Source organism: Hylobates moloch, unplaced genomic scaffold, assembly GCF_009828535.3.
Source record: "Hylobates moloch isolate HMO894 unplaced genomic scaffold, HMol_V3 SCAFFOLD_18, whole genome shotgun sequence".
NCBI lineage: Eukaryota > Metazoa > Chordata > Mammalia > Primates > Hylobatidae > Hylobates > Hylobates moloch.
This window is the reverse complement of record NW_026652293.1, coordinates 45,622,955-45,695,043: the sequence shown is the minus strand read 5'-3', so window position 1 is coordinate 45,695,043 and position 72,089 is coordinate 45,622,955.

The window sequence follows — 72,089 nt, the reverse complement described above, 5'->3', positions numbered from 1 at the left end:
AAACTACTTTGAGGTGGTCTCAGTCCTATGTACTGTCCCCAGGAGCCCTGCAGACACATGAGCATCTAACATGGAGACAATGATGTATATGTGTTTAGTCTGAAATTGTCCTGCATGGCTGCCTCACTACAGAGTACAGCTGCCTTGAAAAGAAGATAGATGGGGGTGTTCTTCATTGTGGCAGGCCAGTTTTTCCTTCCTTTGTCTATTTGCCAAGGCTGCAGGTCTGGTCACCATCTTATAGGATTTCTATTTTGCTCTTCTCTAAAAGTGAGAGATATGTCCTTCGCATTGAAAACCTTAAGGAATTCAATTCAAATCCATATATTTCAGCATTTCTAGAATATTTTAAATATATTTAAACATACATTAGTTAGACACTGAATTATGCACTAGGAATGCAATTATGAGCAAGGAGTTGTAGACCCTGCCCTCCGGGAGCTTACAGTCTGGTGAGTATCTAGATGCCCAGAGAAGAAAATGCAGAAGTGGAGGACTTCCCTTCTTTCCTGTCCCCCAGCAGCAGGTATGGTGTGTGGAGCACTGACTCCATGCCAGGCACTTAGCTGTGTATTTTACAGCTGTCTTCTCATTTAATCTTCACAACAGTCCTCTGAAGTAGGTATTATTATGATTATCTGGTGAGGAAACAGCCTGAGTCCTTATAATTTGCTTAACAGCTTAAAGTCAGGAAACAGTAGGATAGATTGGTACTAAGGTCAGTTGGCCTTAAAGCCAAGCTAATTCCTCATCACAGTGCCCTGTTTCTATCTAGTGTCAGAAGTTTCACATTGAATCTGTTTGATTATTCCTTTATCTAGGTGTTATAATCAAGGTGATGACAGGTCACAGAGGAAGCACAAAGGAAAAGTCATCTGGGCTGGGCTTCAGAGACTATGTAGCAATCCATCCTGAGGAAGACTTGGAGGGAATTCCAGACAAGGGCACAGGGCTGCCCTGGAATGTATGAAGGCTGCAGGGGTCAAGAGGTGGAGGGATGGAAGGAGAGGTGGGGAAGGAAGCTGTCAAGGCAGAGTGAGACCAGGTTGTAAAGAGGAATCTTGACTGTTTCCTTAGGAGATGGAAGCCATTGGTTATGTTTAAGTAGTAGAGTGACAGAATCAGAGTAGAGAGTTAAGAATCAACCCGAGAGGCAGTACATAGAATTGGCCAGTAGGGTATGACAGAGAGCACAAGGCTGGGAGAACATTAGGAAGGTTGTAAATCATGATTCTATGTTGTGGACCTATTGTATCAGTCAGTCTGACATGTTCCATTGGGAACTGGTAGTAGTTACTGGTCTTTTAGGTAGAAATAATTGTCCTACATCTCTCTTGTAATTACAGACTCAGGCCAGTATCAGATTTTGTCAGCTATGAGGCAATAAAATAAATAACTAATTTATTTAACGTATGATTTATATAATATATAGTGTATAATTTATATAATAATGATGATGTAGGAGACAATGGGATGCACGGCTCAGACCTCTGCTCTGTTCTAAAGAGGAGAGCAACTGGAGTTATTCCTCCAGTTGCTGAGAGGGCTGCCAGCAGACAACCCTCAACTCTTAGTCCCCTTTGAGGATTGTAGCAGTTGAAGAGCGCTGCTTCTCCCAAGATCACACCCCTTTTCTGGGGCAGCCCATATCTAGTGACTAAACTTTGTGGAGGTATAAATGCCTGACCCCCTTATCTTCATTTAGGGCAACGCTTAAAGACCCTTCGGCTTCAGAGCTTTCTTTAATGTTGGCTGAGACGTGTGTTGAGGCTGCACTGAAATTTATTTCTTCCTCTGCCTGACTCTGCTTCCTACCCTTCCCTATCTCATCTGAGCATCCTGAAAGCACTCTCTAATATAGTTTCTGCTTGAACATCTCCATCTCAGCCTGCTTTGTGGGGGGCCTATTCAATGACAAATAATTGTAGCTAATGTTTGTGCCCGACAGTATATGAGAGAGTTTACATACAGCCTCATTTTATTCTCACAATAAACATGGGTAGTAGGTTGCCTGTAATAATATTACTATACTCTTGCATAGGCACCAAAGAATTTTCCTGTCTATGATCTTAGGTGATTTTAATCCTTCCTGAAAGAAAGCAAGACAGGGATTCCTAACTCCTTTAGACATATTTGAAACTGAGGCCCACAGAGAAATAATTTCTCTATAATCACAAATCTAGCAAGGTTGCAGAATTGTCTAACTTTCTGGTCAATTTCACTACATATAGAGATTCCCATTTCTTTTCATGCCTTTTAATGTACTAAGATCCTAGGCAGACTGGGCCAAGGATTTCTGTCCCTTGGTCTGAAAGCTAGACATTTATCAGTTAGCACCCACCTTTTAAACTCTCATTCAAAATTTGTGGCCTAAGACAGAATGGAAAGGAATGACTCTTAAACAAGTGGCAACAAGGCCTTTAGCCTCTAACCCAGGAGTTTTCAAACTATTTTCTACCCATATGCCCCAGGGGCTCTAGAGAGAAAAGAAACGGGAGAGACCAAGAGAAGAATAGGGGATAAGGCCTGAGAAGGAAAGAAGAGAATAGGCTAGAGAGAGAGAGAAGAGAGGAGAAGAGAGAGGAAGGGAAGGAAGAGAAGAGGAGGGAAGGGAGCAAGAGGTTAGCCTACAGCTCTAGGAAATGAACAATGGCAACTTTCCTGCCTATGAGCCAGCGTGTTATTTGGGGCTTTGAACTCCTCGGGACAGTATGCTTTATCATCTGGAATAATAAACACAGACCTGGTGGCCCAAGAGCGGGTAGGCCACGGGCTGGGGGTGCAGCTCTGCGATCTGCCAACAACGGGCAGCCTGCTGTCTGTGTCGGCACAGAGGAGCCTGCCCGGCTGGGTGTCCAGGAGACACTGGGGCCAGGAGGGCTCCCAGCTGGTGCTGAGTGAGCTTTTCAAAGTCAACAAGGTCTCCAGGGCCAGTGGGACCCTCCCGTTGGTGGTAACTCTGACACTATGTGGGCCCTGGAAGGAGCTTGGTATTTTTAGCTCTCCAGTTGCTTTGAAAGAAAGAAACAGAGCCACAGTGTGCAATTTATTATTTTTTAGGACATAATAGCTAACAGCTCCAAAAACATTCTGGATATGCTCCACAGCTCATCAACGAGCACATCACCAAAGAATGAGGAAAGGATAAACACCATATGTATCAGAGTGCTGCTGGTGTGCATGGTGTCGAGCAACCAGATCTTCCATTGTCTCTCCTAGGGACCGAGGACAGTCACTCCCCTGTTGGATCCTCTGTAGGTCCACATCCTCCCTCTTCCTGTCATGAAAACCATTCTGGTTTGATCAGACCGGAGATGAAGTCCTAATTGCCTAGGCCACTAAGAGGTCATTGGAAATCCCATGGGGTTGGAAGTGAGTTCAGGACTTAAGCTGTTAACCTGCTTGCTGTGGCCCTGGACACTTCACATGGCTACCATGAGCCCAAGTAAAGCTCAGAAGTCTCTTTGAGATTTAGCATTAAACAAATCTTCAAAAGGACAACTGTAGAGAAGTCCTGAAGAGGCCAAATGGGTCCCAGTGCTCAATACAAAATAAACAAGATAAATGGTGAATGAATGAATGAACAGGAGGTACCTCAGTAGGTGGTAGTGGCCCACCTTAACCCTCAAGGGTAGAGGACATTGTTGCCTATGGCTGGCAGCTTTGTAATCTCTAACACTCCCTGGAAGGTAAAGCAGCTTTTATTTGTGGTGAGAAGAGGCAGGGAGGATAGGGCCAGGAGCTGGTAGCTGAGCAGAAGGTAGGCTCCTGGGGAATGTAGCACTCCTTGGGGGGACTGACCAGGAGGTTCATGTGTGAGGCAGCACTTGCCCTGCAATGGGAAGAATTTTGACCCAGGATACAGAAGACCAAGGTTTACCATCTATTTGCTATGGAGACCCTGGGCAGATCTCTCCTCTCCCAGAAGCATAGCCCATTCTGTTGTTGACCCTACCTGAGTCTCTCTGCTGCAGAGTTCCAGGGCTGCCTGGTGCAGGCTCTCTTCCTCTCTCTCTCCAGGATAATCCTTACAGCTCTGGAATTGTTCTCGCTGCCCTTTCTGCCTTGCTCTTCTCCTTTCTATCTTCTCTACTGCCTCCTTGAAAATGATCTTCTGACTTGAAGATCAGATGTGGCCACTTACTGGTGTACACACATCAGTGGTCCCTATGTCTCCAGGCTGAAGTCCAAGCTTATTCACCTGGCATTGAGGGCTCTCTGAGGTCTGGTCACTGCTCTCTGTTCCAAGGTCAGTGCCTCTGCTCTTCTGCAGGCACCTTAGGTGCCAGACACATTGCTGGAAGGCCCCACACTTCTCGAATGTGTACACCTTTGTATGCACTGTTCCTTCTGCACATGCCCTTCTAAAACTCATCTCAAGGTTCTACCTTGTTTGGAGCATGGAGCTTGGGGAAGACTCTAAGAACAAATCCCTCTCTTTGAACGCAGTGCCATTATGGCCTTCCTGTTGCCTGCAATACTCTGTTTTGGGAGACAGCTCAAAAGAAATCCCCATGAGAACCAGGTTATTATGGTCATGGGTGCATCCGTGGCTATCACAGTTGTTAGTACTTGGCAGTTCTCAGGAGATGATCAATTTGTGAATGTATCTATAAAATCGGGATAAAGAGCCCTTCTCTTTCTACTTTACAGGGTTATAGAGAGAATCCAAAGAATGCCAAAACATTTTATAAATGGTGGAAGCTGTGCACACTTGAGGGGTTGTCATTATAATGATCTGATTCTAGAACAGAAAATAGAGGTACAGGGCACCTAGGCAGAATTTCTTCCTTGATTCCTCTCTACCCTTCCTCCTTTTCTCCCTCCTCCTTTGCCTGTCCTCTATCTTCCCCTTCCTGAACACCTACAGAAGTATCCACCATTGCCCAAAGGCCTAAGGAAATGCTAAACAACAAGACAGACAAGATCCCCCTGCCCCCATGGAGCATATTTTCTATCGGAGAAACAAATAAAGCAAACAAATAAACATGGTTTCTATTATTGAGATAAGCAATATGCATGGGCAGCAGGGTATGGTGAGAACAGAAGGCCCTCAGAACTAGGTAGCTGTGCTTCCAGTCGGGGCTGGCCACCCTGAGCCATGAGACAGGGAGGCTCAGAGCCATTTGCAGCTTTCTGTCTGTTCCTCTGCTGGTTTGGAATGAGGATGCCTATCTCTATGGATAATTGTGAGGCCTAAATAAAATGAAAAGACTGGTTTATGGCTTCCTAGGAACTGTTCTCCTGGGGAAAGAATGTATTGAGTCCCCACCAGCCCCCAACAATAAAAGGGCTTCTGTGGTTTCCTACGGGGAAAAGATGAGCAACCAGGCTTTGTGTGGCAAAAGTGCAGAGTCCTCCCTCCCAGCCGAGGACCCAGCCACACCAGGGAAACTACTTTTCTTTGATATTTTCTGTATGGATTTCTAGAACTTTGCCCAGGTCTTGCACCATGGCTTGCTATGGTCAGCCGTGATGGAGCCCTGACTTCCAGCTAGTTCCTGACTCTAGGTCTAATCAGAAGTGGGTGACATGGCTGACCTGCAGCCAGTCACTTCCCCTTTCTGGGCCTGTTTTTCATCTGTAAAAAAAAGGGGGTTGAATTTTTAAAAAATCACCCTTCAGTATCTTCTAGCATTGACATTCTCTAGTTGTGGCCTGGGAATAATTTTTCTATGAGAATACTTGACCTCTACAACTAATGAGCTCCAATTAGCTTTACTGATCTCTATTAACTGAAGTTTCTAAGATGAAACAAGGAGGCCTTGTGTACTTTATCTCTTTGCAGAGCAGATAATGTACTTGGTATCTTCAAGGTTATGGAAACATGACATTCCTGCCATAAGGTCTTGGTAGAGGTCAGCTGGAAAAAAAACAGAATTGGTTCAGATGTATCAGTGATCACAATAGATTGTGTTCTATTTTGTAGCAGTGGCCTTGATGTGTGGTCATGTCCAAGTGTGTCTTTGCATTTGTTTACTCAAGAATCTGGATAAAAGTTCAAAGCCTCCTACAGACTTCACAGTACAAGATATCTCCCATCATTCTATCTCTTTGCCCTACAGGGTTGGAGGTTATTTTTTGTTCATTTTCTTTCATAATATATTCACTAACTACTTGTATGCATCAAAAACTGCACATATATTATTGGTAATCCTTACACCCTCCTTGAGAAATGGGTACTATTCTTCTTGTTTTACAAGTTGAAGAAACTGATATGCAGGGAGATTCAGTACCCAGCTTGAGGTTGTACAGCTAGGGGACAGCTGTGCTGTGGCTAACTCTTGTAGATCTAATGCCAAGGACCATAAGTCTTGAATTAGCAACCCCCTCTTGCTAATCGGATTGTCACTTGAGAGTGAGGTAGTAAACTTATGATCTCAGAGCAGGCTAATCAATCTACGAGGTCCATCTGTCAAACTCCGATTCATTCAGCCAATTGCTAGGACATGGTTTCAAACTTCAAAGTGTATAGGAGTCACCTAGGATGATATTCACATTTAGAGTCTCTTACTCAACACTCAGCAATTCTGCATTTTGGGGATACAAGTTGTCTGGAACCATACACAGAAAAACAAAGCATTCTTGGGGACTGGGGGTCCAGTTTAGTGCTCAAGTCCTTAGAATTATCCCTCCTGCCTTCTGGGGGTACACTATAGACACATTCATAACAAAACAAAAAATAAAATTCCAAGTTTGTTAATGTCTGGGCAATCACAGAATACCTCACTGCAAAACAGTGGCAGAGGATGTATTGGAGAAAGTGGTGCAAACAAACATGCCTTCCTTCCCATCCTGGACTTAGATTTGAGTCTACAATTTCAGATCTACAAAGAAAGATACCTGGTTTAGTGAAGCCAATCCCAGGTTTAATTACCTAAACAGCCACAAGAATGAGGATGTCTTGCCTGATCCTTTCACCTTAACACAAGTCACATGGAAGAATAGTTGAGGGATGTCTTCCTGGCAGATGCTTACTGTAGGCAGACAGGAAATGGACAATAGTTCACCATGCTTGGACCCAGAAGAGCGGGGGGGAAGAGCCTCCTGTTCCTCCTCATGCCTCAGGAAGCACAATAGGATGTGTTCACAGCTGCACGCTGCATTTCCATGGTGTGTCATCACCCACTCACAGTTCAGGGTATGGTACTGTCAGGGTCTATCCAACCAGATGGACAATTCCTCCTCCTCTGGGAAGAAACCGGTAAGGGGCAGAGGCACTGAGTACAAGGATAAGAGTTGTTCTCTTCTTCATGGGCCAAGGCTGCAGTGTGAGGTGAGGGATGACAGGGGCATATTCCTGCCCCTCAACATCATCCTTTATTGAGAATCAGCTCTGTGCTAACAGAGAACTCTGGGCCAACAAAGAAGTCAAAGAAGAGTTCTTTTTCTCCTAGAGAAGGCATCATCCACTCCATTAATATGAGAACCTGCTTCACCAAGGCACCGGCCTGCTGAACAAGACCATCCTGGCAACTGTCCTCATGAGGCTGGCATTCTAGATGGGGAGTCAGCCAGAACCTCTACCAAGTAAGCAGGGAAACAAAGAAAATAATGAGCAATTATGATAAGTGTTATGAAGTTCACAAGTGAGGGGCAGAGATAGAATAATGGTGGGAGAAACCACCGTACACAGGATGGTCAGGGAAAGTTTCTCTGAGGAGGTAACATAAATACATGTTATAAAATTTAAATTATAATACAGTGTTGAAAATATTCTGGGAGCAGAGAGGAGAAAATAGTTAACTCTCTGGCTGGGAAACTTAAGACAATTGAAGCAACTTGCTCAAAGCCATGCAGTGGGTCACAGGCAAACCCAGACTAGAATCTAGGGCCAGAAATGTTTCTTTTACTTCAAGCCTTTATCTTGCTCCTTTTATTCTTGTGTCTTGGATCACTTCCTTTGGATTAGGTCGCCTGGTGGGGGAGAGTTGTCTTCAAAGAGCTAGCCTTTATGTCTTGGAAGAAAAATCAAAGGTCATCGTAAAGAAAACATGCATCATGATAAAAGTCTCTTCAAAAAAGACAATGAAAAATTTAAATTATACTGTGAATTCAAGCTTCCAGCATTCCTTGATTATCAATGGGTTTATCTACTCCATAGACTTATTATAAGATAAGAAAATAGATGGAAAACACTTTATAGATTATAAAGTGACATACACATGCTAGAATTGATCAGATGCCTGACACACACGGCATGAACATTTACTCTTTTATCTTTAGAAAGCCTCTATTCTCATCCCCTCTTTCCTCTGAGAATTAGAAACAAAAGGGACTTGGTTTAGAAGTGGTGAGAGCTCCTACAAAATGCTGTCTTCCCATCCTCCTTTTATCTTTTGCAGGGACAATCGCAGCTGCCAGAAATGTGTCACTTTAAGCAGTCTTCTGCATTTCATGGAACATCTTATTTGGATAAAACTTAAATTATTACACCAGTCTTTGCACACATTTTTCCCTTCTCTTTTCCAAAAACTGCTGTGACTAAGATTGACAAACTATTGATTTCTATCAAAGCAATTTCAAAGCCTTTTAGATGTCAGAGACCAAAAGGATGAGAAGAGCTGAAAGCACTGATGAAATTCACACGTTTCTTAGGATTTCAGACCCACAGCTTCCTTCCTGCAGGCAGTCTTCCCAGGTTGGCTAGCAGCTAATGGGGATTTACTCAATACCAGCCACCTGAGCATGGAAATCATGTAGTTTCTTTTCTTTTTTAATTTAATTTAGTTTAATATTTTTTTGCTTTTATCCTCCCAGTCAATGACAAATCTATATTCTGGGCAATGAGGTTACAATCATGAGTCCTGTGAATAAGCTTTCAAGGCATAATAGAATAAACAAGTAAATAGTAGACATAAACAAGTAAATGGTAATGGTGGTGTGAAGTGAGGTGTTGTAGGAACACGGAGTGGGAGAGATGATTTCCTACTGGAAAGATGAAGGAAGAGTAGATTTTAATTCTGGATATTGGAGAAGGTGGTATGTGAGCTAGTCTTTAAAAAATAAGGATCTTATAAGTAGAGCTAGGGCAGCCAATGAGTGTGGGAATGGGGAAATTTACATCATAAAAAAAGTAGTTGCTGGTACATTTCAGGTAAAGTAAAAGCAAGAACTAAAGAATAAAACAATCTTTTGGGGAGAAAAATAACCCTGTTTGCCTGGCACATACAATGCATGACAAGAAAACTGAATAAATACACTATAACGAAGAAAGCATTTGGATTTTGTGAGAGCCTGAATTCAAAATTAGGTCCATATTACCCCGTTTACTAACTGTGTGATCTTAAACATCTCTACCTGCATTTCGTGTTCTTAGTTATGAAGATAATCATGCTTGTCATTCAGAGTGGTGAAGATTTTATGCTGTAATTTATATGAAGGTGTTTAGAAGGATGCTCAGCTCAAATTAGCTGCTCAGTACTTTTGAGAGCCTTGTCGGGCCCTCAGCAGAAGGCTAGAAGCTATTAAGGATGGAAACCCAAGCAAGGCTAATCTTAGTCAGCCTTGGTATCACAATTTGGGTAGTATGCCTAACCTTGTCAACTCTGTGTTCTTGGGTATGTATATTAATCTCCCTGAGCCTCCATTTCCTTGTCTAGATTTGGGGGTTGTTGATCAGGAAGGGACTCTCTCCTCTATTCTTCCCACATTCCCACCTTGAACCACAGAGGGAAGAACTTACATTCTACTCCCGTCTCAGTGCTAAATGGAACACCTATAGACTTTCAGATCCTTACACACTTCTCTTTAAGAGAAAAGGAGTATCTAACGTGATATGCACCAGAATATCTAAAGTGATAGGTACCAATGAAAGTCAAATGCTAACCCCTTCCTTTTAGATGAACTCACTGCTTTGGACAACAATCCCAATCTTTTGTTCCGTGTTCCAGCTTTTCCACCTGTAACTGGACAGCTGCTAGTCAGACTGGTACATTATGGGGAAAGTGTAGGTCATACCACTTTCAGATGGAAACCTAAGCCATGTTCTCTAACAGAGTTAACCCATAACTCTGTAATTTTGAGTTGTAGGGACAATAGGTTACCAAAATGGCCACAAATTTTTGTGCCTGTTCTCATTCAGAGGTGGACTTCATTACTCTCCTCCTGTAATCTGAACTGGCTTTGTGTCTTGCTTTGGTCAAACAGAGAAGCAGAAGTGATTATATGAGTCCTGAGCCTGGGCCTCAAGAGGTTTTACCTGCTCCCTTTGTTCTTCTGAAACTCTGACCTTCATGTGAACAGCCCAGGCTAACCTCCTGAAGGGAGACCACATGGAGAGAGGCCCAGTTATCTTAGCCAGCCTAGCCAAGGCCGTCCTAGAATGGGATGGTTTACACATGAGGTGGTGACTATGTATCAATAGGCTCAACCAAGATCAGCTAAGCTGAGCCCAAATCCACAGAACTGCTCAGCTGACCTAAAGATTTGTGAGCAATAACAGATAGTTAACTTCTTTAAGCCTCTACATTGCAGGGTGATTTGTTATGTAGCAAAAACTGCCTGATACACATTATAGTGACACATCTGAAAGGTGGTGCTTGTTTCCCATTTGGCTGATAATCTCCAGTGATGAGCCATTTTTGCTGCAGAAGGAAACAGGTATTGAGTACTTGGAACCACTACAGGAATGACAGCTTCCTCATAAGGTTGCCAGCAATCCTAAGAGGGCTACCAGGTATGGCCACCCAAGTTATGAACAGGACTATTCTAGGAGGCTCTTGAACATCCATAAAGTAATATATCCTCTATGACATAAATGGGGCCCCCTGGATTTGTGCAATATGAGTGGCCCTTAGGATTAAGCAACATAATAAAGTCTCTGGCATATAGTTGACGTGAAATAAACATTTTTATAATAATTTCTTGGTATAGAAATATTTTACTCTGTTGAACTTTATAATTAATACTTAATTATCAAATAAACTTCCATTTTCTCATCAGAGAAGTGTCTGGAGAGTGATAATAGTGGCGGTGGTGGATCAGATGATCTATAAGTTTCTTTCTAGCATGGCTACTCTGTGATTCATGGGCGAACACAAATATTCTCATAAAAAGAAGCCAAAACACATGGACCAAGCAAGTTCCTTTGGTGAAGTTGAGGGCATGGCCCCAGAAGCACAGCACGGCAGGCCATCCATCAGGCGGCCACGTCAGCAGCCTGAGACACAGCCCATAAAGCTGCCAAAACTGCCCTTAGCAATGCCCCAATCAAAGAGACGCAAGAGCAAGGCCCCAGTGCCAGGACACCCCTGCTTGGCAGGAAAGAGACTGTGCTGTGTTCTGAGCAGGAATCTAAACAGTTAATGGGCCACAGAAGCCACAAATCAATCCTTTGGTTTGAGATCAAAAGCAAGCAGCCTAGGGAACTGGAAAATTGATGCGACGCCTTTTTCCTATCCCCTTCTCTGCCTCCCACCCAGCTTCTGAATGTTTACACCAGACCTAAAGTTCCCAGGGACAATTCTCAAGCAGAATTTTGCTTACTGCAAATGGGGCTTTTAGCACTGAGGATAGGGGAAGCTGAGTTTCAGTCCTGGGTTTGCTACTCACCAGCAGTGTGACCCTGGACGCTGATGTGTGAGCCTCACCCCAGAAACTCTTATTCAAGCAATCTGGGCTGGGGTCTGGTCGTTAGTATTTACCAGTCCCTCAAGTGATTCTCTGTTACAACCAGGGTTGAGAACCACTCCACCATTCTAGGTTTTGGGTCCCTCGCCTGTAAAATGGGGAGATTAAGACCGACTTTGCAATGCTGCTGCGACAACCAATACAGATGTATAATAGATGTATTGCCATCTGGCACAGCTGCTTGTCTGGAAGGATCTTATGCCTTGAGCTAGATACACATAGGTCTCAGGAAGGCAGCTGTTCACTGATTATGTTCACACTTAATCAGCTACCTTCAATGTCAGAAATGTCTTGGCTCTGCAGGATAGGAGTCTGTGTGGGCAGAACCAAGTGGGGCCTGAGGAATGGAGTGGGATGCATTCACGATGTCCTGATCTCAGGAAATACATTCCCCCAGTCACCCAGGAGCTGGTTCCATTTGTTCCCATGTTCCCTTTTTGAGTGGTAACCCAGGGGCACTTGAGAGTAGTTAATATTGTCCTACCAAAGAATGAAGAAACAACTTTGCCCCATTTATCCAGCCACTGTTGGGACCTGGTCAGCGTGGGAGGTGGGAGGAGGTCGACAGGACACACAGCTGCATCCTATTTCCCTTTATTCCATGATTTATTTGGGCACACCAGCCTGCATTCAGTCAACAAGCATTCCCATAGGGCTGACTCTGTGTTGGGTGCCCAGGATACAGAGGTTATTTAGACCTCATGCTTGTCTTTGAGCTGTTCACAGCACAAAGGAGGCAAATCCAGTTAGCAGTGTTAAGGGTCCCATGAACAGGCTTCCCGTTAGTGGTAAGTTGCTCAGAGAAGGGTGATGTTGGTGCAGGTGAGGAAACTTGAGGAAAAGTCTATTTTCCCCAAAGCACGTTTCGAATGGTGTCACTCTCCTGCTCATACACTTTTAGTGGCCTCCTGTCCCCAGCTGCAGAATAAGAGCCAGATTCCGTAGCCAGGTATTCACAGCCGTCCTTGGCCTGACCCCTCCCCTTTGCAGCCTTATTTCCCTCTATATTCCTTCTTGTACTTCGGCTCGACCCACACGTAACTATTTGACATTGTTCTGACACACTGTGTTCTTCTATACGTCTGCCCTTGCACAAGCCTGAAATGCTTTTCTTTCTCCATACTCTCAATCTCATTTTCTTGTCATGTTGAACTATATTGGCCGTCTACTCAACTGTCCCTTTTATGTCTGTGCATAAATTATTTCTTCTGTTGGGAATAACCTTCCTCCTGTCTTTTGTCAGGAGAAGTACCTTCTAATCCTTCAAAAACAGATTCAAATGTTACCTCTTCTGGTGAGCCTTCTGGTCTCCCCAGTAATGGTGGCTTCCTACTCTGGGCTCCATTTGCTCTTTCGAGTATCTCTACCTCAATTATGGCACCAGTGTAGCTGAGAAAATAAATGGAAATAAGCAGTGGGTCTTTGCTCTCTTGGGAAACCCAGGTATTAAAGTTTGTTTTCTACCCCTCTGTTTAGGGTTACCAGCTAGTGGCTAGTAACTTGAATGGATATATCTTCATATTGATCTTACCTTTCTGTGGATTTGGCATCTAGCTGTTTCCTGGAATTAGATTTCATTTCCATGCAAAACAGAAAATCTCTTGCAATTATATTTTTGACTTTGCAATGTTTTATGCAATTTTTGAGTTAAAAGGCTTGAAGACCGAGGGATCAAGTGCACATGAGGTCAACCTGCAGAAGCTGGGGAGAAGAGCCAAGGGTGGTCCATGGTCAAGTTCTTGGACTCTGAAATTAGGTCAGAAAATTGGCTTTGAGTTTTATTATTCAGTCCCACTCCCAGGCCACAAGCAACTTAGACTTTTTTTCTCATTTATTTTTATAACTGACAATATCAAATTTTTGAGAACTCAATTGGTTTTCTGTTAACCTTGCAATCTCAAAGTACAATGGAATGGAAAGAGCACTAGGTTCTAGTTGCCTAACATGACCATGAGTTCCTATTCTATAGACTTGTATCTTGAACTATAAAATGAAGAAATTAGTCTCCAAGATCTCTTCTAGCTTAAATATCTTAATTCACTTATTTGCTGTGTGTGTCATCCTACAGCAGAATTTATCATACTATTCATTTTTTTTCTGCTAAGCACCAACCACAGGCCCTGTGTCTTCCTCTTGCCCTCTGTCATCCACCAGTTAGCATCACCCAGATGTGTTGACTTCCTACAGTGCAATTCCAGGCAATTTGACATTCAAGGTCTTATATAATCTGCTTCCACCTGACATTTTCTAAGTACTACTTTCCTCAGTCACAGGCCCAATATTTCCCAAAATGCCATATACATTCAAGCCTTTATGTTTTGGTGGATGCTATTTTCTCTGCCTCTAACGCCTTTTCTGATACCAGCATTTGGTGAATCCCATGCATGCTGTCCCTAGGCACAAGACCATAAGGAGTCCTTATTTGGAATTTCAAGTGCATCAGGTTACTTGTTCTTCTTATCCCTTTCCTGCCTTGACCTGTTTTTGATATGCGGACTCTGCTCACCTTCCTAAAAAATTAGCCTTAAGATGTGTTTCTGATACCACATTTTGGTAACTTTTTGGGGGAGGAATCCAATTAAATCCAAGCCTAAAGTCTTTTCTTGGTTCTTCCCCTAATCTTAGAATCCTAACCTTAATCACTCCTCCCCCATCCATTTAACAGATCTCCCTCCAGCTGATTGAGAGATGTGGCTAAAAGACAAACTCAGTCTGTCCCTGGCTCCCTTTTTCCACTGCTGGACTTTCGGAGGTGCTTCTCTTCTGCTAGGACTTTCTCCTATTGCCACTGACTCCAGCCCCAGCACTGCCCTATCCTTTCCGCTCCGGGAATGGACATGTGGCTGATGGACCCCAGTCTCACCCACATCCTGCTGAGGCCAGGAACCAGCTTACCTAGTCATGTGCAGTAATGAAGGCACTTCTGAGAGCTTTAGATTTTAGGAAGCCATATCTTATAGTCTTATACAAAGGACCAGAAAGTTTAAATTTAAACTTTCTAGTGTGTTTTAAGCCATCACCTTTTTAAAGTTTTAAAGAACAGTATATCCTTGGTCAGAAACAGAACTTCTTGTTAGAATATATTTTTTTTAAAAAATGAGCCTTGTGATCAGATGGATATTACTCCAAATACTGGTGCCACACATTTGTTTCTGTATTACCTTGGGTAAGTTACTTTATCTCTCTGAGCACCAGTATCCTCACATCTGGGACATTGAGGAATCAATGATGTCCCAGTGACAGAGGTAACATCACCATCATTTTACTGAGGATTTAATCCAATTAAATCCAAGCCTAAAGTCTTTTCTTGGTTCTTCCCCTAATCTTAGAATCCTAACCTTAATCACTGGTCCGCCATCCATTTAACAGATATCCCTCCAGCTGATTGAGAAATGTGGCTAAAAGACAACTCTTAGTCTGTCCCTGGCTCCCTTTTTCTACTGCTGGACCTTTGGTGGTGCTTCTCTTCTGCTAGGACTTTCTCCTATTGCCACTGACTGACTCCAGTCCCAGCACTGCCCTATCCTTTCCGCTGTGGGAATGGACACATGTTACACTGACATCAATGATGTCAGTGATTTATAATGATCCCGCACAGGGCCACACACCATCAGTGACCCCCTTCATGCCCACATTGGCTCCCTCGAATTCTTTTGATAAGAGTCTTTTCTTGGAATCAAAACCAGGAGCTGGTTCCATTTGCTCCCGTATTCCCTGTTTGAGTGGTAACCCAGTTGCACTTGACAATAGTTAATATTGTCCTACCTAAGAATCAATGAAGAAACAATTTTACCCCATTTACCCAGCCACTGTTGGAACCTGGTCAGTGTGGGAGGTGGGAGGAGGTCAATGGAGCACACAGCCGCATCCTATTTCCTTTTATTCCACAATTTATTTGGGCATACCAGCCTGCATTTAGTCAACAAGTATTCTATTCTGGGAAAGGACTTCAAGTTTAAGGACTGCCTATTGGTTAGTAGGAGCCAGACCAAAGTGGATCCTTGAATGTCAATCAGAAGCATTGAGATCTTTGAATTTTCACCTTCTTATTGCCCATGATACTTATAGTCACAGAGCCACCTCAATTTGTATGCATAGCAATCTAGTTTCAACATGATGTCACTGAAACTTTTAACCACAGGGATCTTGGGAGACCTCTGCATGAACTTCTGTGGGTAGAAAAGGAAGATAGAGCTCAGAGAGCAGTTGTTTATGAAGGTCTTATGGCAAACAAATCAGTACTATCGGGATTTCAAGAAGATTTTATATGATTTCTTTAAATTCTAAAGGGTGTGCATGTGTGTGGGCAGTTACTGTGATTGTAGCTGCTACTGCAGTTGTTACTATTACTATTACTGTTATTACTCTTATTGATAATATTAATGACAATTCAGAAGTATTAATGTAGTGGTTAAGGTGATGGTCATTGAAGCTGGAATGCCTATTTCAAAGCCAAGCTCAGTTTTCTTATCATGTATTTGAAAAGAGGATATTAGCAGTATTTATTTCATGGTATGGTTCTCAGAACTCAGTGTGTTTATATACATGAAGAGCTTAGGGAAGTATTTGGTTAGTCAGCACTATGTAAGTTGTCATTCCTGGCACGATGTTTAGTAGTATTTTCACTGTGTATAGTCATGACTTATCTTCAATTTTAAGCAATCTTTAATTGATATGGAGAATCTATGAACACTCCAAATGCCTAGGACTGTCCTGTGCATATCGCCAGAGCATAGTGTGAAATTTCCTGAACTTTTCAGGCACAGAACCATGCCCGAGAGATATAGGAGAATAAAAAAGTACTCAAGGGCTCGTGTTTCTCAAACTTGGAAATTCTTATGTGGGGGAGGAATGGTGGCATGTCAGTGCTACATAAAGAGTTAGAGAATAAAGATAGCATATTTTTACAGAATATCACATTTACTAGGAAAATGTAAGTAACTTCACATTAGGTAATATTGAATCACCCAGAAATATCATAGAATAAAGGTAAAGTTGACATAATTCTTAGATAAGCCATTGGTCTTGGAAGGACTCTTGTAGAGATCTGTTTCGGGCTTTACCTTTAGGACCTTCAGGAACACTTGCTCAATTTTCTGTGCCCTTAAGGGTCCTTTGGGAATAACGTTTGAGAAGCACCAACCAGCTGCACCCTCTGGGGAGTGTTAACAGAAAGCAGAGTATGAGCACGGCCTTGAATAGTAAGCAGGAATTCTGCAAGCAACAGGGGTAGGAATGGGCCATAGCTTTCTGAGAACAATGTGTTCAGGGCAGCATTTTTTGAAGATCACGTTGGCAAGTTATAGTGGAGAAAAGGAAGTGAAAGGGACTAGAGTCAAGGGGACCAGTTCAGAGGCTTCTGTAGTCATTCAGGAAGTAGGTAAAGGTGTCAACTCATCATAGAAAACTTCTCATGAGGATGTAGGGTGCAGGCTGGGAGATAGAAGGTAACATAGGAGTGAGGACCATGGGCATTTGGGTCACTTCTTCACATAACTTACTTGTGCCTCCAGGGCTTGTTTGAACCCCATCTCCTATACGTGACTTCCACTTGATGGTAGAGTGCTAATGAACACACCCAACTTTATGGCTTGATGGGCCAGACAACAGCCAGTTAATCATGGGAAGCTCAGGTCACCTGGTAACTTGTAGCCCATGGTTAAATGTTCCATATCTACTAAGACCCAGTAGGGAAAGCCAGATGAGTGGATATGGAGGTGGAGAGAAGGAAAACAAAGTGAGAACAGTGTGTTGGGAGGTAGGAATGACATCAATCCCAAGGTGGAAGTAAGCCAAGGTGCCACTGGCCTGAGACAGACAATGCCATACGGCTGGGGGAAGCCTTCAGAGTGTATAATCTTGGGGAAGTAACAATACATAAATTTGTATTTTCCTTTTTACATTTTAATTAAAATATGCTGGGTGTGGAATAGATATTAGAGACAGTATTTTAGAAGTTCAGAGAAGAGAGTGATAGCTTTGGACTGGATGTTGTGGAGAGGTGGAATGGGAGAAGGCTTCCAGACGAGATGGCACTTGGCCTGAGCCTCAAAGACTCAGTAGGACTTGGAGGGAATGAGAGAGCATTGCCAACAGGGGAAAGGCATTGGGCCTGGAGTCCTTAAAACAATGCAACTTGGCTCCTGACTTTGATTCATGGGGGAGGAATTCACCCAAGGCCATCAGCCAACTGGAAGAGCTCAAAGGTCAAGGACTGTACATTTTTTCATAGCATTTCTCATTTGTTTAAGCTTAAACGAAGCTGAACCCTGCAGGGAAATGAGCACATGTTACGCATCTCCAAAGCCAGGAGGCTTCATGGCCAGGAAATTATGCTGGTCGGATAGTAATGCAAATGACTAATGCACCCTTCCGAGGTCTCATGTGGTTTGAGACCCCAGGAATCTGGGCCAGGCAGGAGACACATAGGCAGTGTCTCCAAATGAGAACGAGCGTGATTACACAAGAGGCAGCTCAGTTTGGTGAAGTGTTGTTCTGGGAATCAGGAGTGAGGTTTGCTCTCCAGTGTCCCTGAACAGGCCAGCTTCCTTCTCTGGTTTCAGTTACCTCGTGAATGTCTGGCTCTGACATACTAGAGGGCTATGGATGAGCTGGCAAATGTTTAGCCAGGTCTGCATCCTAATGACAGATGTTAAAATCCAACCACATAGCCTTACTTGTTGCTTCCTAAACACCTGCTTTACACATCACTATGCCTTTAAACATTAAGTTCCCTTTACCAGGACCAGGTTCAGGGACAAGTCACTGTGCACATCTTCCTACTTCCCCTTTAAGATTCAGTTCATTTCTCTTTTACTGGGAAGCTCTGACTCTCACAGACAGAGAAGGTCATTGCTGCCTTGTGCCTCCACAGCACTTGGGAACACAAAATTTGCCACAATTGGGATCTTGCAAAGAAATGTCAAAGGATTATCTCTTGTTTTTCTCCTGTGGGCTTTTCAAATTCGGAGAGGTCTTTGACTTGGGCTTTTCAGATCGGAATTCTTAGCCTTTAACACTGGGCCTGCCTGGAAAAAGGGCAAATAAATGAGACACAATCTTCAGAGATATGAAATTGTTCCTAATGAAGTTGGAGAGACTAATCTGTTACTTCGGTCTGTGTGAGTGGCCAATCTTTTCACCTGCTTGAGAGTTAAAAAAAAAAATCATGAGATAGCCTCCCGATTTAGTTTTCTTTCTCAGACTTGTACATTACAGGTGCAATATTAGAAAGATCACAGGGCACAGAGTTAGATAGATGTGGGTTCAAATGCAAGGTTCACCACTGGGCTTGTTATGTTTTGTTAGAAAATCCACTTAACCCTCTGAACCTTTTCTTCATCTACAAAATTCAATAATATTGACTCCAAAAGATTAGTGTGAGGATTAAGTGAAGCAAGATACATAAAACTAGCATCATAAAAGGTTTTAGAAAGTATGTTAAACACCTACTGTGTGCCAGTCTGACACCAATAACCTTTAGGGAATCCTAATTGTATATCTTGAAAGTCAGGCAAAGTAGAGTTTTTTTCCCGAGGCAGAGGACTCAGAGGTGAATTTACTTTCTTCCTAATCAGGAAAGAATTGCAGATGGGTGGGCAAGGTTGGGTCAGCTTCAAGCCTGGCAGATACCCAGTTAGGCTTAGCTGTGTCTATCCTGATGCCAAAAAATGCTCATCCACAGAGCAGGGCTTTATCCTCAGGGAACGAGGGAACAGCTGCCCCCAGCTGTGCTTGCCACATGTGACTTTGCTCTGTTGAGACAAGCACTGCATGTGACCTGCTGCCCAGCAATGTCCCTTCCTCTGAGGCTGGCAGGGGCTCTTTCCAGAGCACCCCTCCTCAAAGGGGCCAAACAATGTGATTCAGGTAACAGCCGCTGATCTCCTACTCTTTGGCACCAGGCTGTTTGATCTGCGCTTGCTTACTGAATCTTCAACTAGCCTAAGAAATAGCCACATTGTGCCTATTTAATACATGGGGGGAACTAGAGCCAGCAAATCTGTGGTACTAGAATTATTTGATTTATCTCAGCTTTAAAAACTGAATTCTTTCTTCTCTATAGTAGTATAGAATGGGGAGATTTGTACTTCATCTTCAGAAGACATTAATAATCACAACACAATAATACAAATTACAGTAATAGTTAATATTCATTGAGCTATTATTAGGCTTTTTTTTTTTTTTTTTTTTCACACGAGGCAGAGTCTCACTATATTGCCCAGACTGGAACGCAGTGGTGTGATTTCGGCTCACTGCAACCTCCACTTCCCAGGCTCAAGCATTTCCATACCTCAGCCTCCTGAGTACCTGGGATTACAGGTGCCCACTACCAAGCCTGGTTTTCTTTTTTTGTATTTTTAGTAGAGATAGGCTTCCACCATGTTGGCCAGGCTGGTCTTGAACTCCTGACCTCAAGTGATCTGCCTGCCTCACCCTCCCAAAGTGCTGGGATTACAGATGTGAGACACTGTGCCAGCCTAAGCAGTGGTTTTCAATGGAAATTAATTTTGCCCCCCAACCCCTGAAACATTTGACAATGTCTGAGACATTTTTGGAGTGCTATGGCGTCTGGTGGGTAGAGGCCAGTGATGCTGCTAAACATCCTACAGTACATAGGACAGTTCCCAACAACAAAGAATTGTCTAGTCCAAAATGCCAATTGTGTGCATGTTGAGAAGCCCTAATGTAAATAATTTCAATGGATTATGTCTTTTCATTTTTATTAAGGCCAGGCATGGTAGCTCACACCTGTAATCCCAGCACTTTGGGAGGCTGCAGTGGGCAGATCATGAGGTCAGGAGATAGAGGCCATCCTGGCCAACATGGTGAAACCCCATCTCTACTAAAAATACAAAAATTAGCTGGGCATGGTGGCACATGCCTATAATCCCAGCTACCCAGGAGGCTGAGGCAGGAGAATCACTTGAACCAGGGAGTCGGAGGTTGCAGTGAGCTGAGATGGTGCCACTGCACTCCAGCCTGGCGACAGAGCGAGACTCTATCTCAAAAAAATAAAACTCAACAAGGTAGATATAATTTTGTCCCTTTAAGACAAGAAATCTGAAGCACAGAGAAGTTAGGTTCTTCTTGCAAGATGGCACCAGGATGTAGTGATATTAGGAATTTGAACCCAGGGATCCTGAGGCCAGCACTCCTGACCACAGCAGGGCCATTAGCTCATTTGAAGTTCCTCAAAGTACTCAATAGAGTGCCTGGTGCTTACAGAAATGAAGAGGCTGTCCTGTGAAAAGATTATCAGGGAAGTCCTCCTGAAAGGAATCCTGAGCTAAACTCAGACTCCTCTGAGTCCCACACTGCAAGTAGGTGGCAGGCTTTGGGCCCCATCCCACCCTTCACGCTTCTCAGCTGGGACCCTCCACAGGGTCATGCTGTGTTCAAATGAGCAAATGGATGCAAAAGTGCTTAGAAAAGGACCAGAGCTGTAGGAACATGAGGGATAAATATCTCACATGGACTTTTCACAGGAGAATGCCTTAAAGCCTTTAAAATGTACACATCTCTACAACCTACCTAATGTGAAGTATTCATGGGTGAAGGCTACAGTAGGGGAGACTCTTCAGGCAATAAAGTCTTCCATATTATCACCCTCTCTAGCCCAGGGCAAGCTTCCATCTATGGCTTAATGCTCATTGCCAATCATGCACAAATGTAATCCTATTTAGGTGGCCCCAAAGCACGTGTGAACTGATTTTCTAAACTAATTGGACAAATTCGTTTTCTAGATTGGTTTTCTAGGGTTTTGATGGCTTTATTCTTTGAGTTTTAATCAAGGTTGTTAAGTTGACAGTATTTGACAGCACCTTGTTTTCAGTTTACATTGCAATCGTCTCAGCCAAAGGAGGTCTCCCCAGTGTTTCTTATACCCTAGAGCCTTAATTTCTGTACTTAAAAATCTCATGATTCTTTGCTAATAGAGCTCAGAGGGTCCTAGGAACTATTTGGTGAAATCTAAACGTTTTATGGATGTGGTAATTGGGGCTCAGAGGAAAAGGAAATGACTGCTATTATAATAATCACAATCATAATAAGAATTATCATGACTAATATCTCTGCATGTGTATAAGGTTTTAAAGCTTATAAATCATTTTTATTTAACTATTCTTGCTTGAACATCAAAGCAAAATCATTAGGCAAAGAGACAATAGTCTTACGCTGCAGGTGCAAAATAGATGAAGTGGGTTGCTTAGAATTACACAGTTAAGAGAAAGTAATTCTTGTCCCTACACCTAAACTCAGGTCTTGTGGCAAATTATTGTGCACTCATGCCACTACATATCTCTGCACACAGCTACTTAATAAGCCAAACCCATTTCTTAACCTTTTTATTGTTTTGAAGGGCATAAGGAGGCTGTGTTCGATGAGTCAGACAGATCTGGGTTCAGGGTCTGTTTTTATACCCAACAGAAGTGTGACCACAGACAAGCTATTTCACTTGTCTGGACCTTAATGTCTCTATCTTAAGAACATATTTTTGTATAATTATTGATCATGTGTTAGTACCTATTATAACAAAATGGTGGCTTTCACTATTAAAATGGATTATTCTGACTTTTTGACTTCAACTGGCCACCAATGAGGTCACTATGTGGTGTTCTACTGCTCTTGGAGACATAAGGTATTAGTCTGGCCAAACTCTTATTCCTATGCCAAATAATGAACCATTCTCCTTCCTTTATAGGTGACCTCCTACTCATGGAAAGTAAAACAAGTTATGAAGACTTGCTGCACCCAGAGGCATCCTTCATGATTAAAGGATAAACACACAAGTTTTTCAAGCAAAATAGAATGTTTCTTTACGACAATTAAAACAATCTTCCCCAATCACATACGATGGCTGTTTTGAAGCTGTTTTCCCAGTCCAAGGTCAGATAGGGGTCAGGACTCTATTATTCTTTCATCTCCAGAATTTACTTAATTTGTAGCTTAATAAGAACCAAGCATGCCTCTGGCCAACAAAAAAGCTGATTACATACGAGGCTGCATTATTGCTGTACAGCCTCCAGTAGCATATCCCCCATGGCTCCTTGCTTCTGTGCATGCTACATGGTCCCTACTTCTCACTGAAAAGTGTGCTCACCTATCTTGCACACCCCCAGTCCCCACAGCCTGCTCCTTCTGGGGCATCTCAGTCTCAGTGAATGACAACAACCTCACTGTTGTCAATCACAACAGAAATCTGGTGGTCATCTTCGGATGGTGGAGATAGGAGAACCATTTCCTTTGGAGTGTAACTTTGAAGGGCCTTCCAAATCTAGCCCATTTCTAAGCTCCAGTCTCACTACCCTCATTATGACTATTCTCATGTCCTACTTCAACTGTTAAAATAACCATTCCAAGTCTGCCTCCAAAAGTTCAGTATCACTGGAGAGTAAAGGTGAACGATATCAGAGGTCATATCATGAAGGTCTTCGTATGCTATGCTAAGGAGAGTTTATTTGGTAAGTAATGGGGAGCCAAGTGATGGGAACAGATTTGCATTTTAGAAAAATCATTCTTACTGCAAGTGTAGATAGTGAACTAAAAGATACACGAGTAGGAGAGAGAGAGAGCAGGCTAAAGAGGCAATTACAACAATCTCTGTGAAAGGGTATCATAAACTTAAGTAGTGTGGTAACAGTGGAGATGGAGCAGATGGGATGGTGTGAGAAACAGTAATATGGTAGAAATAAAAGGATTGGCATTTAACAGGGTCCAGGGGATGAGAAGGACCAGAATCTAGGATAATGAAAAGGTTTGTTGTCTTAGAATGGCTGGAAACATTTACACTGGAAAACAGAAAATACAATGAGATGAAATATTTCTTTAAATACCTCAAGAGCTGTCAGAGGAAAAAAAACTCTGATGATTCAGTTTCTGAATGTCTTCCGAAGGCAAAACAAAGGCAGCTGAAATTGGGAAATGTAGATTTGAGTTTGGTGTAAATACAGCATTCGCTGAAAGATTTCTACTAAAGGTTGCCCCAAATGGGCTCTGATGGGGAGGGACTTCATTAATTCACAGATAGGTTCAATCTCTAGTTGCATAATGTGGATGAATCATTTATAAACATGAAGATTCCTTCAAACATGATGATTCTAGGATTCTCTGTGGCCCAGAGGATTAACATCATGAAGAGGCACAACGATGTCATCAAGACCACGCTGGGCTCGTAATCTGGTGCCCAATGTTCAGGCCCAGTTCTGTGCCTGCCTAAGTTACAGGGTGACATTAAGTCAGTTGCTTTTTTCTGGGTCTTCCATCAACATAAAAAAACAAGAAATTGGTATAAATAATAATAAAAACAAAAATAGCAAACACCCCATGAATAGTAGCTGCTTTTGTTGTGGTCAAGCATCATGCTCCATCTTTCACGTATTTTATAGTCTTTAATCCTTACGACCACACTGCGGGCATTATTCATCTCTCCATTCTACAAGTAAGGAGGCTGGGGTGCACAGAGATTATCTTCTTTGTTGTTCTTACACATTGTGATTCTGTTGTTCCAGTGTCAATGGAAGTTGAAGCTAAGTCTTGTTATTACAGCCCACTAGAGAAAAGACCCAAAAACTGCTGAAGAAGTCCCTGTCTTTTCTGGGGTTTGATTATTGCACCTTCCCTGGCTTCTGAAAGAGACCCCCAAGATCCTGCTTCTTACTCAAACTAGCCGGCATTTCCACTCCATGAACCATTACAGTACCCTAGTTCTCAGGTAACTTAAAGCTGGGTGGAGGATATAATTTTATATACACAAATAGGCACAAATGTCCATCTTTCCCTCTCTCTCTCCAGATCAGGTACCACTTCTGATTCACTTTTGTTTGCTCAGTGACTAGTGCAGGGTCTGGCATTTCTCAGGCACTCTGCCAGTAGTTGTTGAATGAAAGGCTTGTGAAATACTTCATAATGATTATGAAAAATGTATTCACAATAGCTGTTAGAGTATATATACATTCCACATCTACTATGAGCACAGAACTGAACTAAAAGTGGGAAAAGGGCAAATTTGCAGAAGAAAAAAATTTTTCTTCTTTTTTTTTTTTTTTTTTGAGACCGAGTCTTGCTCTGTCACCCAAGCTGGAGTGCAGTGGCACCATCTTGGCTCACTGCAACCTCTGCCTCCCGGTTCAAGCAATTCTCCTGCCTCAGCCTCCCACATAGCTGGGATTACAGGAGTGAGCCACCACACCCTACTAATTTTTGTATTTTTAGTAGAGATGGGGTTTTGCCATGTTGGCCAGGCTGGTCTCGAAATCCCGACCTCAGATGATCCACCTGCCTCAGACTCCCAAAGTGCTGGGATTGCAGGCGTGAGCCACCGTGCCCAGCCAGAAAAATTTTTAAAAATTAGAACATACACTATTTGAGATGCCCACTAGCATCCAACTGGAGCTCTCTAGTAGGCATCCAGATATACAAATGGCAGAGCAACACGGGAGGGTGGGTCTATGGATAGAAATTTCAGAGTGATAGTATCTAAATAGGTGGCATTTAAGTCCATAGGACCTGGTGGGATCACCAAAGGAGTAAGAGTAAAGACCGAAAATAGGAAATAACCAAAGGAAAGCATCCTTAAGCACTCCAACATAGAAAATGGGGAAATGGGGGGAACCAGTAAAAGGGACTAAAAGTCATAGCAAGTGTTCTAGGAGAAAAGCCAGAAGTTAAGGGAAGTGTCCCAGAAGCCAAGTGAAGAAAAGAAGAAAAGAAATGATAGATTCAAGTGCTGTTGAGAGTTTAAGAAACACGAATTTACCATAGTATTTGGCAATGGGCAGGTGACTGGTAATATTGATGAGGGCAGTTCAGAGATGTGGTGATACTGATGAGGGCAGTTCAGAGATGAACGTTTGCACAGAAGGGTGTGTTGATCACTTGCTTGTTTGATCTCACATCCATCCCATCCCACACTTCTTAGTTTTACATTGCAGGGAAATTCAGTTTCTAATATTCCTTGCCAAGTGGCTTCAGAGCAGATTGTATTTTTGGGAGAACCTGGCAAAAAATTGATGGACAGAAGGAAAATACCAGCTAGAATATGTCTCTCCCTGCTTTGAGTAGCCCCTCCAACAGGGCTTGCATCTTCTCCATGATTCTGGCTACCACTGGACATTCCTCTCTTTGTAGGTCCAAGTTCTTACTGAGTAGACCTTCTGAGGCTCCAGCTTCCTTGGAGCTCTGGAAACAATAGCTCCTTCCTCCATCTCCCTCATTCTCCTTGTGGTAGTGGCCTTCTACCATGGTTAGTGTTGGAGTTGCCTTACCTTTTCGTGGCCACTCTTTCTTCTCTTCCCCATGCAGAGCCCACTCCCAGAGACATGTCTGACTTTATTCATTTTATTTTTGGTCAGCAAAATCCGGAGCCCTGCGTTCCACACATTCTGGGCTACTATCCAGGCATCCCTGTGGTTTCCAAGCACATTTTTGAAAAGGACATGGGGACCTGATCCCCAAGAACAAATGTTCATTGAGTGTTTTAGCGAATGGCCCCTGGGGTGGCTGATAGCCTATTAATAGCTAGGGTAGATTATGCCTCCTCCTGAGGCATAGTCCCTTTCCCAGGTGCAGTGGGCAGACTCATCCACAGGAAAGGTTTAAGCAAATAAATGTGCTACCACTATTTCTAAGTGTCCCATCTGAGGAATGCTGAAAAGAAGGCACACATATAAATTAACTCAGCATGCTTTGCATAAATGAATGGGAGGCAAATTCGATGGGCTATAGAAACGGGAACGAGAGTCTCAATTTCACCCAATTATTTTCTCCAGGTGAATCATGAGTTTCTGATATTTGAACATACTTAAATCTGAGCTTCTTAGATTTTGAGTTTCTTGGTGTAATTCTTGTGTCTCTAGGACTCCTCAGTCTATTCATGTAAATTGTGTCCCTTTAATAATAACAACCCACATTTCACTGGCTTTTCCCCCCATCTGCTTCTGCAGGCCCTTTAGCCCATCCCAAATGTTCTACTGGGATGGCTCTTCTCTGTCTCCCCAACACCCCTGTCAGATGGTGCTAGTTCTCAGCTAGGTTCTGATAACACCTTCTTCCCTTCTCCCTTCTGACCTAAGGGTGGTAAATCCTTCCTTTAGGTGCTGGTCCCTGGGTGCCTCACCATCTGTGATGGTTAATACTGAGTGTCAACTTGATTGGATTGAAGGATACAAAATATTGATCCTGGGTGTGTTGGTGAGGGTGTTGCCAAGAGATATTAACATTTGAGTCAGTGTGCTGGGGAAGGCTGACCCGCCCTTAGTCTGGTGTGCACAGTCTAATCAGCTGCCAGAGAATATAAAGCCTCCCAGCCTACATCTTTCTCCCATGCTGGATGCTTCCTGCCCTTGAACGTTGGACTCCAAGTTCGTCAGTGTTGGGACTCCGACTGGCTCTCCTTGCTTCTCAGCTTGCAGACGGTCTATTGTGGGACCTTGTGATTGTGTAAGTTAATATTTAATAAATTCCCCTTTATATATATATATATGAACCATATATATGTATGAATCTTATATATAAGTATATATATATAACCTCATATATATATAAAACCTCATATGTATATATAAAACCATATATATATAACCTCATATATATATATGACATATATGAGGTTATATATATATGGTGTGTGTGTATATATATATATATACACACACACACACATGAACCTTTGTGCCAGAAGGAACAGCTTTCCCATCCCCAGTAGTGGCAACATCCCCTCCCCGACCCATGCTGCCATCAGCCTTTCCACCTTTGTCTGAGGAGATAAACCCTGCACTGCCTGAGGCAACAGTGATGGCCTCCCCTGAGGCAGTTGCCAGGCAAGATAATGTTGATTCTCCTCAGGAGCCACCTTAACACCTCTGTTTGCTTCTAGACCTATAACTAGATTAAAGTCCAAGCAGGCCCCTAGAGGTGAGGTTGAGAGTGTCACCCACGACGAGGTGTGCTACACTCAAAAATAAGTGTTGGAGTTCTCTAATTTATGTAAACGGCAACCTGGACAACAGAAATGGGAATGGGTATTAAGAGTATGGGATAATGGTGGAAGGAACAGAGTTGGATCAGGCTGAATTTGTTGATTTGGGCCCACTAAGTAGGGACTCTTCTTTTAATGTTGCAGCTCAGGGAGTTAAAAAAAAAAAAAAAGTTCTAATAGTTTGTTTGCTTGGTTAGCTGAAATATGGATTAAAAGATAGCCCACTGTGAGCAAGCTGGAAATACCTGATCTCCCTTGGTTTAATGAAGAGGAAGGGATCCAAAAGCTTAGGCAGATTGGGATGGTGGAGTGGATTAGTCACTTTAGAACTACTTATTCCAGCTGGATAATTCTTTCCACAAGAATTAATTTAATTTACCCTGATACTAAGAATGATTGGATAGACCGATTTAACCATATATTTATTAACTTTAGTTACTAGTATTTTAAAAGAAAATATTGCCAATTGAGTAGTGGAAAATGTTACTTCCTTTCAGCAAAGTTACTAGAGATTTTGAATCTTATGCCGTGCCTTTATCTGTGAAGTGAATTTCTTATGTGTATTGAGTTTTAGTTGGTAACAATTAACTTTGAAAAAATAAATTGCTTTTTACAGCTTGCTTTTCTTTGTGGATAGTGCATGTCACAGAATATTCTGCATCTTAAGCTTCCTTCCCTATCCAGACCAAATTCCCAACTTCTTACCACTGAAAGATGTTTTTCATCAAGTGAGTTCAGACCTGATCACCTAAGAGGCCAAGTTGTCCCTTTCAGTTGAGATGGACAGGTTCTAATTAGGCAGTACTATGATTATAAGGAAACTATTCACTTATGAAATATAGAGGAAATGTGACAGGGAGTGAGGAAATCCATTGCATTATATAAATGGTTACAGACACCTGGGAGTTAAGACTCACTACCATTGGCTGCACATTTTCTAAAGGAAATAACCCAGATGAAAAATATGCCTTGGGTGGAGACACACAATATAAGCCTTGTGTAAGTAAACTCACATTTCAAGAAAAAATTTAGATTCAAGACATACATAGGCAGATTTGCTACATGGATATATTGTGTGATGCTGAGGTTTGGGCTATAATTGAACCTGTCACCAAATAGAGAAAACAGTACCTAATAGGTAGTTTTTCACGGTCTTTTCCTCCCTCCCTCCTTTTGGAGCCTGCAGTGTCTATTGGTAAACCTACATTTTATTTATAAAAATGGGTCTAGAAAAATTACGACTGCAAAAAATGTTACTCTGGAGCACTTTCTTCCATTCAGTCCAAGCAAGTTTAAGAGTCCACAGTGCTGAAATAGAGAAGAGCACTGGATAAGGAATTCCTTATTTTTTTCCACTTGCTCCGCTTACATGGAGAAATTTTACTCATCTTTTAGGTAGCTTGACTCAGGTGTTATCGCCTCCCTGTACCATCAGGAGGGATAGGCAATCCTGATCTCTGTGTTGGTTTCCATGTTCTTTTGTATTCTTGGAAATTATATGCCTCTTTCCCCTGTGTCTTCAATTTATCCCTCTCAACTGTACTCTTTCTTTTTTTTAAATTTAATTTTAAGTTCTGGGATACATGTACAGGATGTGCAGGTTTGTTACATAGGTAAACGTGTACCATTGTGGTTTGCTGCACCTACCAACCCATCACCTAGGTATTAAGCCTTGCATGCATTAGCTATTTATCCTGATGTCCTCCCTTCCCCTGTCCCCCTGATAGGCCCCAGTGTGTGTTGCTCCCCTCCCTGTGTCCATGCGTTCTCATTGTTCAGCTCCCACTTATAAAAGAGAACATGCAGTGTTTGGTTTCCTGTTCCTGTGTTAGTTTGCCGAGGATAATGGCTTCCAGCTCCATCTATGTCTCTGCAAAGGACATGATCTCATTCCTTTTTATGGCTGCATAGTATTCCATGGTGAAAAGTGCTACATTTTCTTTATCCAGTCTATCATTGATGGGCATTTGGGTTGATTCCATGTCTTTGCTATTGCGAATAATGCTGCAATCAACATACACATGCATGTATCTTTATAATAGAATGATTTATATTCCTTTGGATATATACCCAGCAATGGGATTGCTAGATCAAATGGTATTTCTGGTCCCAGATCTTTGAGGAATTACCACACTGTCTTCCACAATGGTTGAATTAATTTACACTCCCACCAATGTGTAAAAGTGTTCTTATTTCTCCACAGCCTCACCAGAATCTATTGTGTCTTGACTTTTTAATAATCGCCATTCTGAATGGAGTGAGATGGTGTCTCATTGTGATTTTGTTTTGCATTTCTCTACTGATCAGTGATGTTGCGTTTTTTTTTCATATGTTTGTTGGCTGCATAAATGTCTTCTTTTGAGAAGTGTCTGTTCATGTCCTTTGCCCACTTTTTTATGGGGTTGTTTTTTTCTTGTAAATTTGCTTAAATTCCTTATAGATTCTGGATACTAGACCTTTGTCAGATGGATCAATTGCAAAAGTTTTCTCCCATTCCATAGGCTGCCTGTCCACTCTGATGATAATTTCTTTTCCTGTGCAGAAGCTCTTTAGTTTAATTAGATTCCATTTGTCAACTTTTGCTTTTGTTGCAATTGCTTTTGATGTTTTTTTGTCATAAAATCTTTGCCTGTGCCTATATCCTGAATGGTATTGTCCAGATTTTCTTCTAGGGTTTTATAGTTTTGGGTTTTACATGTAAGTCTTTAATCCATCTCGAGTTAATTTTTGTATAAGCTGTAAGAAAGGAGTTCAATTTCAGTTTTCTGCATATGGCTAGCCATCAACTGGACCCTTGCTATCCATAATCAAGCATGCTTCAGTTTCTTTCAATTTATAAAAGACTCTCTGAAGCCCACATACACCTCCAGATACTGACATTTTTCTGTCCTTCTCTTCAGTGCTGAATTTCTTGACAAAACTGTCTATGCTCTGTCTCCACTTCATTTTTCATTCCTTCTTCAACCCACTGCAATCTGGTTCTTTCTTATAATTCCACCAAAATAGCTCTCACTAGAGTTACCTTCATGGTGCTGAACCCAGTGAACAACAAGTTATCATTGTACTAGCCTTATCAGAAGAACTTATCACTATTGAACACTGGCCTCTCTGTCGTGATTTACTCTTGCCTTGCCTCTATGACACCACATTCCCTTGACTTTCTTAACACCTTTCCGGTTTCTCCTCCTGAGCCACCTTTGGTGGATCCTCATCTTTGTCCTGACCCCTAGTTGCTGGCAACTCTTCCCCTTCCGGCACCATCTCCACTCCCAGAGTTTCAATCCATATCTTTGCCAATACCTGCTGTCTTTGTATCTCAGATCTACTCATCACTCATACATACTTTTGTGTATCCAAACTCCAATATGGTCTCTCTCAAAGGAATTTTGAAATCAATATACTCCAGAGTGAATTCATCATACTCTCCCCTAACCTGCTCCTTCTCCAGTATCTGTCACTTAGCAATATTCTTCTATAAGTTTTGGGTTCTTTGTTTGTTTACTCAAGGATTTATTGACTAATTGATTAGGCCTAAGTTGTGTTTTTCCAACAGTCAAGGAGAAAGCTTTACACTTCATTATCATCAGCCTAGAAAAACTTCCTGTTTTACCAAAATTACTTCCTCAATTCTCCTTTTGAATGTGTCCCATCAGTATTGTCAGTGATACATAAATTCTTTGCAAATCCTGAGTCTTTTAAAAAATAGAAGATATGTCTTTTTATTTTACACTTTTAACTTTGAAACCATACATTTACAATGCTCCTTATGCACTGGAAATAGACTGAATGCAAATAAAGCAGAGTTTGCTTAAAAAAAAAAAAAAGATCTGATGCTTTGAAATGTTTCCAACTATGTGAAAAACAATCACAAAAAGCCTATTCTATCCCCTTTGTGGCTATTGAATGAAGCTGCAGTGGAAGAAGCTGCCCAGCTGGGACATTTCTTAATCATATTTCTAGCCAAACTCTTGCAAAAACACATCAGTTAGAAAAATTCTGAATACTAATGACAATCCCTTATATTTGCATAAGCAAAAACATGCATGAGGGATTGCTTCACAATATGCAAAGTATTTTAGAGTCTTTATCTTCAGTCTTGCAGCTGCCCTGACAGATAGACAGGGCTTTATGTTTTGCAGATGAGGAAACTGAGGTCCAGAGAGAGAGAAAGTTTTTCAGTATGTAGCTTATAAGCCTTACTGCAGGATATTGAATTCAGGTCTATGTATTCTGAGTTTAGGACTACCCTGTCTCACACTACCCCTTGCCCTGCCTTTGACTGCAGGAATTCCAGCAAGTATGCTGCACTGTCTTCTTTTCCAGGGAATAGAGCAGATTGGTTTTAACAGAAGGGGAAAAACATGGAAGAGAGATAATTTAGAACGCCGTTATGGAGAAGCATGAAATTATTATAATGGCAAAAACTGCAATTTTGCACAAACCTAATAGGTTGGCCTGGAAATTAGGGTTTAGGGAGGAGAATAGCAGGAGATAAGGCTGGAAAAGGTAGCTGAAGTGGCACTTTAGGATTGCCTGAATTCTCCCCACACTGCAGGACACATATGTAGAAGGAATTTTCCAACACAGCCTGTTCTGACTCCTACATCCAAAACAACGGTGCAATGGACCATGTAAGCTGGGAAAAATCTTCAAAGTGGCTCCAAGTCAGTCTGGAAAGTGGGTAGCTAAGTTATGGTAGTATGTGCTTACATTTAGCATATCAACTCCCCACCATCTCCTTGCAGCCCAACTTTACCCTTCATTCACAATTTTTAAAGAAGCATTGTGTTTGAGAATGTCTACCTTACTGCATTTCAAGCTCTTTGTGGGCAGGAACTACATCATATTCATGTGTAATTACATGCCTTCATCTATGCCTAATACAGAGCCTTGCACACAGTAGAAACTCAATATTAGATAAATAGACAAGTAGGTAAAAGGAATTTGGGGTCTAGAGAGGTTCAGTGATTAGGGATGGAGGTGGCAGTGGCAAATGGGGAAAATAGTGGGTTTTATAGAGAAACAATGCATTTTATCAACAAACGGGGCTCTCAACTGTGTTACTTGGGTAAATTCCTTTACTACTCTGATCCTCATTTTCTTTACATGTGAATTGGAGATACTAACATTAAGTTTATATTGTTTTAGTGAGGATTGCATTCAATGTAGTTAGATTAACATATAGGTATTTAAATGTATCTGTCACTAAAATGTCTTCACATTTCTCATATGCAATTTTTTCTACTGAGTGAAGCAGTCCATCCATTCAGGTGTGCAAAACTATATATTACTGTGTTTGTTTTCCCCTTAGAGTAAACTTCATTTTGATTCAGCTTCTGTCCAACTGAGCTGGGAAGAATATGTCTTAATTATTATTGGGGCTTTATTCTTCCAAGTGTTGTGGAATGGTTCCAAAGTCTTATGCAAGTCAAGGACAAGGGAGGTCTTCTCTGTCCATTGGCCATCTCACCAGATTTTCTCATGACTGGCTCTTGTCTTCATGAAGGCTCTTAGCTCAAGTGTGTTCTCAGAGAAGGCTTCAGGACCAATAATATAAAATCACTCCTCCCCTGTCATGCTGTTTTATTTTCTTTCTAGCACACTCCTTGCCTTGCTCTCTCCCCCAGGCTGGAGTGCAGTGACACAATCATGGCTTACTGTAGCCTTGACCTCCCAGACTCAAGCAGTCTTCCCACCTCAGTTTCCCATGTAGCTGGGACTACAACATGCACCACCACGCCTGGCTAATTTTTCAAAGATTTTTGTAGAGATGGGGTCTCCCTATGTTGCCCAGGGTGGTTTCAAATCCCTCCCAACCTCGGGCCTCTCAAAGTACTGGGATTATGGGTGTGAGCCACCATGCCCAGCCAATATCTTATATTTTAATGTTTGATAATGTTCTGCCTTCATCAAATATCATGTAAGCTCTATGAAAGCAGTATTTCCTGTGCCTAGAATACAATCCCCTTTTGCTGATTTGTCTCCATGGGCTTTACCATTAGGCAGCACTAAGACCTGAACATAAAGAGAACTGATGACTTTGTCTTCAAAATTTCTTCTTCCTTTGTTTTTGCCCTCTCTCCTCCTCCCCAGAGATACCTGTGTACTCTCTTCAACAGACTTAGGCCTTTAAAATCTAAAGGAAGAGATACAGACTTCTAGCTGCTTCTGTTTCCAGCACCTGCCAAGATATCTGAAGCAATGGATTATTGCTTGGCTTTCGTATTCAGAGGAGGTGAGGATAGGTTTAAGAAGAAAACCATTAGGAGAATAAAACATTTATTCAAAAATTTCCATGTTCTCTTGGTGTTGCTGTTACCCAGAATATATCTCCTTGGCACTAACTTGTACATGAAGAAGTCTGCTTCTACCAATATCCAAAATGTCCTGTTTAGGGGTAAAGTAACCAACCATCCTAGAGTGCTTGGGACTGTCCTGATTTTAGCAATAAAGGTTCTGCATTTCAGCCTTTCAGTCCTAAGCAAACTGAGATTGTTGGCCACTCTACCTGGAGTAGCATGGTATTTAATTTAGCCTTCAAAAAGGGCAAGCCAGAAGTTTCAGAAAATTAATGCCCAGGAAGCAGCCCTCAATCAATGAGGAACAGGGAGTTGGTGGATGAATATCCTCTATCAAATGGGAAAAAAAACTGGATAACTATAGGTGTGTTTTCTTCTGTTTCTAAGAGTTCAGCAGGATTGAACCACAGTTGCCCACAGCAGTAGCTGATCTGATAATACTACATTTATTTGTTCCCTTGTTTTCTTTCTCTTCTTTTCTACATCCCTATAGGTATTTCCTGGTAATCCTTCTCAGATAAACTACTTGCACCTCAAATTCTTGTCTTAGGGTTTGCTTGCTTCTGGGAAAACCTGAAGCCAAATGACTTACCAAACGCAGAGCTTGGCTGACGCTTGCATTGATGAAATCCTCATCCTGGTATAACCATGTTCAAATGTAGTGGGTTCTCTCTTTTGGATGAAGCTTTCGATAGTTGGGTACAAAACAGTTGGTGAAAACTCTACATATGCCTAACAAAGATGGTAACCAAAGGGGGTTTTTGTGACTCTTGGCCTGTTCAACCTCAATTGTTTCTATACCCTAGAGGTGTGTATTGGGCTGAGAAGAAAGTTTTTGGAATGCTGAGGCATTTTCTTTTCTCTGGCTCCTCTGTGGATATTTTCTCATCTCAAGGTTAGTATCTTAGTCTATTTATGCTGCTAATATGATACCTTTTAACTTCTAAGGAACTTTTAAAGAACAATTTATTTCTCACAGTTGCAGAGGCTTAGAAGTTCAAGATCAAGGTGTAGGCAAGTTTAATGATTTAGTAAGGGCTGCTATCTCTGCTCCCAAGATGGCAGCTTGTTGCTGCATCCTCCAAAGAGGGAGGAATGCTGTGTCCTCACGTGGTGGAAGGCAGAAGAACCAGAGCCAAATGCTTTGTGAAGCCTCTTCTATAAGGGCCTTAATCCCATTCATGAGGGAGGAGACTTCATGGTCTAATCACCTCTTAAAGGCCCTCACATCTTAATACTATCACATCAGGCATTAAGTTTCAACCCCTGAGTTTTGGAGGGGACACATTCAAACTATAGCATTTTGCCCCATCCTCCAAAATTAATGTCCTTCTCATGTGCAAAATACATTAATCGCATCCCAATAGCCCCCAAAGTCTTAACTCATTCTTGCATCAACTTAAAAGTCTAAAGTATAGAGTCTTACATAAATCAAATACGGGTGAGACTCAAGGCACAATTCATCCTTAAGCAAATTTCCCTATAGCTGTGAGCCTGTGAAATCAAACAAGTTATATGATTCTAAAAGGTAATGGTGGGACAGCCATAGAATAGGCATTTCCAATTCAAAGGGAGAAATAGTCAAGAAGAAAGAGGTAACAGATCCCAAATCAGTCCTAAACCTAAGCAGGCAAACAATATTGTCTTAAGGCTTGAGAATAATTTTCTTGATTTCATGTCCTGTCTTCCAGAAACACTGGGGTGGGGGTTGGGTCCCCAAGACTCCAGGGGACCATGCCCCCATGGCTTTACTAGGCATAGCCCACACAGTAGCCCTTACAGGTTGGAGTTGGGTGCCTGGAGCTTTTCCAGGCTGGTGTTGCATGCTGGTGGCCCTACAGCTCTGGGGTGTAGAGGTGTCCCTCCCACCATGGATCCACAAAGCTTTACCCTAGGAAGGCTTTCTTCAGTGCCCCTGCTCCACTGACCATTCTCTCTCTGGGCCCTGAGCTCGCTGAGGCATCCTTTGAAACTTAGGTGGAGGTAAACAGTACTTCCACAGCGTATATGCTCTGCAAGCCTGTAGAATTAGCACCATGTGGATGCCATCAAGTTTTACAGCTTGTACCTTTCAGAGTGGTAGCCTGAGCCATATTCAGGCTCACTTGAGCCACAGGAGTACCTTGGCTTGGAGACCAAGGAGTACTGAACCAAAATGCAGGGAATGGAAGAGACATTAGGCAGCCTTGGGCTGCAAGTCGTAAGGTCTCACAGTTGCTTTGGCTCCCCACCCCACCAAAACCTGTTCTACCCTCAAGGCTCCTGTGCGCTAAGCCTGTGGTAGGCATAGTATACTTGAAGATATCTGAAATGCCTTTGAGATTATTCTCCCATTGTCTTGATGAATAGCATCTGGCTTTCTTCTACCCATATTAATCACTGTCAAAGAGTCACTTGGCCATACCCTTGGTTTTGTTCTACATATGGTTTTTTCTTTACATGGCCAGGTTGAGAATTCTCTAGATCTTTAAGTTATGCTTCCCTTTTAATTATAAATTTTGTCTTTAAATATTATTTTCTCTTCTCACATTTTACTATAAGCAGTTAAGAGAAGCTACACAACACCCTGAACACTGTCTGCTTGGAGATTTCTTGTACCTAATGTTTCAGTTCATCACTCTAAAGTTCTGCCTTTCACAAAGTCCTGGGACACAGACACACTTCATCCAAGCTTTTTGCCACTTGGTAACAAGGATGACCATCGCTCTAATTTGATAAGATGGTCCTCATTTCCATTTAAGACCTCATCGGAATGACCGTTACTATTCATATGCCTACCAGTATGCAGATCACATTCACTTAGGTAATTTCTAAGACAACTGAAACTCTCTCTCCAGCTCTTTTCTTCTGAGCCTGCATCAGAATCACCCTTAATGGTCCATTCATGGCAACCTAGGGTCCTTCTAATATTCACTTCAAAGCTGTCTCAGTCTTTACCCATTACCTAGTTCCAAGCTCAATAACACATTTTTTAAGTATTTGTTATAGTGACACCCAACTCCTGGTAACAATTTTTGTCTTAGCCTGTTTATGCTGCCATAACAAGATACCTGAGACTGGGTAACTTATAAAGAATAGTATTTTTTTCTCATATTTCTGGAGGCTGGGAGGTTCAAGATCAAGGCAGTGGCAAGTTTGGTTGTTTGGTGAGGGGTGCTCTGTGCTTCCAAGATGGCAGCTTGTGGCTGCCTCCTCCAGAGGGGAGGAATGCTGTGTCCTTTAGTTGGTGGAAGACAGAAGGGCAAGAGCCAAATGTTGCATAAAGCCTCTTTTAGAAGGTCCTTAATCCCATCAAGAAAGAGGAGCCCTCATGGCTTAATCACCTCTTAAAGGCCCCACCTCTTAATATTATCACAATGGCCACTAAGTTTTAACATTTGAATTTTGGAGGGGACACATTTAAATGATAGCAGCTAGTGAAGAAGGCCTATAAAATGTCCATCCAAGAGACATGTATGTGTTCCCTGAACCTTGTTCTTGACTCACATCTAGAAGTATTAAGAACAAGAGGTTTTGCTATTTCCCTAATGGTGGAGTAAAGATAAGGGGCTATTTTGGGAGCAAGTCTCACTCCCCTGGTGTCCAGCCCAAAGCCATATGTTTCTCATAAATACCAGCCATGTGTTCTTTTGGAGTGACAAGATTGAGTATGAGATGTGACTCAAAAGGACTTCATGATGAGGTTGGGTGAAACTGTTGTACGAAACCAGCTGCAATGTCATGAAAACACGGGAGCAGTTTTAAGAGGAGATTCACACAGCTAGGGACTGAGCCTTCAAACTAACAGCCATTTGAATGCAGCCATCTTGGCAATATCTTTTAGCCCTAGCCACACCTTCAGATGACTGCATTTCTGGCCAACAGCTTGACTGCAGCGTCATGAGAGAGCCTAAGCCAAAACCATCCAGCTAAGCTGCGCTCTTGGGTTCCTGAAGACAGAAACTGAAGACAGATATAATGTTTATTGTTTTAAACTGCTAAGTTTGGGGGTATTTTATAAATACCTATGAGATCACAGATAACTAATACTTTCTGGTAAAAAAAAGTGTTGACTGTTCTCAAAAGGTAATCACTGAAGTGTCCACAAAAGCAGCCCACTAGTGAAAATGTCAGCTTTGAACATTTGCCAATCCTAGAGGGCACTGATGGCCAATCACAGCCATACCAATCAGAATTTTTTTTTAAATATTTCTCTTTTGTGACCCTGCCCATATTCTGGGCTAACAAGGTAGCGAGAAAAAGTGAACCAGGGGACCAGACACAGAAAAGATGCTAACTCCTCAGATTTGTGAAAAGATGTTGTAACTTTCAATGAAAGTAGAAAAGTTTGAGTCTTACATGCATCTGGGTTTTTTTTTTTATTGCTGAGATTAAAAAGAGCAGAAGGATTAAGAGAATTGCCCTAGATTTCACCCATTGGTTGAGAAAAAAGTAGCCAGAGTGGGTATGAACAGACTATGGGGGAGAAGAATAAAGTTCTGTGTTTAGTGAAGATATTATCTTTTAACCTTGTCCTTGCATTAGCATTCACAGTCCTCCACAGCTTAGGTTCTTGTCTTTTCAGCATCAACTCCTCTTTTGCTAGGGAAAAACTAACTCATCTTTGCAATATAAGTATCACCTGTTCTAAGCAAGGTCTCCTGGATCCCCATGTGAAAATTATCATCTTCCTCTCCCAGGATATTTTAGCTTTTCAGGTCTTGGCTGTCCCTTCCACATTGCCACACATCCTTTGTGGCAATTTTTTTTTAAGAGGCAGGATCTTGCTATGTCACCCAAACTGGAGTGTAGTGGCTATTCACAGGCATAATCATAGTGCATTATAGCTTGAACTCCTAGTCTCAAGTGATCTTCCTGCCTCAGTCTCAGAAGCAGCTGGGACTACAGACATGTGTCATCATTTCTGGTTGCTTTGTGACTTTTTTTTATTTTTTGAGATGGAGTTTTGCTCTTGTCACCCGGGCTGGAACTCAATGGCATGGTCTTGGCTCACTGCAACCTCTGCCTCCCAGATTCAAGCGATTCTCTTGTCTCAGCTTTCCAAGTAGCTGGGATTACAGATGCCTGCCACTACTCCCAGCTAATTTTTGCATTTTTAGTAGAGACAGGGTTTCACCATGTTGGCCAGGCTAGTCTCGAACTCCCGACCTCAAGAGATCTGCCTGCCTCGGCCTCCCAAAGTGCTGGGATTCCAAGTGTGAGCCACTGCACCCAGCCATGACATTTGTAAATGTAAATAGTTCCTTAAGTTGACTTATCTTGCTCTTGTACTGGATTGTGAGCTCCTTGAAGTTGATCCTATTTGGATTAAGGTTATAATAGAGATTCAAGGACTAACAATGCAGAGATTAAGAAGATGATCACTTTGTATTTGAGTTACTACATAGGAAGTATAGCTGAAAGACAGTCCTTACCTTCCAGAAAGGTATTGAGTAGGGATAAAACATTAATAAACAAAGGTCCTATGAGCTGCCAGAACCCACTCAAAGATGAAAATAGGGTATGCACTTGAGGTCAGATGCAGGAGTCATAGTCAGGTCACCAGCTAGCATGCATAGAACATGCTAAGTAAGCAAACTGAGGTCAGGAACCAAGTTGAAAGAAGGAGACAGGAAGTCCAAGAAGGGAGAATGGACAATCAGCAAGGGACAAAACCAAGACTGACAAGAACTTAATTTTTTTCAGTAGTGTGCAAGCATCCAGTGATGAGTACATACTTCCAGAGCTCTTCAGCTTGACTTAGAAGCATGGTACCCTGATTCTGGTACGTGATAATATTTATAAATAGGCAGAGCTTTGGACTGCCAGCTGGATCAGAAGAGGACCCTTGTAGTACATTTGGAGTTTTATAAAAAAAAAAAAAAAAAAAGATTAAGACTATGTAAGCTGTTGACATTGAAAAGTGAGGGTGGACTAGGATGTTGAAGGGCCAAGGATCTACGGCCACAGGCATTGCTTATGGTGCTATCCTCAAAAGCTGTGCAAAATAAGGAAGGGGGTGCATACTATAAGCTGAATGAACACAATTTTATCAGACAAACTTAAAAGTGATCCTACAGCCTATCTGGATGTTAATATGGAATGGCTCAGTTTCTCCTCTTTCCTTTAATACACTCTAGGCAGGAGATCAGACCTCAGCAAGACCCTCAGAGGGGATTCCCTCAGGTTATCTAAATAGGGAATCAATCACTGCCTAGGGCTGCTTTCCTCCGAATGGAGACTTCCAAGTGATTAACACCACACAAACAGCAACGGTAGGGAGGCAAGACCATAAATTTTACACTAACTTCCTTCTAATTGATGAGTTCACCCACCACTTTCAGCCATGAGATTGCAGTGCGTTGGCCTTGACCCAGACCCAGCTTCTCCACACCCCCTTTCCCTAGCCTTATACTCTCTCACCTTCCAATGTGAATTAGTGCTATTTGCCTTGAAAGCTTCCAATCCTGGCTGGTTAGCAGCCAGCTGTAACCCATCAAAACTCTGATTAGGCATTTGAAAGGGTGGAGCATTTTTCATAAAATGATTGACAATGGCTTCTATCTCACACACCTGCTGCTTTAAACCCCCCATAAAATGTCAGCAGGGAGTGTAAGTGATAGATTGCAGTGGTGCTGCCCAACGTAGGAATGTTAAGTGCTAGGAGATGGCAGTGTCTGAACCTCAGCTACTGGAAAGAAAACAAAACAAGCACCCCATCAAATTCATTTCTGAAGAGAGCCATGAGGGCGTATTTCACCCATCCCAGCTTTCTTAGTCCAATGTAGCACGTTTTTCAGCACTGGTAAGCATTGCTGTTACTGTTTGACAACCACAAGGTTGTCCCTGCCCAATGCAGGGCCTGGCTGCAGGGCACCAAGTCAAGCAGTCCTAGAGTCATTTCTGGCCACCAGGCATTTTTATGTGGTTCAGAAACTGGCCATTTGGGATTGATTCAAGTTTGAGGGATTCTAAGGGCTTTCTTGGTGCCTTCATGGGTAGGACCTGTCCAGTTGTGTGGCTCTGAGTGATAGTTTTCTTGTAGGCAGGTTGCTAAATCCAAATGGCCCAATATTAAAATCAATGCAAGTACAAACTTTTCCTCAGGCCAAATTATTCTTTCTGGATGGCCCAAGTTGAGAGGATGATGAAAAGAATTCCAGGTGGAGTCTGAGAGAAAGGGTTAATGAGTTAGGTACAGAGCTGGGCCACTAAAGTTGGAGGGTAACCTGAGTTCAAACACTTTGAAAAGTGTTCAGATGGGCAGAGTTCAATGGTAAGGAACCAAGAAGGAGCAGACCTGGAATGTCACTCTTGAAGGCAAGTAATGGATGAGGTGAACCCAATTTATGTTTCATGTCTGGTGGGAATGGCTAATCTTGGATAGTTACTGATAGTGAAGAATGGATACTAAGAACTTTGTAAATTAGTTTCAGTTCATAAGTGTCAGGGCATCACCTGGGGATATTTTATACCAGATACTCTCCCTGTCCTCACAGTGCTAAGTAGATGTTAACTGAGTATTTATAGTCAGGTTTGGTGAATGTTGGATGGAATGGAAAAGTACAGGGAGCTTTGAAAACACAGGAAATCTTGAGAAGTAAGGACATCTCTTATCAATAAACATTTATTGAGCACCCATGTATACCAGGTACCGTAAGGGTATGGGGGACTGCCTACTACCATAAACAACTTAGGATTTGCAGTTTTTTCTAATCTCTATGCCCGCAGAAGCACAGTATAACAAGAGAGTGTAGCCCAGTACAAGAGTAGCACAGAGGTAGGAGTGATTATTATAGACTTCAGCTATTCTTTTAATTATGAAATATTCCAAATATACAAAAATCAGAAAACATGTAGGTATATTCATTGTCCAGATTTAACAGAATCATGTTGCAAACTGTGCTGCATTTCTCTCATGTCCAAGAATACAACAATTCCATATACAACTAAAGCCTGGCTCCTCCAGCCTGTTCCTTTATCCGTCTCGGAAGTCAGATCACTCCTGAAGTTGGTATCATTCCCATACATTTTAAAAACTGTTACTACATCTGCATGCCAGATGTATCCTATCTTGTCTTTCCTCTTCAAGTATGCTGGCTTTCATTAAAACATTTGTTTTTCTAATTTATTCAGTTTTATCAATCTCTTTTTTTATGTACTTTGTGTTTTACAAAAAATCTTTCCCTACTCTGAAGGCATGAGATATTTTCTCTCTTGCCTAACAGTTTCAGAGTTTTGCTTTTACCTTTGTGGATTCAAACCTTCTGGAATTTGCTTTTATAAATTTTAAATTTAAAAAAATCTAATTTTACTTTCTTCCACATAGCCAATTTCCCCAATATTTATTGATTAGTCCTTCTTTTCTAACAGACATCTAATGTCCTATATTATCTTCATGGTTCCCATATTTGTATAGATCCTTTTATAAAGACTCTTTTTCTCATGGTTTTTCTATCCCTGTGTTAATACCCTACTGTTTTTTCATAACTATTCATATCTGGTAAGGTACATCTCCTACTTCCATTGGATTTGTTATTCCTGACCTTTCAGTCTATTATAAAACATTGTGATCAACATCCTGACTTTCTGAAAAGCCCATTTTAGAGATATCATATTGGAATTATATAGATTTTTATATTAATTTATGGAAAAATGTCATCAGTATGACTGTCTTCCCTGATATAAACATGATTTTTAAAAATATTTATTTTTTGAGACAGAGTCTTGCTCTGTCACCCAGGCTGGAGTGCAGTGCTGTAATCTTGGCTCACTGCAACTGCCGCCTCCCTGGTTTCAGTGATCCTCTCGCCTAAGCCTCCTGAGTAGCTGTCACTACAGGCATGCACCAGCACGTCCAGCTAATTTTTGTATTTTTAGTAGAGAAGAGGTTTCACCATGTTGGCCAGACTGGACTCCTGAACTTCTGACCTCAAGTGATAACACCCACCTCGGCCTCCCAAAGCGCTGGGATTACAGGCGTGAGCCACCACCCTGCCCAGCCAACATGATTTCTCTCTACATTTATTTAGATCATTTTTTGTGCTCTTCAATAAAGTTTTATAATTTCCTTAGTAAAGATGTCAACAGATACTTCCATATGTTTTGAATGATTTATGTCTAAGTGCTTTGTACTGTTGTATCGTAAATAGTGTTTACAGTTTCTAAATTTTTTCAGGTTTACAGCAACAACCGAATTTTGTTTGTTGATACAGTAACCTGAAATCATGATGAAATCTTAGTTTCTCTTGGATTTTAAGTAGATAATTTTATCTCTGCTTATGATACAATTTTATTTCTTATCTTCTCCAATCTTGATATTCTGTATTTTGTATTTTTGTATTTAAGTCAGAGTTTTGACTTATTGCTGTGTTTAGGACCTCTAGTATAATTGCTCTGCTGCATTCTGAGTAATTTGTCAGATTTTTCATTTACTAATTCTTCATTTGCATTTTTCTATTTTCTTCATTGTGTCTATAATCTATTTCATTCTCTTTCACATTGATCTTTTTCTCCACAGTGTCTTAGATTAGATTAGGCTAGGTTATGCTGCAATAACAAACCATCCTAAACTTGTCTTAAAACAACAGGATTTTGTTTATGTTTCATGTCCTGACAAAATTAGTAGAATGGTCCCTTCCACATAGTTACTTATAAATCTAAGATGATGGGACCACCAACATTTTGTTTCTGTGTAATCTGAAACAGGTGGTTTCTCAGTCATGATGGCAGGGGAAGAAAATATGTGTTACAGACTGAATGTTTGTGTACTTTCACCCCCAAATTCATTTGTTTAAGCCCTAACCCACAATGTGATGATTTGGAGGTGAGGGTCTTTGAGAGGTAATTAGGGTTAGATGAGGCCATAATGGTGAAGCCCTGGTAATGGAATTAATGACCTTCCAAGAAGAGACAGAAAATTTGCTCTCTCTTCCTCCACCATGTGAGGACACAGTGAGAAGGTGACTGTCCACAAGTCAGGAAGCCCTTATCAGGGACTGAATCTGCCTTGATCTCAGATTTCTCATCTACAGAATTATGAGAAAATAAATTTCTGTTGTTTAAGCCATCCAGTCTATGGTATTTTGTTATGGCAGCCTGAGCAGACCAATACAGCATGAGGAGTCATGCACCAGCTTTTAGTACTTTGACTCCAAACTGACGGACGTTTCTGATAACGACTATCAGACAGAATGAGTCACATTGCTCCATCTATCTATAATGTAGCTAGAAAATGCATTCTTCCTGGGGATGGAAAGAGGAGGAGAAACAGATATTAGTATATAATGTCAAAGTAAACTATATGTTATATTCTTTGTAGCTGTGATATGTGCAGTTTTTATATATTTTAAACACTGATATTTTCCCTTTCAAGTTAAAAATTTTAATCTAATTATCTCCAGTTTGGGGAGGGGATTGTCTGATCCTCTCACTCTCTTTGGCTATTAATTGTTATTCTGTAATCATTTATTTCTTCACATTTTAAAACTTTTTAATATAAACTGATCTTTAGCTGTGTTTTCCCCACCTGATGGGATCCTGTTTGGCCTTGTTTTTTAAAGTATATCCCCAGAATATTTTGTTGTTTTTGCTTTCTTTTGCCATACATCCCAAGAATATTACTGATCAATGATCAATTTTATGTTCATTGATTGGTGCAGGGATTTCTGTACCCCAAGACTAGGTAAAATTCAGCCTCCAAATATAAGAGATTGGCAAAAAGGATAGAAAAACCTGTCTATCTCTACATTTTGATTGAAGAGTTTAATCCATTTTATATTTAATTACCGATAAGGAAGGATTTATGTCATGTTGCTATTTGTTTTCTATTTGCCTTAAAGCTTTTGTTGTTCCTCATTTCCTGCCCTACTATTTTCTTTTGTACTTTGATTTTTTGTAGTAAAATGTTTAAATTACCTTCTCATTTTCCCCTGTGTATATTCTATAGCTATTTTCTTTGTGGTTCCACAAGAATTATACTTTACATTCTCAAATTATAACATTCTAATTTGAATTTATACCAGTTTAACTTAAAAACACACAGAGACTCTGCTCCTTTGTAGCTCAGTTTCCACCCCTTTGGTTGTTGTCACAAAATTATATCTTTAGACATTGTGTGCCTCAAACCATAAACTAATTATTTAAGTGCACAAGTCTCTTAAATTATGTAGAAAGCAAAATATGGAGTTACGAACCAAAGTTGCAGTAATACTAGCTTTTAGACTGTTTTTCTAAAAGTATACATTTTTAGGAAGTGCATTTAAATCATGTAGAAAACAATAAGTTACAAGCTGTTGTTACAATAATATTAGGTTTTATAGTTGCCTATGTATTTACCTTTATTAAGGTGTTTATTTCTTTATATGGCTTCCAGTTACTGTCTAGTGTCCTCATACTTCAACCTGCAGGACTCCCTTGAGCATTTCTTGTAGGAAAAGTCTAGTGGTAATAAACTCCCTCAGCTTTTGTTTATCTGGAAGTGTTTTAATTTCTTCCTCTCTTTTGAAGAACAGTTATACCAGATATAAGATTTGTGCTTGGCAGGTACTTTTAACACTTTGGAGGCCAGAAGGAAGTGTACTAATATATTCAAAGTTTTTGATATCTGCCAATAATCTCATTGAGGATACTTTATATGCAACAAGTCACTCTTTCTCTCTTGCTGCTTTCAAAATTCCTGTCTTTAGTTTGATTTTAATGTGTCTCTGTATGGGCCTGAGTTCATCTTCCTTGAAGTTTGTTGAGCTTCTTGGATGTTTATATTTATATATTTCATTAAACTTGGGAAGTTTTCAGCCATTACTTTTTCAAATATTCTCTCTGCTCCTTTCTCTCTTCTCCTTTGGATCTCTGACAAAGCATATGTTGATCTGCTTGGTGGTATCCCATCGGTCCCTTTCACTATTCACTTTTCTTTGCTCTTTCTTTTTTTCTCTTTTTTCGAAGACTTCATAATTTCTATCATCCTATGTTCAGGTTCACAGATTCTTTAATCTGTCTACTCAAATCCGCCTGTGTCCCCCTGGTGAAATTTTCAATTATTCTACCTTTTAGCTCCAGAATTTTTTTTTGGTTTCATTTTAGGTTCTCTTTGATATTTCCATTGGGCTCATATATCATTTTCTTGATTTTCTTCAGATCTCCCTTTAGTTTTCAGAGTATTTTTAATGCAGTTGTTTTAAAGTATTTGTCTAGTAGATCTGCTATCAGATATTTTTTCAGGAAGAGTTCTGTTGATTTTTATTTTTTTCTTTGAAAGGGCCATACTTTATTTCTTTGTATGCCTTGTTATTTTTTTTTTTTTTTGGTTGAAAACTGAATATTTGTAGTAACTCTGGAAATCAGACTCTTTCCATTTTCTAGGGTGTGCTGGTTTTGTTATTGTTTTTATTATTTTTGTTTTTTGATTGTCCTAGGCTGTCTCTGTGCTAAGGATCAGCCTGAGGTATAAACTTAAGGTTTTTACAGGTTTTCCTGAACCTGAACCTTTCCCTGGGTATGCAAAGTCACTTTTTAATTTTCTTCATATATACAGTTGCATTTGAATGTCTTAGTCTCTAATATCTGCCTCCCAGAAAGGAAAAAAGACAAAAGGGCAAGAGGAAAGAATTCTGGCCCATTAAGTCCCCTGGAAGTCACTTCAGCCAGAGTGGGACATGCTTGTGATATGAGGGGACTTGAAACAATGGCCACTGGCCCCTTTGTCTTCACCTCTGTGATTGGTAGCAGAAATCAGCAATCAGAGCACAGATCCCTGATATTTGGAGGACAGAGTCCTTTCCTATGCTTCAGCTTTCACAAGCTGTATGCAGGTTGCTTCAAGAACAGCTGCCTACCACTGGTCTAGGGGCAGGATGGGTACTGTCCTAAGAGATAAAATGGACCAAAATTAATGGTAATTTACCAGCAAAGCCCTCCCCTGAAATTTTCAAGCTTCAATAGACTTCAGAATTCCAAAATAGTTATATCAGATAGATTTGGCAGCACACACATTGTCTGGATGGGGAGACAGACTGCTTTTGTTTCCTACTCCACCATCTTCTCAGATCCTATTTTTGGGTGATTTTATAGAAATTCGTGTTAATTTTTGTCTCAGATATTCCAAAGGAAAGGAACTAGCATAAGTCTTAAATCTTGAAATGAATGAATTCATAGAAGCAGCCTGTGTTTTCAATGTTTCTAGATTTGAGCTTTTAAGTTCCCTCATATTACAAGTACCTCCTTTCTGCAATTCAAAGAAGCTGATACCAGGTTGATAATGATGGTAATACTTTGGGTCCTGTAGTTGAAACTGACTGAGATTGTTAGCATAGAAAGATAATTTCTATTTAATTATGTTCTAACTTTAGAAAATGTGTATAATAACTTTAGAGTTGATAATAAATTTTGCTATGAAATAGAAGGCCTTCAGCTGTGAAAAGGTCAATTGCTTTTACATTTTAATAAATCCTTCTAATCTTTACCTATAAGTTTTGCCAAGTTATTAAAAATGCTTTATTTTAAAATTTGACCAATACACACATCATAGTATATTCATTAAAAATATAATTAAAAACATAATTCAGAACAGTTGATAATTGTATTTTGTTTTATGTTGTTCCATTTATATTTCTGCCATACCTATGTTTAGCTAGTAAACAAGCTGATTTTTTTTCTTAATGGGTTTTGCAAAATATATAGGTGTACTATGTTTCATTTTTATTATTAAATTATAATCAAGTTTAAAGATTTGAGAATAGCATTTCTTTTATGTTTACTTTGAAATATACCTGCAAGCTATGCCTACATCCTCAGTATAGTAAGTCAGCAAAATTGTGGAATATTACATGACTGATATATGCTTGTAATATGTGAAGTTAGATACTTCACACTCAGAAATCTGAGGTAGGTATTATCTTTCATTGAAGCAGAAGGAAACAGAAGGACTTTACTTTTAGTAATGGTGAGCAAAGCAATTGGTAATTTTCTTCTACATTAAAAAGTAAGACTAGACAAAATTGTAAAAAAAAGTTACTTCAGGGCACTAGGAATTGACTAAAGGCAGACAAAAAAATGAGAAACATTTACTTTTGAAAAACTGCTACAGCTTTGGGTAAAAATAAGAACTCTGTGGTACTCTTGTGTGGGGTTTCTCCCCTCTTTCTTCCACCACCAGACTACTGGGGGAAAACAGTAGCTTTGTTGGCCTGGAATTGACTACCAAGCCCTGCAGGTTTACTGCCAGAAGCAATGAATTCAATTTGGGGAAGGAAGCAAAAACGTATAGTTTTGCTAGCTAAAATGTCAGACTTGGTTGGGACTGGATGGAGACAACCCACAGCACTGAAAGACCAAGAGTGCCATTCCAATTTGGGTTGACTGACAGACCAGTCAGAAGCTGTATGGAGAGATCGTGGAAAAAAGCCATGGAAGGTCCAAGTTAAGCTTTTCCAAACTTTTCTGCTGTATAGAAAACTGCACATGCATGGAAAGACGAAAGAGAGCCCCCCCACCACCAAAAAGAAAAAGAAAGCCTAGGGAGCCTTGAGAATTGCCTGACACTTTAAACGTATTCCTCAACTCACACAGAATAACTGGGATGAGATGCAATAATCCAGATGTTATATTTCCTAGACAAAAACTTCAAAGTAGCCTTTATAGATATGTTTAAGTATTTAAAGTAAGCTATGTTCAATGAATTAAAAATAGCCTAGCAGTAAATCAACAAACAGAATCTAATAAGTAGAAAATGATATTTGAAAGAATCAAATGAAAACTCTAGACTAGTAAAGTAAAATAATTGAAAGTAATTTTTAAAAATCACTGGATGTCCTCAACAGTGTAGTTGGGAGGATAGAGAAAAGAATCAGTAAACTTGAAGATAAGTAGAAATGATTCAGACTAAATAGGAGAGGAAAATGTTAAATTGAGCATAGTCTCAGGTACCTATGGGACAATGCCAGGTGTTCCCATACATGTATCAGAGACCCAGAAGAAAAAGAATCTAGTTTGAAATATAATGCTTGAAACTCCACACATTTAATGAAAATTTCAAGTTACAGATCTAAAAATTTTAATAAACCTCAAGTAGAATAAACACAAAGATAACCCCATCTAGACATAACATAGTCAAATTGTTAAAAGCCAAAGGAAATAGAAGTATTGAAAACAAAGAAAAAAATAACTCATCACATACAATGAAGCAATTCATGGTTACAACAGAGTCCAGATAGAAGTGGATGATTTATTCAAAATGTTGAAAGAAAAATTGTCAATCAAGAATTCTATACCCAGTAAAATTATTCTTCAAAAGTTAAAAGTGAAATGAAGAAATTTCCCCAAATAAACAAAAACTAAAGGAATTCGTTGCCAGCATACTTGACCTACAAGAAATACTAAAATCCTTAAGGTTGAAAGGAGATGATACTGTATGATTACCTGGATCCACAATAACGAATGAAAAATTCCAGAATATGTACTTTTATTCATCTATTAATTTCTTTAAAAAATTCACCTATTAATTTCTTCAAAAAAGCATAAGCAATAGCTATAATTCAGTAAAATTGAATTTACAATACATATAGTTGTGATATAGATGACAATATTGGGGGAAGGAAATGAAAAGAAGGGGGAAGGAAATGAAGCTATACTGGCTTAAAGTTGCTATCTTTTGCTGGAATAAAGTCAGTGTTAACTTGAGATGAGTTGTGATGTTACAGATAATATTAAAATCCCTAGAGCAACCTCTAAAAAAACACTTCGAAAATATAGTTAAAACATCAAAGTAATTAAAATAGTGTACTGAAAATATTTGTATAACACAAGAAAAGAAAGGACAGAAAGGGGAACAAAAATCATGAGACATGTATAAAACAAATAGCAAAGTGGTAGACATAAACCCATCCATATCAATAAGTGCATTATATGAATGGACTAAATAATTTAATCAAGAGGCCTAGACTGTCAGACTGGATAAAAATGCAAGATCCATCTTTAAGTCTTGGATTTAAAGATAAAAAAGTTGAAATTTTTTAAAAAGGAAAAAGACAAACCATGCAAACAATAACTATGAGAGAGTTGGAGTGGCTTTTTATCAGAGAAAATACTTTAAGAAATATCACTAGGGTTGCTGGCAATATGACTGAATAGGAACAGCTCTGGTCTGCAGCTCCCAGTGAGATCAATGCAGAAGGCAGGTGATTTCTGCATTTCCAACTGAGGCATCTGGTTCATCTCATTGGTACTGGTTGGACAATGGGTGCAGCCCAAGGAGGGTGAGCCGAAGCAGGTGGGGCATCGCCTCACCCAGGAAGCACAAAGTGTCAGGGAACTCCCTCTCCTAGCCAAGGGAAGCCATTAGGGACTGTACTGTGCACTCTAGCCCAGATACTGCACTATTCCCACGGGCTTCACGATCCACAGACTCGGAGACTCCTTCTGGTGTCTATACCACCAGGGCCCTGGGTTTCCAGCACAAAATGGGGCGGCTGTTTGGGCAGACACCCAGCTAGTGGCAGGAGTTATTTTTCATGCCCCAGTGGTACCTGTAATGCCAGCAAGACAGAACCATTCACTCCCCTGGAAAGGGGGCTGAAGACAGGGAGCCAAGTAGTCTGGCTTCGTGGGACCTACCCCCACGGAGCTCAGCAAGTTAAGATCCACTGGCTTGAAATTCTCCCACCAGCACAGCAGTCTGAGCTCGACCTGGGACCCTCAAGCTTGGTGGGGGGAGGGGCATCCGCCATTGCTGAGGCTTGAGTAGGTGGTTTCACCCTCATGGTGTAAACAAAGCCGTGGGAAGTTAGAACTGGGCAGAGCCCACTGCAGCTCAGCAAGGCCACTGTGGCCAGACTGCCTCCTCTCTGGGCAGGGCATCTCTGAAAAAAAGGCAGCAGCCCCAGTCAGAGACTTATAGATAAAACCCCCACCTCCCTGGGACAGAGCACTTGGGGGAAGGGGTGGTTGTGGGCGCAGCTTCAGTAGATTTAAACACCTCTAACCTGGCAGCTCTGAAGAGAGCAGTGGATCTACCAGAACAAAGAGGAGCTGGTATCATTCCTTCTGAAACTATTCCAAACAATAGAAAAAGAGAGAATCCTCCCTAACTCATTTTATGAGGCCAGCATCATCCCGATATCAATACCTGGCAGAGACAATAAAAAAAGAAAATTTCAGGCCAATGTCCCTGATGAACATTGATGCAAAAATCCTCACTGGCAAACCGAATCCAGCAGCACATCAAAAAGCTTATCCACCACTACCAAGTTGGCTTCATACCTGTTATGCAAGGCTGGTTCAACATATGCAAATCAATAAACATAATCCCTCACACATAAACAGAACCAATGACAAAAACCACATGATTATCTCAATAGATGCAGAAAAGGCCTTCGACAAAATTCAACAGCCTTCATGCTAAAAACTCTCAGTAAACTAGGCATTGATGGAACATATCTCAAAATAATAAGCTATTTATGACAAACCCACAGCCAATATCATACTGAATGGGCAAACACTGGAAGCATTCCCTTTGAAAACTGGCACAAGACAAGGATGCCCTCTCTCACCACTTCTATTCAACATAGTATTGGAAGTTCTGGCCAGGGCAATCAGGCAAGAGAAAGAAATAAAGGATATTCAATTAGGAAAAGAGGAAGTCAAATTATCTCTGTTTGCAGATGACATGACTGTATATTTAGAAAACCCCATTGTCTCAGCCTCAAATCTCCTTAAGCTGATAAGCAACTTCAGCAAAGTCTCAGGATACAAAATCAATATGCAAAAATCACAAGCATTCCTATACACCAATAATAGACAGCCAAATCGTGAGTGAACTCCCATTCACAATTGCTACAAGGAGAATAAAATACCTAGCAATCAACTTACAAGGGATGTGAAGGACCTCTTCAAGGAGCACTACAAACCACTGCTCAAGGAAATAAAAGAGGACACAAACAAATGGAAAAACATTCCATGCTCATGGATAGGAAGAAACAATATCGTGAAAATGGCCATACTGTCCAAAGTAATTTATAGATTCAGTGCTATCCCAATCAAGCTACCACTGACTTTCTTCACAGAATTGGAAAAAAATACTTTAAATTTCATATGGGACCAAAAAAGAGCCCTCAAAAAAAAAAAAAGAGCCAAGACAATCCTAAGCAAAAAGAACAAAGCTGGAGGCATCATGCTATCTCACTTCAAACTGTACTACAAGGCTACAGTAACAAAAACAGCATGGTGCTGTTACCAAAACAGATACATAGATCAGTGGAACAGAATAGAGGCCTCAGAAATAATGCCACACATCTACAACAATCTGATCTTTCACAAATCTGACAAAAACAAGTAATGGGGAAACGATTCCCTATTTAATAAATGGTGCTGGGAAAACTGGCTAGCCATATGCAGAAAGCTGAAACTGGATCCCTTCCTTACACCTTATACAAAAATTAACTCAAGATAGATTAAAGACTTAAATGTAAGACCTAAAACCATAAAAACTGTAGAAGACCTAGGCAATACCATTCAGGACATTGGCATGGGCAAAGACTTCATGACTAAAACAAAAAGAAATGGCAACAAAAGCTAAAATAGACGAATGGGATCTGATTAAACTAAAGAGCTTCTGCACAGCACAAGAAACTGTCAGAATGAACAGATGACCTACAGAATGGTAGAAAAATTTTGCAGTCTATCCATCTGACAAAGGGCTAATATCCAGAATCTACAAAGAACTTAAACAGATTTACAAGAGAAAAACAACCCCATCAAAAAATGGGCAAAGGATATGAACAGACACTTCTCAAAAGAAGACATTTATGCAGCCAACAAAAACATATTCAAAAAAGCTCATCATCACTGGTCAACTGCATAGTTCCAGTTCCAGTTACAAATCAAACCACAATGAGATACCATCTCACGCCAGTTAGAATGGTGATCATTAAAAAGTCAGGAAACAACAGATGCTGGAGAGGATGTGGAGAAATAGGAATTACACAGTTGGTGGGAATGTAAATTAGTTCAACCATTGTGGAAGACAGTGTGGCAATTCCTCAAGGGTCTAGAACTAGAAATACCATTAGACCCAGCAATCCCATTACTGGGTATATACCCAAGGGATTATAAATCATTCTACTCTAAAGACACATGCACACGTATGTTTACTGCGGCACTGTTCACAATAGCAAGGACTTGGAACCAACCCAAATGCCCATCAATGATAGACTGGATAAAGAAAATGTGGTGCATATACACCATGGAATACTATGCAGCCATAAAAAGGAATGAGTTCATGTCCTTTGCAGGGACATGGATGATGCTGGACTCATTCTCAGCAAGTAACACAAGAACAGAAAACCAAACACCGCATGTTCTCACTCATAAGTGGGAGTTGAACAATGAGAATACATGGACACAAGGAGGGCAACATCACACACTGGGGCCTGTTGGTGGGTGGGAGGCTAGGGGAGGGATAGCATTAGGAGAAATACTTAATGTAAGTGACGGGTAAGTTGATGGGTGCAGCAAACCACCATGGCACGTGTATACCTATGTAACAAACCTGCGCGTTCTGCACATGTACCCCAGAACTTAAAGTATAATAAAAAAAAGAAATATTACTAAAGACAAAAAGGGTAATTTTATAGTGATAAAAATGCCAATAAGGAACTCCAAAATACATTTTAAAACTGATTGCATTGAAAGGAGAAATAGACAATTGAAATATTATAGTTGGATATTATATTAGTTGTGGTTCTTCAGAAAAACAGAACCATTAGTATATATATCAAGCATATATATACATGAGTGCACATTTACATACACATACACAGATATATACACATAGATATGTATATATACCTATTTATTATAAGAAATTGGCTTATGTGGTTATGGAGGCTGAGAAGTTCCAAGTTCTGCAGTTGGCAAGCTGGAGACCTAGGAAACCCAATGGGGTAAGTTCCTATCTGAGGGCAGGAATAATGTTTCAGCACAACAGCTAGGTGGGCAAAATTTCCTCTTAGCCTTTTGGTTCCACTCAGATCTTCGATTGGACAAGGCCCACCCACATTGGGGAAGGCGATCTGTTTTACTCAGTCTATCAATTCAAATGTTAATCTCACTCAGAATTGCCCGCAAAGACACATCCAGAACAATATTTGACCAAACGTCTGGGCACCCCATGGCCCAGCTGAGTTAAGACATAAAATTAATCAGCACAGAGCTTTCAGCAATCCCCTCTAAGTAATTGATATATATCTTTACTGATTTTCTGTCTAGCTGTTATAAGACTTGAGCAAAATTATCAAACAATTTGACCTGACCTTTCCTTCTATTAGCTGCCAGCTATGTTCCATATAAAGGAGTCAGACTGGCCTAAACACAAAGTGGTGATAACAGGGCTACCAGGTAGGGTAGCCTATCAGTAGCTCAAAGCACAGCTAGACACAGTGATGGGAACAGTAGGAATAAGAGCTAGGCATAAGCCCAAGTAAGTGGCTCATGCTTATTTTAGTGATCAGGGCCACATCTTGTGCACCAGCTCTAAAAGGCATCAGAAGCTAGGCTGACTTCAGTACCTCAATCTGAAGACCAACTTCAATTACTTCCAGTAGATATTATCATAGTAATCTGGTATTCACTCCCCTCCTCATAAAGGATTATACATATGCACTTCCTTGTAAAGGATTATACATATGCACTTCCTTGTAAAGGATTATACATATCTACCTGTTACTATAAATTTGCAGTACTTCCCTATGGGAGAACTATTCCCAGCAACACAGATGTGGTGCTTGGACATGTGATTTGCTTTAGCCAATAGAACGTGAGAGAAAGTAACATAATTATGTCCATGCAGAAACTGTGAGAGCTGTTCTGTGCTTCAACATTTGTTCATTTATGTCTGCCACAAGAATGGCATGTCCTAGATAGGGTCTGTATCTTCAGCCTGAATCCCAGAATAAAAAAGACCCATGAAATATTCCTGCAGCTGACCCATAACCTGGAACGAAGCCACAGCCTATTTGAAGTCAGCATGTAATGTGAGTGAAAAATAAGTTTCGTTACCACTGAGATGTTATGGAATAACCTAATGATAGCACTGATAAACCTTGACACTGAACACCCCAATTGATGCCACTACTCTAGTATGGTAGACATTCATTGGAATATCTTCCCAGCCACTTTTCTTTTGCAGAAAAGGGTCCTGATCCATAGATTAGGGTCATGAGAGCCATATTGACATGTTATCTCTGTAGCACCCTTTGGCTGTAAGCTAGTTAAAATAGGTGACGTTCTTTCCTTTGAGAATTTTACCCAAGGCCTGGAGCCTGGAAATTAGGAGCCAATTAACATACATTGAAATGCTTCCAAAAAGGTCTATAAACTACTGTGTGCCTCTAGAGAAATCCCTATTCTTATCCCATTTTGTTGTTTTATTAACTTCTTTTGGATTCCATGTGATATTCCAGCATTCTTTCCTGGAAAAGCTTTTAAACCCAAATCAGTGCTAGTTGGTTTCTATTTATTTGAAATCAAAGGACCTTAACTAATACATCAAGCACCTAAAACTACCTTGATATTACTCAAATTCACTCTTCAAATGTTGGCATAGCCAAAGCCAAGCCTTGCCAGGGCTGCTCCTACAGTGGCAGGGGATGTGGAAAGAGCCCTGGGCTAAGGGAGTTGGCCAGTCTTTAAGTCTGGCCAGGAACAAAGCAGAGTGTGGACTTCCTAAATTCCATCCCTGCATTACAGTCTCCACATGACATATTCTTTTTTTCTTCATTACCTTCCTAAGTAGGGTCCAGGTTTCCAGCAGGCTTGGGGGTCCCCTCCCTGGACCACTGGAACAATGGATGGGGCAGAACATGTATGATACAGAGCTCTCTTGCTGTGTGAATGGGTGGTCTCTGGCAGGGTTGTTTTTGGCCAAGTAGGTGCTGCGTATTTCCAGTTACAGTTGCATATTGTTGCCTGCAACTTCTTGGCAGTATTTCAACCGAATGTATTAAAATATAATTGCCTTTATTAAGAAAAAGAGCAGACATGCATTAACACAGGGTTTTGAAAAATTAGGGGCAGCTAACTAATAAAATAAGTTTGTAAGAACAAGGCATGGAACTGCTTTTATTGGCATTTCCAGAATTTTTTTTACTTCTGGGCATCTGAAGAGAATGTCTATCCAGTTACCAGATTTTATCTGGGGTGCCTGCCAGATTTCTGGATATAAAGCTTTAAAATTTTAAAAGGTGATAGGACAATTAGAGAGGGTGTTTCTCTTTCCCATGTGGTTCTAGCCAAACTGTCCTGATTACTCTCCTGAGCTTTAGATTCATGTATCTAAATATCTGCTTAATAGTTCCAATCTGGAGGTCTGTCCCCACCAGGCCTAAGCTCAGTTTGGTGCAAGCAAACTTATCACTCACTCCTCAACTCTGATATCTTTTTTTCCTTCTATATACTCAATTCATGTTGTTACCACTATCCACCCATACAAGCCAATTAGAAATCTCTTCACTATTCGACTGTACTCTTTATGACATTCCACAAAGTCACTGCCTTCTATTGACTTTTAAAATAGTTTGAGTTTGCTATTTCACTGCCTTAATAGAAATAAATAATGCTGATCATTAAAATAGCTTTTCAATCAGCCTCTTGATTAAACACTCATTGTAATGCCTCCTATCCCATCAGTTATTCACATTGCTACCAAAGTGATCCCCCTAAAGTGTAAGTTGGGGGATGATACTTGTCACAAATCTTTAAATTTGATGCTTGCTGTAGACTAAATGTTTACATTTAGTACAAACCCAAGTTCATATGCTGATGTTTTCACACTCAATGTGATGGTGTTAACAGGTAGGTGGTGACTTTGGTAGGTGCTTAGATTATGAGGGTGAAGCCCGCATGAGTGAGATTAGTGCCCTTTAAAAAAAGAGATTCCAGAGAGATCCCTTGCTGCTTTGCTTACACAGAGACACAGCAGGAAGAAGGTTGTCTATGAACTAGGAAGCAAGAGGCTTCATCAGATATAAATCTGCCAGCACTTTGATTGTGGACGTAGCCTCTAGAACTGTAAGAAATAAGTTTCTTTTGTTTACAAGCCACCTCGTCTATGGTATTCTGTTACAGCAGCCCAAGTGGACTAAGACAATGCTGTAGGCAATATGAAAACATTGAAATATTTAAAAGGGCATTTAAGACCCCCCAATTATTAACCTTATCTATTTTTCAAACACTATTTTGTGAAATGACAAAAAAAAAAAACCCTGCCTTTAAAGCAATGAAAAAGCCAAAGTTCTGAGAACCATGTTCTTCTCATGTCACACATTTATCATGTGCCCAAGGAAATAAAGAGAATAAAGAGTTATGTTCCTCCCTTGAATATGAGCCTTTCTTTATCAGTCCTCATTTTCTGTCCCGGAAGGAGCCACAGTATTGGAAAGTTAGACTATTGTATAGCAATGAATATGCAGCTGAAGCCCACTGTCTGGTCAGAACACACTCTTTACAGGTAGAAGAACAGGGCAAAAAGGTACAGGAATTTTTTCCCGAAAAGAATGAAAACTTCCTGTTGTCAAACACCACCCTTTTCTGTGCTGTCTTGAGCCAGCTTATGGGATATCTGCAGCACAGGGTCACTCAAGCCTCATTAGCTCCCATCCAGATCTTTCTTATGGGCTTTCTAGCAGCATGAGGAGAATATCAGATGTTCATATCCCTCCTCTGGATCGCCCTTTTAAAATCCTGGGTACAATTTCTCACACAACACCTTGCCTACCCATTATTGCTGGTTCTCATGTGCGTTGTTGAGATCTGTTCGTAGAAAATAAACACTTCTCAGCCCAACACTTGCTTTTGGACACCAGCTGCATGACACGCTCCCACTCTGCCTTTTTTTATCTACTGTTCCCTCAAGCTCTAAACACCTGCCTCCATTATGGAAATCCCACAAGCCTCAGCTCACTGTCACCACAGCTGATGCCCTAGCTAGAATTTGTTGCTGCCTTCTCTGGCTTGCACTGCATTTGATATGATTGCCTAGTTAGCATTACTTCATGTTGTCAAGTGTTAAAATTAGTTGAATACACTTTTACCATCTCCAGTAGCTTAAGCCTCGGAGTTGTGACTTTTCTATCTCTGCACCCCAGAAGACTGAGCACACTGATTACTGATTGAGTGGATAACAAAGCCCCCACCCCCAGGTCTAGTTAGTGCAGGAGTCCTATCTGTGCCATTTTCTTTGATTTGTGAGCACCCTTGTGAATGGGAATTTCAACACCAGGGTCCTGGCCCATTGAATCAAAAGAATTGAGTGGGAAGATATAATTTCTGGCATTTTAGAGTGGGCAGATTTGCCTGTCATCAGCAATACCTTTCTGAGAGAGGTAGTGTAATATATAACCTTCAGGGGCCACATAACTAAGTTTTGGGTGATCGTATTGTTCACAGAATGGGCCAGAGATTTTCCTCTTATTATAGGTAGAGTGACACATGAGTTACTACCAAGGTGGGACATTTGAGTACACTAAAATAATTAAACTTACAAACTTAAAAAAATTGATTAGCATCTGTCGTCAATCTAGAAATAATTGTATTCACAAATTAGTTTTGAAAATAAAATTATTTCTTAAGAGTAATGTCTCTGATAACTGAAAATGTCTTTATATTGGCTATGTAAACATTAGAAAGTAATATAAATTATATGCACCCATATATTTTAATTCCTTCACAGTATCCCTCTGATGGATTCATTTTTTTAGTATAGTCATTTTTTTCCATTCAATTGCCTGAGCATTCTTCAAGTTGTTTTTTTTTTTTTTTGCTTAATAAATTCAATTTGATTTTTGTTTAAGAGCAAAATATTTTTAATTGAGAAAACTCTACAAGTATGTGGTAAGCTCAGGAAATTCTGTTGAATGGGAATAGTTATAATTTTTATTTTTATGTATTAAAATATGTATAGCCCCAATATTTTCATGGATATAATCATTTTTTTCCATTTAGAAAAGCTTTGACAAATATTTTTATAACTCATCCAATAGACTCTTATGCCACCAAATTTAGATGTTTCAAAAGTATAAGTATTCTCAATGTTGTATTCTAGTACAGAATACACATCTATCCAATTAGAAATAGTAGCTCCAGCAAAAGATCCTTTCCCCAAGTCAAGATATTCCAAAGTGCAATTATAGAATTTCAAAGTTAAATGTTGCTGACTGAGTTCTCATTATCTAAGTTGCTTGGTTTCTCCCTTGCTTCTATGGAGATACATTTCAATCTCTTTCTGTTTTTAAGCTTTGTTTTCTATCATTGCAATTCACTTAGGGTTTCAAAAGCTGGTTTTTTAATGCTTTTTCTTTGAATGATTAATGAAAAAATGCAATCACAATTTAGAGTGGTAATTTACAAATGACTCTGACGTTGATTTACATAGCTCTTCCCAGGCTCAAACATTTCTAAAATCCAGTTGATAATAGGACAACAAAGAGCTCAGTCATGTTTTTATAAATATACAAATTATAGATATGAATTACTAGATATGAATTATTATTCATTTCTGTATTTGTGAGAACCTGAAAGCCAATACCTTAAGATGAATCCTGAGTGGCTAACTGGGCCTGATTTTAAAATGGAACCAAGGGGCCATTTGCTGACTAGAGGTCACACCCATACTCTGAGGTCCCAGAAAACCCTCACGGCTGCTTAACTTTGGGAATTTCATACCAACTGTTCCTGTTCACATCACCTGAACCAACCAGTCAGAACTCCGCTGCTCCTACCAATCAGACCTGAGCAAGTTTGAATCCTTACTTTGCATAAACAGAACTGATAGGGAACCTGGACAGGAACTTGTATAGAAGCCAAATCCTGCCTTTATTCTCTTTTGTGTAAAGCCCTCATTTTTACAGGGAAGGAAGCATCTCCTCTGGTTTGCAAACTGTTCTGTGGAATAAAGTTTTTCTTCTGAATTCCTTCTCAGAAAAAAATTTGTTCATTTCATATTCAACATTATCTTTGCTAATTTCTCTGAAAATATTGATACATTTTGATAACTACAGATTCTATTTCAATTGTAGAATATGACAATGAGAATACAAGTGTAAATTATGCATGTACCAAAATCAGTTTCAAATACATTTGCATATCACCATAGATTTCTCAATTTAGTAAAAATATTATTTGCTATAATGGAATATTCTACCAAAATTATTCATATGACCACCACAAAAATACTTTTATCTTCAATATTTAACTTTTCGTAAAAATTTTGTAAAAGAATTAGATATTTCATTTTTGTCAGAGTGAACTAAAATTTAATTTGATTTTAAAATTGCCCATTGAGATTACTTATTTCTATTTGTAACATCACACTTATGTAACTATTTGCAAAATTTTGCTTTTGTTCATAGAGAGAATATATTAATAGTTATTACGTCACCTTTATGCAAGTACAAGAAAATCTTGAGTTAAATAGGAACAAAATTATCTTAAAAAAAGAATCTGATAGAGCCAATCCCTGAAGATGAATGAGAAGTCATGCTTCACAGAATGTTATGTAGAAGTACTTTCTACAGCTGTGCATGTGGACTTCAGGTAGAGGTTTTTAAATATTCTCTTGAAAGAACAATTAAGTTGTGAAATAAGTTATTATGATCTTTCTGCAGATTTGTGTATCCTGATGTTCATGAGTTCAGTAATATCACTATGGCCCCTATGGAAGACAAGAAATGTTGCAAAATGTTTTGTAAATGTTTCATGTTCAACTTTTTTGAGAAGTGGGAATTTAATACATAATTTTTCATTAAACATGCACTTTCATTCTTGATTGCTGCTGAAATGTTTATCACAAAATATGACAACAAGACCATTGTAGCCTGTGTGTTTACACTGCTGGATATATATAATCTACCTCAGGACTGCTCAGCTGGTTTTTTCCTTTGCACATACTTTATTTACACTTAATCTATAATTTCACAAACTTCCTGCTTACCCCACAGACTAGTAGCCTGGAAGATTTGTGCATCTGAAAGCCCAAGGCAAGGGCCACAGCACAACTTCAAATGGCTGGTGGGGAAAGCGGAATGAATTTTCTGCCACCACTACCTGGGACCAAAAGGAGTTAGCTAACTATCCAATCATGTCTGAGTGTAGTTTATTTTATCAGAGAGTACCCAGCAAACTGTGGTTGAAGAAGAACATTTGATTTACCTTGCATCTGAAAAATGTCAGGAAAAAATTAATGTATGAGGTATTGTGATTCTTTCCTATTTCATCATGTGCTAAAGTGAGAACTTTTCCTGTGCATACTTGGCAACAGCATGGCAGAAGCTTGATGTACAAAGTGGTTTTCTGTCAGATCCATCTCAGGGCATTTTAATGTAACTACTAAGAACATTTTTTTTAAAATGTAAAGTCCAGGGCAAGTCCTAAAATAGATGGGATGCTAAGACAACCAGAATATACTAGAACTTTCTCAGGCAAATTAAGATATATAATACTTTTTACAGAAATATGAAGACTTAGATGTTATACTTTTCTCTCAAATAAGATTGTCTCCAAAAATATTTGCTTTACTAAAATTATGCTGATAATTTCCCAAGTATCAGTCACTTAATCTCTATTCTTTTATTCCCAGTAAAAATCAAGTCATAAAAAAAATTTAAAGAACAATTTTAGCAAACTAAGGATAGGAAGGAAACTCTTCAATCTGGTAAAGGTATCTATGAAAAAATAGAGTTAATATCATACTTGGTGATCAAATATTGAATGCCTTTCCCAGAAGATCAGGAACTAGGCAAAGAGGTCACTCTCATTAGTTCTATTCAATATTTTACTGAAGGTCCTAGTCATTGCAATAAAGCAGGAAAAAGAAATAGAAGTATAAATGCTAGTGAGGGAAAAGAAAACTGTCTCTATTTGTAGGTAACATTAATGTTGGTATAGAAAATCCAATTTCATGTTACCAGACAACTCTATTTGTGAGGCATGTGATACTTTGGTTATTGACTCTTATGTGTATGGTATGGACTCTACTAGGACCTTACTAGGGGACCCCAGAGGAAGGAGTGAGACCACCATGATAGGATTAGTGTCCTTATAAGAGGAGGAGACCAGAGTTCACGTGTCTACCACATGAGGATACATTGAGAAGGCAGCTGCCTGCAAGCCAGGATGAGGGTCCTCCACAAGACATAAATCTGCCAGCACTTTGATCTTAGATTTCCCAACCTCTAGAACTATGAGAAATAATATCTGTTGTTAAGTCACCTAGTCTAAGAGTTTGTTATACCCACCCAAGTGGACTAATACAGTACCTGTCATAAACCAGATGAGGAAACAGATCACCCCACAAATTGAGTCATAGCCAAAACTAGAACTTAGCTTGCTTGACCCCCAAACCTCAGGTTCAATATGCCAGGCTCCACCATCTTTTGCACAGTGGTGTATCTGAAAGGGAGTTCTTTCTCTCACAGAAAGTGTGTGGAAAAGGACAAACCATCTCTATGGGTAGCCATTTTCTCCCTTCACAATGTGGAAAATTTAAACCCTTTCGACAGACAGCCTGCCTGCACACTCAGGAGACAAACAGATCCTGGCAAGCTCTTTGCTCCAAAATCACCCTTCTCCAGTTACACTCTCCCAGGTTCCTCGATTAGCAGGCCCCGGCAGCTTCTCTCCACCGAGCCAGTCTGGGGTTGAGGCCTAATGCATCACAGGTGGGTTCTGGCTCCAAACTCATTCCAGATGGTCTCACAGTCTGTGCTTCCCTGCAACTCATTATATTTTGGCTATCTTGGGATCACTAATGATGCTGAAGGGCTATGAGGATGGCAGAGACATATTCTGAAACCAGGACTTTTGAGAGGCATTGTATATTGGAGCACCCACCATAATATATGCATTCACAGGGAGCAAGCATATGCTGACCTTGACGCTCAGAGGTCACTGTGAGGGGCTTATGAATTTGACATTGTGAATGGTCTGTCTACTTGGGTCACAGAATGAGTATAAAGGGATCAACTGTGCTGTTACAGAAAATAGCTCTATTGCCGCTATGCTCTAGAGAGAGTAAGGATATATCCTTGAAGCCTAGTAATTGCTGTACCAGTTATTCCTTGAGAGGAGGACATGCTTGGGCAATTGTTTAGGGGCACGGGGTGAGCCTCATGGATTTTAACCCTTTTACAGCCATAGCCCTTCAGAAAGAGGGTAATATTCTGTTAATTGCATCTTCACATAACAAAAAGCTATGTTCTACAAAACAATTTTTGGCTTCTTTTCTAGCTGGAAAGCTGCCCAATGCATATATTAGAAGTTGAGCAAATAGCAGATTATTCAAGAGATATAAGTTTATGACATGGTTTTGGGGAAGAAAAAAGCAAAACACACTTGAAATTATCCATGTTTGGGTGTCTTAAGAGCTCAGGTATAAAAATCTTATCAAGAGACAAGAATATAACATTTAGAGCCAAACATCCTTGGAATTCAATCTCAATCCCATCACAAGCTTGGATAATTTGTTGGAGAAACTATTCACTTTTCTGACAGCCATTATCTGTGAAATTGGGATAATATCAACATAAAAGGGTGTGCACTGGTTTTGTTTACTTTGTCACTTGTATATTTTTCATTGTCATGAATTCATGCATTTGTTAGTTCATTCCCCTAGTGTCTTTTCTGTCCCAGGCACCATGTTAAGTTATACAAGAAATCCAGTCTAGGAAATAAAACTGGTGTTTAACACAATTCAACAATGTGTTGAGCACTCACTATGCACCTGTTGCTGTGCTAGGCAACGGGCAGAGAGTGGTATACGACCCAATGACTGTCCTCATGGGGGTTAGGGTTTAGTAGGTAGTAAACAATATTGTATAATGTGATTGCTGCTTCAACTATATGTTCTGGTACACTGGAACATGGGTGGGCATAGTTGTCTTTACTTGACTGGCTCACTAAGGACCACCAAGGAGAAGACAGTGGATCTGGGTTCTTAGGAGGAGTTGGTAGGAAGGATCTGGGCAGGAGGAAGCTTATGTTGGGGCCAGTCTAGAAGAAATCAGTAGCATATATACATTCCTAAAGTTATCCTATTTTCCTGTTTCTTAAACTCTCAAAATATATATTACTAGTCCTAGAGTTTTCAAAAATATATTACTGTCTATACTTTTCTGTGCCATTTATATGTTCACTACCAGACATAGCCATTTTTAATACTCCATGTTTTACTCCTAAAAACAAATTACAAGCATTGGTCACATTAAAATTTATTTCAACCACTGTGGCAGGAATTGCTAGCTGCTTACCTGAATCCATTTTTCTTTCTGCCTTATAAGCAGAACACTGACTTATTTCTGGTGACAAGACTGCATTTTTTTTTTGGCTTCTCTTTGGGTATGGGAGATGGTTGGCAATGAGATGGTTGTTTTAAGTTTCTTAACGTGGGTTAGGAAACAGGGTTTTCTGGGGATTTGTCTTGCAGGGGGAGTCATAAGTTTATATGACATTGGACATAGACCTAAGTAAATATAACATGAGTCTACCATGAGCCTGGGTCTGCAATAAGTGTATATCAACTCTATGTATATTACGTTTTCACCTCAATGCAAGCTGCTTCCTGTTTTCACTGTTCACTCACCCAAGGCCCTACAGTTTATTAGGGACAGGAATAAGATTCAAACTTTAGTTTATTCCACTACAAATTGGAATTGACAGGAGTAGGAATAGTGGGACTTGAGACAGTATATGCAAAGCACACAGCATTGGTCTTTGAATGTAGTTGGTGCTGAATCTAAGTTTCCTTTGCCCTTTTTCCTTTACTTTTTGGTATACCTGACCACAGCAATATCGAAACAAGCCTGTTGACAGTCAGCGTGAATTCTTTGTAGAATGTGTGTAGTGTGTACTCACACACACATGGATGAGGGAAAGCGGTGGTTCAGAGAACATTGCATAGGTATCAAGATGCAGTGCAGGGTCTTGGGTTTATTTGGACTGCAACAGAGGATATGTCAGCATCTCATCGCCTGGAGAGTGGACCTTTAGATTCGGTCCTGGTTTCAATACCCATTATGAAATCAAGTTTGGCCCGTGAGCCGGGCGCCTTTTTATTCATATTTGTCTTTGCAGTTTCTATCGCATATATCTCCTTGATGTCTGGGCTGCTGTACAATGTAAAAATCATGATCAAACAGGCCTGAGGATCAGCTACTAGGCAAGACTCAAACAAGCCACATACATACATGCACATATGCAATATAAAGTTGTTCTCAATAGCAGCATGAGGAAAAACTAGTAGCAGAAGTAGTCAGGGGTGAGTGTTGTGAGAACAAGTCATTTGGCAGCTGCTGGAAGCCTGACCACACTTCTGTGTATGTCCACACCTGTAGAATCTGCCATTGGCTGCTCCTAGTTTCATTCCAGTGCTCATGCTTGCCATTTCCTGCCTCCCTGTATTTACCCCTGCTGTCCCCTCCTCCTGGGATGTCACTCTGTAACTCGTACACCTTTCAAGATTCTGTTAAAGCTCAATGATCTCTAGCAGCAGTTTAGATTGTCTCTCCGCTAAATCATGAACTACTACATAGAAGAGATCGTATGTTTTAGTGATTGCAATTCCAAAGCACAAGAAACCACAAAACCCCGAAACATATAATATGCATACTTAAGGATTTTATTTTAATGCAATGAAATGCTGGTATTAGGAGTATTTCATAAGAATATTCATAAAACTTAAAAACAAGATGGAATATTTGATACTTTTAAAATATTTTTATATGCATAGTAAAAATCAAGTTAAATTAATGCTAAACACACACCATTCTAATACATTGGATAAAAGCAAACTAAACACTGTACACAAAAATTCATAAAAACTTAATATTGTACCTTTAAAACTCAGATTTCATTTAAGAACAGTATCAATTTCATATTGGCTGGATAGGCAGTGTTTGAGGAGATTACTATCTTTCATTTTATTGGTTCTTATAATTCTGATACAGAAAAACATGGATCAAAGCAAAGGGCTGGATGATTTGAAGATAGATAAGCTGTTTTATAACCAAGAATTGTCAAATGCATCTTCTGGGAATAACAAGTTTTGATATTTAAAAATTTTTCAAGTAAGTTCAATTTTTCAGTTTCTTTGCTGTCCCTTTTGTATTCTACTTGCTTGGAAATCTTTCATCTGGAGCAAGGTTGTCCAGCCTGTGGCCCAAGACAGCTTTGAATACATCTCAATACAAATTTGTAAGCTTTAAAACATTGAGTTTTTTTGCAATTTTTTTTTTTAGTTCATCAGCTATCATAAGTGTATTTTATACATGATCCAAGACAATAATTCTCCCACTGTGGCCCAGGGAAGCCGAAAGATTGGATACCCCTGATCTAGAGTAAGAAACATGCTTGCTGTTAGGTTCTCTGGAGAAACAGAAGAGTATATATGTGTATATATATATACATATACACACACACACACACACACACACACACATAATACACACACAGAGGATTCTCCCTTCCTCTGCTTTTTGTTCTGTTTAGGTCCTACATGGATTGAATGATGCACACACCCCATGGTGCCCAATCAAATTGGCACATAAAATTTAGCCATCACACCTGCAGTAGAATCATTTTCATAAATTGTCATTTCTTCTTCCTCACCATCTCTTGCAGATTAAGGAAACACTTCATGTTCTAAATGACCATCATTGTTGGATTTGAAGTTTAAATGTATATAGCTGTATTAGGAGTCTCCAGGGGAAAAGAACCAATGGAATGTATACAGAGATATTTAAAGAGATAATAGGCATTGGCTTATATGGTTATGGAGACCAAGTTGTCCCATGATCTGCCATCGGCAAGCTGGAAAACTGGGAAAGCTGGTGGTGTAATTCAGCCTAAATCTAAAGGCCTGTGAGTTGAGAGGTCAATGGGAATACTGATGTCTGAGGTCTGAAAGGCAGGAGAAAATGGACATTTCAACTCCAGCATAGAGCCAGTTTGCTCTCCCTCTGCCTTTTTCTGTTCAGACTTTCAGTGGATTAGATGATGCCCATCAACATTGCAAAGGGCCCTTCTGCTTTACTCAGTTGATCAGTTAGATTGCTGATCTCTCCTAGAGACATCTTCACAGATATACCTAGAAAACATGTTTTGTTAGCTATCTGGTCACCCTTTAGCTCAGTCAAGTTGACACATAAAGTTAACATCACAAGTCTACCCTTTGTCAACTTGGCACTTAGACATCTCTTTACCAAACCATAGTTTCCAAATAAAGATAGTAAGGTCAGAATTCTAACATGATGTAATCCTGTGTACAACCTAAAATTAATCCCTTCTCCCCAAAAGGAAAAATTCTGAATAATGTTTAATCTGTTATCCTATACTTAGATACTATGATGTGAAATTAGCAATATTAAATACTAATAAAGTCAATGTCTTATATTATGTAACAGAATGAAAGAAAAATATTTGCTTAATATGTATATATCTATCTATATATATACACAAATGTATATATAACAAAATGAGAAAATATTCGTGACAATTGCAGTCCTCATTTCTATAACTGGTCACATGGTTGTAGCTGGTATTTATAACTTCTTCTACCACCCATTCTGTATTCTCTTTGCCTTCAGCAACAATCTTAACTGGTCAGTTATTTACTTTTCAGGGTGACCCAAACCTTCATTCTTGAAAGGTCTGGGTCACTTTTCCTGACAATTCCTGTCTGTATTGGGTTATAGTTTTCTACTGATGTTAACAAAGGGACATGGTAATACTAAAAGACACCCTAGGGGGTTTCCCGTATCCCAGACATTCTACTTTACTTCAGTTGTGGAGTAGAGTTCAATTTCCTTTTGGTAGTCCATATCAATCACTCCAGCCCATATAACTCCTTTCTTTTACTGTTGACTCAGAGGCAGGTGGAGTCCAAAGTGGCCAGGTGGCAATCTTAACTTGCAGTTCAAAGGAATTATGGTTGGGTCTCCTGGTGGAAGCATTTTCACCCTCTGGAACTAAGACCTCTAGGCCAGCAGAGCATAAAGTTGGAATACGAAGCAAAAGTTTTGCTAGTAAGTGAGAGGTACCACTCTTATTTCTACCCCCTTGATTCCTGGCTATCAGAAATAGCACCATATATTGGACACTGATTCATAGAGTATACAGTCGCTCAAGAACCTTACCCCAACTCTGCAAAGTATTGCAACCTAGTTAGCCCCACCATCCTATGAAGCCAGCTGCTTCAGGATAATGAGGAACATGGTAAGATCAGTTAATTCGATGAGCATGGGCCCATTGCCTTATTTCTTTTCTGTGATGTGAGTTCCTTGATAAGCCTCTGTGTGGAGTATCATTATGGTGGATGAGGCATTCTGTAAGTCTACAGATAATTTTGACAGAAGCATTGTGTTCAGGGAAGGCAAATCCATATCCAGAGTAAATGTCTACTCTGTAAGAACAAAATGCTGCCCATTTCATGATGGAAGAGATCCAATGTAATCAACTTTGCCACACTAGGTGGCTGGCTGATCACTTCAAGAAATGGTGCCAAACTGGAGGCTCAGTATCATCTTTAGCTGCTATCAGATCGGCATTCAGCAAGTCAGCCTTGGTGAGTGGAAGTCCACATTGCCGAGACCATGCATAGCCTCTATCTCTGCCACTATGACCATTTTTTTTAACTGAGACCATTGGACAAAGTGGTAGTTGGGGAAAAAGACTGATAAAATGACCCATTCTGTGAACACCAATCACTTTATTAAAATCCTTCTCTGTTGAGGTCACTTTGAGAATTCACATGGGACACAAATATCGCATTTTGTCCATTCAGAGAGGTCTATTGGCACACCTCTTCCAAGTTTGTCAGTTTTCTAGTCATATTTTCTTCCAACTCTGAATTATTGTCTACAGCTCATGAATTGGTATACCATATCTGGCCATTTCTTCTGAGCAAAGTCCACAACCAGGTACGGTGCCCAAATTTCTGCCCACTGGCAGGGTTTCCCTTTACTACTGTTCTTTAGGTGTATTTGAGAGAGGCTGTAGTGCTGTCGCTGTTCACTTTCAGGCAGCGCCCACATTTTATATAGAACCATTTGTAAATGAGGCACAAATCTCTTCCTCTGTCAATTGATCATCAGGAACTCCCATGAGGCCATAGGTGCAGGCTGGGAGAGAGAGGCAGTATAGCATGAGTTGGGACGACAAGCATTTGGGCCACTCCTATATATAACCTACTTGTACCTTCAGGGCCTTCTTGAGCCTGATTACACACATACAACTTCCACTTAATGTAGCATTGCTGTGCACATCTAACTTTATGGCTTGATTAGTCAGATAATTAGCATATAATGGTAAGCTCAGTTGCAATGGAAACTTGGTGACTCATGGTCAAGTGTTCTATTTCTATTAAGACCCAGTAGCAGTCCAAAAGGCATCTATCAAAAGGAGAGTAGTTATCTGTAGATGATGACAGGGCCTTGTTCCAAAATCCTAAAGGCTTATGTTGCGAATCACCAATAGGGCCCCACCAAAGGCTCCAAACAGCATCTCTCTCCATTGGCATTTCAAGCACCATTTGATCTGCTGGATCACATGGCCCAAGTCGCAGAACAGCTTGCACAGCTGCCTGGACCTATTGCAGAGCCTTTTTAAAAATTCTGGGCCTCACTCCAAACTGGCAGCTTTTCAGTTAATGTGGTGAATGGGCTGGAGTAACATGTCCAAATGAGAGATACATTGCTCTCAAGATCCAGACAGGTCCATTAGGTATTGTGCCTCTTTCTTGGTTGTGAGAGGGGCCAGATACAGTAACTTATTCTTCACCTTAGAAACGATTTTTTTTTTTTTTTTTTTTTGAGACAGAGTCTTGCTGTCGCCCAGGCTGGAGTGCAATGGCGCGATCTCGGCTCACTGCAGGCTCCGCCCTCCTGGGGTTCATGCCATTCTCCTGCCTCAGCCTCCCGAGTAGCTGGGACTACAGGTGCCCGCCACCTCGCCCAGCTAATTTTTTGTATTTTTAGTAGAGACGTGGTTTCACTGTGTTAGCCAGGATGGTCTCGATCTCCTGACCTCGTGATCTGCCCGCCTCGGCCTCCCAAAGTGCTGGGATTACAGGCGTGAGCCACCACACCTGGCAGAAAGGATATCTTGATATACAACTGAGACTCTAAAGCTTTCCCTGAGGTAGAAGGCCCCTGAATTGTAGTTGGATTTATTTCTCACCTTCTGGCACATAAGCATTTTACCAATAAGCTTAGGATTGCTGATTCTTGCTCATTATGTCAGCATGTCAGTGTAATGAACCAATGGAATGCCCTGTAGAAGGGAAAGATGGTCAAGATCCCTGGAAACCAAATTATAACACAGGGCAAAAGAGTTGATATACCCCTGAGGTAGGACAGTGAGGGTATATTTCTGGCCTTGCCAGCTGAAAGGAAACTTTCTGGTGGGTTGTATGAACAGGTATGGATAAAAAGGCCAGGTTAATAACCATATACCAGGTACCAGGGGATGTGTTAATTGGCTCAAGCAATGAAATCACATCTGGTATAACAGCTACAATTGGAGTTACCACTGGATTAAGCTTACAGTAACCTTCTGTTATTCTCCAAGATCTTCTGCATAGGCCAAGTAGAGTTGAATGGGGATGTGGTGGGAATCACTATCCCTGCATCTTTCAAGTTGTTGATGTTGGCACTACTCTCTACAATACCATCAGGGATGCCATATTGCTTTTGATGCACTATTTTCCTAGGTAGAGGCAGTTACAATGGCTTCTACTTGACCTTGTACATCATGTTACGGACAGGTCTTTGTTCTTAGAGCTCCCAACATGAGATGGGCTGCTCCCAAGATGGGGGCAGGCCTTTTGTTCTCTGACCTGGGGTTCTTGGCCTCATGGATTCCAAGGAATGGAACCTTGGGCCACGCGGTGAGTGTTATAGCTCTATTAGAAGCCGTGGGTCATGGAAGAGAACCATGGAACCCAGCAACTAGTATTCAGCAAGATTAGAATGAACCCTGGGCCCTTAGCCATGCAGGAACAATGGTGAGCCTCTAGCTTGATCAGGAGTGGCAATGGGCACCTCACTAGATCAGAAGCACAGTGGACACCCTGCCACATCCAGAGGGGTGGAAGTCAACAGCAGGTGTGTGACGGCAGCAAACAGCAGTGGTGGATGGCGTGTGAAAGCTCTGCTTAAGCCATAACAAACACAGACCAGAAGAGTGTGTAGTTGCAAGATTTAATAGAGTGAAAGCAGAGTTCCCATACAATGGGAGGGGACCCAAAGGGGGTTGCCCACTCCTGGCTCAAATGCCTGGGATTTATATCCCAATCATTGTCCCTCCCACTGTGCTCTCAGTTGATAGATGATTGTTTCTTTTATCTCCTGCCTTTAGCCTAATTGGTATTTTAGTGAGCCCCTCTTTACTACCTGATTGGTCAGGTGTGAACTGAGTTACAAGCCCCGTGTTTCAAGGTGGGTGCGGTCACCTTCCATAGCTAGGCTTAGGAATTCTTAGCCTAGGAAATCCAGCTAGTCCTGTCTCTCAGTAATAGCCCTTACCCTACAGAGGTCAGGAAACCAATGTGGGGTTTCTACTAGCTGCTAAGTATATCTATTTTATTTATGCATTCTGAATCTGGGGAAATAAACACAGGGTGGGCTTGGGAATCTACAAGACCCACTGTAAGATAGACTTGAGTTAAAATTCCATTAATCACCTGACCTTCATAACCCCTACTCTTACTGGAGAGCCACAGTGATGTTTTGGGCTTCTGGAATCAATGTCATTTGAGTCATTGTCTAGTAGTTCTTGAAAGTTCTGATTTCCTTTTGTTCAATGTATAGTTAAAGTGGTTTAAAAAAGGTAGGTCCCTTTGGGAAAGGCAGGGTGAAAGATGAACAGTATATGTTTTTGGTAGTGTATTGAGGGCCTTCTTTGAGGGTCCCTTGCCTCTCCTTCATTCAAGGGATATACATCTATAACCTGGCTCAACCCTGGGAATTGAGGGACCATGTCTGTTTTTATTATTCAATTTAGACTTCTTTGTTTACTTGATCTAGGACTTTTCTGCTTATATAGATGAAGTAAAAGTTTACTGGGCTTCCTGTCTATTTCATTTCTAGGATTATGATTAGCCAATACCACAGGTCTGTGTGAGTCCAACTATTTTGATTGTGGCTTTGACTTTGCTGTCCATTATG